The sequence below is a fragment of the Lolium rigidum genome, chromosome 2, assembly GCF_022539505.1.
Source record: "Lolium rigidum isolate FL_2022 chromosome 2, APGP_CSIRO_Lrig_0.1, whole genome shotgun sequence".
Lineage (NCBI taxonomy): Eukaryota > Viridiplantae > Streptophyta > Magnoliopsida > Poales > Poaceae > Lolium > Lolium rigidum.
This window is the reverse complement of record NC_061509.1, coordinates 45506382-45577814: the sequence shown is the minus strand read 5'-3', so window position 1 is coordinate 45577814 and position 71433 is coordinate 45506382. Positions and strand designations below refer to the sequence as shown.

Here is a 71433-nt window from a genome sequence, read left to right as displayed (position 1 = left end):
CCCTCCGCCATGGACTCGCCGGTCACAACCCGTGGACCGGGGTTGTTCACGCCTACCCATGCCCGTGCCGCGCGCCCCTACCCGGGCATTATGGGGCCACGTCCAGCCCTCCCACCAGGCGTTCTACGCGGCGCCCCAGCCTGCCCCGGCCTACGCCGCCCCTCCGGGTGCGACCCCGTGGGATCCCGCGCTCCCGACCGCCCTCCGCAGCGCCCTCTCGCTGGGGCGTATGGTGGCGCCGGCGACCGGTTTATGGACACCGGCGCTTCCGCGCATATGGCTGCGCATCCCGGTAACCTCTCCTTTTCCACACCCGCTTCCACTTCTTCTCGCATCATCGTTGGCAACGGTCATGCCCTTCCCATTACTCACACTCGGTTCCGTCTCTTTTCCTTCCACCTCCACTCCCCTCTCTCTCCATAATGTTCTTGTTTCTCCCGACTTGATCAAAAACCTTGTTTCGTTAAATCTTTCTCGTCGTGATAACCCCTGTGACCGTGGAATTTGACGCTTTTGGTTTCCTCTGTCAAGGATGGTCGTACCCGGATGCTCCTCCACCGATGTGACAGCCCCGGCGATCTCTACCCCGTTGGCGCGGCCTCCACCACCACCGGCCGCCCCTCGCCCTCTCCGCCGGTGTCGACCTTTGGCACGCCCGTCTTGGCCATCCTAGCTCCGCCACTCGCGTCAAATAATGCAAGGCTTCTCCTTTACTTGTAATAAAACGGATGCCCACTCTTGTGAAGCATGTCGTCTAGGCAAACATGTTCGCCTTCCATTTAGTTCGTCCTCCACAGTCGCGTCTTTTCCCTTTCAACTTATTCATAGTGATGTATGGACCTCGCCGGTTCCGAGTAACTCTGGTTATAATTATTATCTTGTGATTCTTGATGATTACTCGCATTTTGTATGGACTTTTCCACTTCGCCGTAAGTCAGATGTTGCCACCACCCTCACCGCCTTCTTCGCGTTCGTCTCCACTCAGCCTTGGTCGCCCCATTCACGCCTTACGGACCGACAACGGCAAGGAGTTCGACAACACCACCATTCGCTCACTTCTCGCCACCCACGGCACCATCTTCCGCCTCACGTGTCCATACACTTCTTCACGTAACGGCCGTGCCGAACGGATGCTTCGTACCCTCAACGACCGCGTCCGCACCCTTCCGTTCCATGCCTCCATGCCCCCGCGATTCTCGGCCGGATGCCCTTGCCACGGCGACTCTCCTCGTCAACATCCGCCCGTGTCGTGTGCGTTGGTCCTACACGCCGCATCATCTCCTTTACGGTGCGCCGCCCACCTATGATGACCTCCGCATCTTCGGCTGCCGGTGTTTTCCTAACACCGCCGCCACCGCCGCGCATAAGCTTGCGCCGCGCTCCCTCCCTTGTGTGTTTCTCGCTACTCCCGCCAACACCAAGGGCTACCGCTGTTACGACCCGGTCTCCCATCGTGTCTTCACTTCACGCGCACGTGTACTTTGACGAGTTGGTTTTTCCGTTTCAGCGAGGACTCATGGCGACACCTCCGACGACGCCCCCGGCCGCCCGCCGGCCCCCTCGCGGCCGCGCGCCGACGACCGACCGCGGTGGCCCCCCGGTGCCGGCCCCGCCCGGTCCCTCGGCGTCCCCGGCGCCCGCCGGCCTCCCCGCGGCCGCGCGCGACGCCGCCGACCGCGGTGGCCCCCCCGGTGCCGGCCCCGCCGGTCCCTCGGCGCCCGCGGCGCCCCCGTCGCCGCCCGCGGCGCCATCGCCAGCCGCCGCCCGCGGCGCCATCGCCCACGGCCGCCACCGGCGCCCTCCCCGCGGCGTCCCCGTCGCCCGCCCTCGCGACGTCCGAGACGTCCCCGGTGCCCCCGTCGCCCGCGTCGCCCGCGGCGCCGGCGCCTCACCTGCGGCGTCCCCTTCGCCCGCACCTCGCGACGTCCGAGGCGTCCCCGCCGCCCGCGGCGCCATCACCCGCGGCGGCCGCCTCTTCGTCGTCCGTCTCGCCACCCGTCGCTGCGGTTCCCGAGCCCATGCTCACCCGCGCCCGCGCAGGCGCACGGCGGCCGCCTACACGCTACCCCGCCGACCGGATGTCCGCTGGGCCAGCGGGCAACAGCATATTGCCGCACGACGGCGGCGTCCCTCCACCAGCCGACCCGCCAAGCGCCCGGTCGACCGGACCGTCGCCCGGCCAGTCCGGTCATCGGGCCGGCCAGTACCGGCTCTGCCACCAGCTCGGCGACCGCTCCTTCGCCGGTGCCCACCTCGGCTCGCGCTGCCTTGCGCGACCCGCATTGGCGTGCCGCCATGCAGGAGGAGTTCGACGCGCTTCGCGCCGCAATAGGACCCGGGAGCTCGTTCCCCGGCCCCCTCGCGCCAATGTCATCACCGGCAAATGGGTCTTCAAGCACAAGCTCGGCTCCGACGGTACTCTCGAGCGCTACAAGGCGCGCCTGGGTGGTGCGCGGTTTTCGGCAGCGCGCCGGCGTCGACTTCACGGATACGCTTGCCCCGGTTGTCAAACCGGGCACGATCCGCACGAGTGCTGCACCTCGCCGCGTCTCGTGCGTGGCCCGTGCATCAGATGGACGTCTCCAACGCCTTCCTTCATGGCCATCTGCAGGAACAGGGTTATCCGTCGGCAACCCATCGGCTTCGTCGACACCGAGCGCCCCGATGACGTGTGCTTGCTCTCTCGGTCTCCGTATGGACCGAAGCAGGCGCCCGCGCCCGGTACCGGCCGCATCGCCGGCTTCTCCGCATCACCTGGGCTTCCGCTCCACGCGCTCCGATGCGTCCCTGTTTGTCTACCGGACCGGCAACGACATGGCATACCTCGCTGGCCGTACGTCGACGACATCATCCTGACGGCCTCCACCGCTGGTCTTCTTCGGCAGCTCACCGACCGCCTTCGCGCTGAGTTCGCGTTGAAGGATCTTGGCCCGCTTCACTACTTCCTCGGCATCGAGGTTGTCCGACGTGCGGACGGATTCTTCCTCCATCAGCGGAAGTATGCCCACGAGCTTCTCGAGCGTGCTGGGATGCTTAACTCGCAACCCTGCGCCTACTCCCGTCGACACGAAGGCCAAGCTTTCCGCCGGTGATGGGTCGCCGGCGTCCGACGCGCGCGTTCTATCGCTCCATTGTCGGTGCTCTTCAGTACTTGACACCGACGCGACCGGAGCTCCGGTCACGTCGTGCAGCAGGTGTGCTTGCATATGCATGCTCCTCGGGATGCTCATTGGGCCGCGGTGAAGCGGATTCTCCGCTACGTCCGCGGTACCATGGGCTGCGGCTTGACGTTGCATGCTTCGCCCTCGACGTCGACCGACCTTGTCGCCTACTCGACGCGGACTGGGCGGGTTGCCCGGATACGCGCCGCTCCACCAGCGGCTCATCGTGTCTACCTCGGCTCGTCGCTTGTCTCTTGGTCTTCCAAGAGGCAGCCCACCGTGTCCCGCTCCGGTCTTCGAGGCCGAGTACCGCGCCGTGGCTAACGCTGTGGCTGAGTGCACATGGCTCCGTCGGCTTCGTCCGAGCTCTCTTGTCCCGTTGACAAGGCTACGGTGGTTTTCTGCGACAACGTGTCGGCTGTCTACCTCTCCGCCAACCCCGTTCATCATCGGCGTACCAAGCACATCGAGTTGGACATCCACTTTGTTCGTGAGCAAGTTGCCCTCGGTCACGTTCGAGTTCTTCACGTACCGACGTCTCAGCAATTTGCCGATATCATGACGAAGGGATTGCCATCCACGACTTTTCCCGAGTTTCGCTCCGGCCTCCGTGTGTCGGTGCCGACCCTTCGACTGCGGGGGTGTTGAGTAACATATTGTATAGATATAGGTCCCCGTGTTTTCTCAGGGTTGTACCTGTAATTGTACATGTGTCCGTCTATATATATATGAGCAGCCGGCCCTATTGGTGCTGTGCAATCTCCGATACTCTTCTCTACAGTTCTCCCTCGCCAGGTGCGAGGTGCAAAATCATTTCTCTTTCCAGAAAGCTAGAGAAGTATTCCAATTTATTTTAAGATTTCCTCCGTTCTAAAATATAAGACCATCATCATTTTGAGATAAAACTTTAATTAACAACAAAACATGAGTTATATGTCACTAAAGTTGTATTATTAGATTCATATTAAGAAAATGTGTCCAACAATATATTTTCAATGTCATATAACTTAGTAATTCATTACTTAAATTATTGGTCAAAGTTTTACCTTAAAAATACGAAGTGGCCTTACATATAAATATAAAAAAGAAGGGAGTGCCATTTTACCCTAACACACAAGCCCCGTCTGTTGGGACATGGTGTTTTGGCTCATAGGTCTAGATGCACCTATTATTAAAAAAATGTATTTTCAATTTATTTTAAAATGTTTAAAAATTTCAAAATAAAATCCAAAGTGCATCGTCACATTCTATGCTAGCTCACAAGATTTTGGCAGGAAAAAACATTTTGTGTGCACTATGTAAAAAGTACATAAAATATCTCGCTAAAAGCTATTTTGGAGCGCTGGAAATTGTTTTTTTTACACTGACCACAAAAAATAATATTCTCCGTCAAACTTCTGTGGAATGTCTAGGTGTACACACTGATATTTTTTCACAATTTTTAGACATTTTAAAATATGATTTTAAATAGTGCGTCTACACCTATGAGCCAAAGTAGATTTCCCCACCTGTTGGACATAATTTTGAGTCGATTTCATGATTTTTGACACAAAGTGATGAAATTTAAGGACGTAATATATGCCCGCATTGCACACTGCGAGCTTGTCATTTTATAAAATATGGCAAAAAATTCAAATGTGATAAACCCAAAGCTGAGAAATGGAATGTAGTATACCTGTATGTAAAACAAAATCCAAACACGTCGTCTGTCTATGGGCGATCTGTGCCGCAGGCCGCAGCCATCGCCGGCGACGAGCTCCCAGGTGGGGACTTCCAGGCAGGACCGGTTGGCCACTCGTAGTGCATCGTACGGCGTCGGCGGCGGTGGATCGATTGCGGGTCGCGGCTGGATCAACCGGAGAGCGTGTTCGCCGCCCGCCAGCCGTTCGACAAAATGCGCGAGCCGTGCATGACCGCGCGACGGCAGCGCCTCAACGAGGGGTTTCGTTCGATTGCACCGGATCACCGGCGGGAACAAACAGCGACGCGGATCAAGGACATGCGCGTGCGTCCTTGGTGCTCGTTCGCCGGTGCTGCCGTGCTGCTTCCAATCTAGCTGGCTGGTTCGAGGGCGCAGGCACGCCCCCGCTGTGGCCGGCCGGCCGCTATGGGGGTGATCGGCATGTCACAGGTGAGCGTCAGCATTCAGCAACCCAATAATTTTGTTATTCTACTATCTCGTTTCAGAAGAACAATTTGATATTCTGGTCTAAGGGCATCTCCAGCGGCGCGACGCATTTTGGACGTCTGAAATGTCCGTTTGCGTCGCGCGGCGGACGCTCGACATACCGTTTTTGTCCGCGCGTCCGTTTGCACCTAGGGGTGGTTCCAGCGGGCCGACGCATTTTCACGTTTGCATCAATTTATGAAGTTTCCAAACAACAAAATAAGGAAATCAACAAAGTCATAGTTATTACATTTAAATTTTTAAAAGTCGACATGAAAATAAGATAATATTTCTCTAGGCATGATCTTCATGGTCAGCCAATGTCCACTGATGCTCAATCAGATCCGTTTGTAGCTGTTTGGAGACGTTCTCGTCAGTGACTTCTACATTCCTATGTAGATAGTCCTGCCAAGATGAAGCTCTAGGAATTGACGCAACCAGCTCACCTTGGAAATCCCATTGGTTTTCATTGCGGGCATCAGGACGCTCGTTCTCAACGATCATGTTATGCATGATCACACAGCATGTCATCACCTCATGCATGGTCTTCAGCGACCATGTTCTTGCCGGGTGACGGACAATTGCCCACCGAGCTTGGAGCACACCAAATGCGCGCTCCACATCTTTCCTGCAAGCCTCTTGCATCTTGGCAAACCTCCTCGTCTTCTCGGAGTCTGGATTATGGACAGTCTTCACCAATGTGGCCCAGTCAGGGTAGATGCCATCAGCAAGATAATATGGCTTGCCATATGCATTTCCATTGATCTCATAGCTCACCCGGGGAGCTTTGCCTTGCATGAGCCGGTTGAAAACCGGTGATCGGTGCAACACATTGATGTTATTGTTGGAACCGGCCATGCCAAAGTATGAATGCCAAATCCATAAATCTTGAGATATGACAGCTTCAAGAATGACAGTTTTTCCCTCCTCATGCCCGCTGTAAGCACCCTGTCATCCAAATGGACAGTTTTCCACTGCCAGTGCATGCAATCTATGCTGCCAAGTATTCCTGGGAAGCCTATAGACTCGTTGATAGACAGGAGCCGCCTTGTATCCTCAACAGTTGGCTCCCTACAGTAATACTCTCCGAACACGGCAATCACGGCTCGGCAAAACCTGTACATGGCCTCAAGACAGGTGCTCTCACCCATTCGAAGATACTCATCGAATATATCCGCATCCATTCCATATGAGAGCATGCGAATAGCCGCGGAGCATTTTTGGTAGGAGGTGAAGCCTAACGCACCTGTTGCATCGCGCCTGCATTGGAAGTAGGGGTCGTAGTTTCTGACGCCCCGTAGAATGACCAAGAACAGGTCCCTTGACATCCTGTATCGGCGCCGGAACAGTTTTTCCGGGAAGATCGGATTGGTGAGGTGGAAGTAGTCCTTGTGGAGGCGGGCCTGCCCTTCCACTCTGTTGCGCGGCAGGTTTTTGGAGCGCCCCTTCACAGAGCCCGGTGCTGCGGCCCCGGGTTAGAGGTGAACTCGTGGATCATGGAGGCCGCAGTAGTTGCCAAAGTCTGCGTCGACTCATCGGACTCCTCGTCGGAAGAGGAGTCGACGACCTCCGCGCGGAACTTGTCCAAGATCTGCCGCATGTCCATCCAGGTTTGCGTCTCCGCTGACGGCCCGGTCACTTTACGTCGCCCCGCTGGAGCAGGCCCCAGACGCATTTCCGGTCACGGCGGACGAAAACGGTTGCTCAGCATCCGTTTGCGTCGCGCCGCTGGAGATGCCCTAACGCAAGTGCCCATCAGGCCATCACCATGTGTAATCCTTGGCTTTCACCACCACGCGATGCCTTGCTATCTCCGTCCACTAGTATATTCTACTACTAGCTAGCTAGCCGTCCGAGGTGCCTCGGTTAGCACTTGTACAGTGAAAATTCATTGATGGTTACTTAACTTCTTGACTACTGATAATATCCTCCTAGGTTCCTAGCTCCAACTTGGATGAATAGAGTTCAAATGTTTAGTTTTTTCTTTATAATGACAATCTTGGCAGTACGCATCGTGTCCTTTCATCCGCTGCCGTACGTATTATTAAGGATATCACACCGGCATGGCAACAAAGGATAGTTGTGGACTGCACCAGGTCCGAGCAGCCTCCAGGACTATGCTGCCTTCACTGATAAATGGCTGCCGGGAAGGCTCCAAAATGATCGGCGAGGGACGGACAAGCAAAGCCACATCAGTGGCAGTGATCTTCCTGCTAATTTATCAGCGTGTTTGCTGAAGTTTAGGTGGAGACGTTGATTTTTCTTATCAGTTACAGGTTTGCAGCTGTAAAGCTGCATATCAGACTTCGTATAGGAGCACTGAATAATTGGTCTAGGACATAAGACCCATAGGATAGGAGGACCCTTGTATGGGGGAAAGGGTAGCCTTGTGTTAAAAATTACCAGTGGCTAGACCTCCAGGTTTGACGGGTGGCCAGATCCGTGATCGTGCTTAATATATCTCTCGGTTCTTGAGAGAATTCTTGCAGGTTTTCTTATTCTTCGTAACTGAGGCATTGTGCTAGGCTGCAGTTACCCCTGTGGCCCACCTGTAATCGAGGCATTGCTTACCCGAGCTTGCCAAAATTGCAGTAACTGGTTTGTCTATCTCCAAAGAAGAAAAGAAAAAAAGCAATCCTGAAGAAATTTACCAAAAAACACCTTTTATTGGTGGTGACAGTTCAAGTATGAGTGAAGTTACTGTCTTTGAACAGGTTAAACTAAAGTCCACCTTTTATTACGGTGCTGCCTCTATACTAATCGCACCAGCTCAAGTGTTACCACGACCATACATGGCCAAGTATAAGAGCAGCATATTTAAGAGGCATATATCACCAGGGTGGAATCGGCAGGAGCCACCATGACATCTACTCGCCATCCTATACTGTATTTGAAGTTTGGGTTTCATATGGCACAGTCTTCTTTGCAGGTTCATGTGGCACAGTCTGCAACTGGTCGCCGATCTATAAAATACAGAAGAAGTATGTTGCTGTGTCGAAAAGAACAAGGCATTGTCCTTCCAGAGTTAGGCACCTTAGAAATAGAAAATGGAGGGGGGTAGTGAGAGGGCAGAGGTTGGACGAGAAGTTCACCATGGAGGTGTGGTGGAGAGTGGCAGTGACACAGGCGATCACAAATACAGCACTGCCGATGGCGAAAAAGATGGGAAATTTCAGGTTCAGGTATACTGCTACATTTAGGTGTATTCGGGTGGTTCTAAGGTTGAGTTGAGTTGTGTAGTTGTTTCTGTTCAGTGCTAACCCTTTTTCTGGGTGGTGGCAGCCAAAATGGAGGAAATTCTTGACTCATGTTGGGCCTGGAGCTCTTGTGGCCGTTGGCTTCCTGGATCCTAGCAACAGTAAGCTCCTGTTATTTCTGCAGTGTTGTATAAAGTGTAAATACATTTTGTTGACAAGTAGGAGAGAAATTGTTTGTCATGGTGGTAAAGCTTGTTTCTGATGCGTGATTTCAGTGGAAACTGACATGCAAGCTGGGGCTGACTTCAAGTATGAGGTACATTACATTTGTTGGTTTCTTGTATCGAATGGGCACTGCCACTATTATTACCAACTAATTGCTATCTATTTGTTGTTTAATACGGAAAGAGAAATATATACTTACAGAACAGAGGCATTGCAATTTATTTGGGTTCTGCAAAGAAACAAGAGTGCTTTTAAATTATGTGGCATGCTATGCAATAGCGAACAAAAGTTTACAAATTCATATGAGAGTATAATTTGAAAATAACTAGTTTAGTAGACTTAATGTGGAGTAGGAGTATATCATTTGTGTCCCGTGACTGTCTATCTGATGTCACATAAGTGGAAGTCCTTTATTACAAGTTAGTGACACTTACAGAACCAAATTTGACTTCTTCAAATAAAGAATCATCTGGTAGTTAACAAAAGCTCTGAAGCTTCGAATCAGTTTTTAGTTGGAACCGGTGGATCATTCCCTTGCTTGGCCATTGAAAGATTTCTCCAATTTGCGCACCTGTTACTGATCTATGTTTCCTCAAATGCAAAGCACCCACTTTATACATGAAGAACATGCTGGCTTGGGCATGCAATCTAAAAATAAGAAACAAAGATCGGCATGCAGAGGGAGTGACTTCCAAAATGCATTTTGAGAAACACTTTGATTTTAGAAATGAGCCCATAGTTTTATCCTTGCTCTGAGCTTATGTTTACACTGAATATTTATCCTGGCCTGTAAATACAAATTTTGAACTTAAGTGTATCCTTAGTGAACAAGAATCTAAATTTAAAAGCATGTTTTTAATGCTTATTACTTATGTAGAACACAGTATTTGAAACACTTTACCCCAGACCTCCAGACAAGGTAGACTTAGATTACTTGTGAAGGAATATGTACATATCAATATTGCGCTATTATGGGGAAGCACTATCAATAGTTGACTCCTTTAGGACAATAATATTAGTAATACGAGAAATAGAAACAAGTCTTGCCTATTACCAAACAATATTTTTCACTAATTTTAGTTATAAGTAAAATAGATGACAGATTTGATCAAGAGAAATAATTCTTCTAATACCAATATAGAAACGGAAAAAAAGTACACACTCAACCATCCATATATTTTTATCTCCTCTACTTTTTCTATGTATCTGGCATACTTTCTTCACCAATCTCAGTATTATTAATTATACTGAACAGCTTCTGTGGGTCGTCTTAGTTGGGATGATCTTTGCGCTCTTTATACAAACATTAGCCGCCAACCTGGGAGTGAAAACAGGTAATTTTCACTGAGCTATTTTCCTTGATTTATGTACATCAAATCCACACTTACTGCTGAATCTCTGTACAGGGAGGCACCTGGCTGAACTCTGCAGGGAAGAATACCCCCGCTTTGTCAATACTTGCTTATGGATTGTTGCTGAGCTGGCAGTGATTTCTGATGACATCCCTGAAGGTTGATCAGTAAACCAGTATTACTTTTATTATTTATTTATTTTCTTTGCGGCGTTTTGCATTTACTTAACATACTGTTTTTTAGTGCAGTGTTGGGTACTGCTTTTGCATTCAACATATTGTTCAAAATTCCTGTGTGGGTTGGAGTTATCCTCACAGTGTTCAGCACCTTCTTGCTTCTTGGGGTGCAGAGATTTGGGGTACACAAACAAAAGCGCCTCCTTGAAAATTTCTCAGCTATCTACACAGTTACGCTATCGTGTAGGCTGCTACTAGGTTATTGCTTATTTAACCTTACCATGTAACATCATGTGTAGGCCCGGAAACTGGAGTTCATCATAGCAGCGTGCATGTTCACCATGGCAGGATGCTTCTTTGGAGAGCTGAGCTACTTGAGGCCATCCGCAGGGGAGGTGGCCAAGGGCATGTTTGTTCCCTCTCTGCGAGGGAAAGGTGCTGCTGCCAATGCAATCGCGCTCTTTGGCGCTATCATCACGCCGTAAGGACCTTATTTAGTCATCAGGGTATGATCACCATGGTTATTGTGCATCTATCCATGGATGCAAAGTTCATGATGCTCCTGTCTGTGACATGCATGCAGGTACAACTTGTTCTTGCACTCTGCCCTGGTCCTCTCAAGGAAGACCCCACGGTCAGACCAAAGTATCAAAGTAGGTTGTAGAACCCAGAGGATATGAGAGAGTGCTGTAGAGGCGACTAGCTACAGTTTGTTGCTGAGTGGCTAAATGGCCTTGTTGTTATCTTGTTTTGGACAGGTGGCCTGCCGTTACTTCCTCATCGAGTGCAGTCTCGCCTTCATCGTGGCGTTCCTCATCAACGTTGCGGTGGTTGTTGTTGCTGGATCCATTTGCAGTGCGAACAGTCTCTCCCCAGCCGATGCCAACACGTGTGGCGATCTTACTCTGCAATCTGCACCTCTGCTGCTCAGGGTATGCCGTGCTTGAGCTGTTGAAATGGTCATTCCAGCTTCAATAGAGTCTCTTAGCTTACGTTGTGTAGTATGAAAGGAATTACCAGCAGCAGATCTAATTTTAAGAGTTCCAATATCATTTTAATTCTTTCAGAATGTTTTGGGGAGATCGAGCTCTGTTGTATATGGGGTTGCGCTGCTAGCTTCTGGGCAAAGCACCACAATTAGTTGCACATTCGCTGGGCAGGTCATCATGGAGGTAACCACTTTATGTATACAGACTATTCAAAAGACATTTTTTTTGAGAGACTATTCAAAAGACATTTGTGAGCATTATTTCCCAGCGAATATAGGCGACTTGGATCACAATTTACGATATATATATTTTTTAGGGGTTTCTGGACATGAAGATGAAGAACTGGATGAGGAACCTCATCACCCGTGCAATTGCCATTACTCCGAGCCTTATTGTCGCCATTGTCACCGGTCCGTCAGGGGCTGGCAAGCTAATCATCCTGTCCTCGGTACTCCTCCTCGACCTTTTCCTAGTACAAAATGGTCATTGCAATGGGAGGTCACTTAATTTGCACTTAATACCGAAAGAAGAAATCTTGCAAGCTAACTAACGAACTTTTACTTCCTGAACTTTTTTTTTCCTGACGCAGATGATTCTGTCTTTCGAGTTGCCGTTCGCTCTCATCCCTCTTCTCAAGTTCTGCAACAGCAGCAAGAAAGTAGGACCCCTCAAAGAATCCATCTATGTAAGCCCCAGCAAAAGCACACCCACACAATTACATTTACACACAATTTCCCCAAGATCCCAACTTCAGAGATCGTAATTACTAACAGTTACACATATATGATGATCGATGGGCGCAGACGGTGGTCATCGCCTGGGCCCTCAGCGCGGCGCTCATTGTGGTCAACACCTACTTCCTGGTGTGGACCTACGTGGACTGGCTGGGGCACAACCACCTGCCCAGATATGCCAACGCGCTCCTCTCTATCGTTGTCTTCGCGCTCATGGCCGCCTACCTCGTTGCCGTCGTGTACCTGACGTTCAGGAAGGACACGGTGGTCACGTACGTCCCGCTGGCGGAGAGGGTGCAGGGGCAGGCGGAGGCCGGCAAGGCACCGGCGGCCACATCAAGTGAGGACGACAGAGACCAGCCGGCGCCGTACAGGAAGGACCTAGCCGATGCCTCCATGTAGCTAGTAGATGATGGTCGATGAGTGTGAGATGCTTGCTGGTACCAGCTGCTTGTGTATCGCGTGGATTAGTTTGGTGGTAAGTACTGCTTGCAAGGACCTAGCCGATGCCTCCATGTAGCTAGTACTATGTATTAAGATATGCCAAGCTAAGATGTTGTAGGGTTGTTTGTATCTGTTGGGACTGCTTGCACATGCATTCGCCATAGTTCTTGAATAATAGGGCGACTTCGTTTTGTAGAACAAGCACTCCAAGATACTGAGTACTAGTCCAGGACTGCAGAACGTGCTCCTGCATATTCAGGTAGAACATCATGATACTGTAAATCTGAGTTCACTCAGAACAGCCTTCTTCAGAAAAGAAAAGAGAAAAAACAAAAGCAATGGAAGAGGGGAGCACGGGAACAGGACGAGTCACACAATCAGCATTTTCGTTGCTGGTTGACGAGTCACACAAATCTACGGTAAGAAATGGTAAACAACATCTAAACTTGCTTGAGAATTCAGAGGCAGATGCTTTACCATTCAACTAGAAGATAGGATTTGTCCGCATCTTATAGCATAATAATGTAGTACTGATAAACACATGCCAGATGCCACGCTGTTCTTTCCATCTTTGTGTCCAGTCATGCCCTGGTAAAAGCTTGCTGGACTATCAGCCTGGATGACAGCTAAGACCACTAATCCCTGCCTATCACTAGCACCAACAGCTTCAGTGGCATCTGGTGGACTAACCCCAAGCAGAAGGTGGGAATGGCCGGCACCGGGGAAGCAATCGGCAATATTGGCTGGAAGTTCGCGATAGCCACAAAGCGAATCCTGATATCTGCACAGCGCAACAATAGTTGCAGCATACATGAAATTTGTCGCCAAAGTGACTTCAGTCTACAAAGTTCTGGGTAGCCTCCCCTGCAAACAAGATCATATAGTTGTCAGGTCATAATCTTCAGGAAGAATGCAGAGATAGCTTGTCAAGGGTAACATCCAACATCCGACTCTATGGAATGCGGCATGCCCATATTGTTATGCATGTGACATTCTATTAATCCCAAATGGAAAAACATGATATACCCATAAAAATCAAGAAGATATAGTGAAATAGTGGTGCTAGGAGGGAGTGACAAAGTGATAAACTGATACTAACCGTGCATACACTTTACAAAGGTCTCAAGCTCCGAGAAGCAAACATTTCCCTGCAAAAGGAATGGAGTTTTCTGACGGTATGCAAAGAATGAGACATGGTGACGGTCAGGATCATTCCTAGGCTTGGCTGTGTCAAGGATCAGAGGGTACATCTCATTGTCAAGACATGGAAGAGCACTCTCTACACTTATAGATAGACCCTGATCCCATGCTGCATTCATAACCTGCATAGTTTCATGTGATCAAAATTAACCCATGGAAAATAATTAAACATTTAAACATAGCTGCAGAGAAATTCTTAGAACATCTCACCTGCCAGGTTAAACCTTCTGGATCAGCAAATGCTTCATCATTCTCCTGAACTGTATATTCTGGCCCATAACAGACTACTTTCAGAATTACGGAATGCTTCTTGAGCATTTTGAAAACTGGAGAGTATCCATCCCGATTTGTAGGGTTGTAGTATCCTGCCGTAAGCTCTGCAGCATGGCTTGCAGTTCTGTACCACCAATACATCGAAGGGATCTGAGGAAAGACAATTGTCATGTCATGGAACAACCAAACTGGCAAGAGAACTATGTGGGACAAGTACCATGGACTTATCAGGGCAGCACATGCTATATTGAAAGCTTGTACAATAAGATCAGGCAAAGTATCCACTTAATGTATGTGTACGTGGATATGGATATGATTACAGTATTTCTCAAGTTTGCTTAGGAATTTGAACTAATTTCAAATAGTCCATCTAATTATTAGCATTTTGAGCTTCTTTACCATTTCTCGCCTAAACTCGAGGGATGTCTCATGATTAGGCATTCAACTCCACTCCACATGAGTTGTCAAAGCTATAATACTATGCCAGGTTTTTAGCAATCTTCGGCTGCTTGGGACAGAAGCGCAATCCAGAATAAAATAAAATAAAATAAAATGTTTAACAGGAATACCCATTTTGTGCAAAGTTTTATATGATAATTACATGGTAACCTAGAGAGAGAGAAAGCACAAGGAATACATGTGAAGTTTTCTCAAAATTAGAGAGAAGAATATTGTGCTTCAAGGCCCAACCAACAACTATATGGAGAAATAGCATACCTTCACCATAATTACTGCTCCATCAAATGCAAGAGTAGCAAGTGAGAGCACCTGATCCACATGATCAACAAGGATTCCAGAATACCAATTAAGGAAAAAGCGCCCGTAGTAGCTGTCATAATCACCTCCATCACAAAAAAAACCAGTCTCGTGTGATCTTGAATTATAGTAGCCAGCATTATCAGGTCCACGGGCCCAAAACAAATGGCCCCGTGTCAAGGCTGCTTGCCGCAAGTTCTTTTGCATGTACCTGTCGTAACACTGTCAACAAAGCAATCAACAAAAGAGTGTATTATGTATGCAATCACAAAAATATACATGCCATTATACACCACAGATAATGTAGCACATTACATTTTGGATATGTACAATCCAAAAGGTAAGCTCAAGTCATAGCGCACTAGTCTAAAGTTCGAAAAGATAAAGCAGCATTATAATGTTCTCCAAGGGTGCCTACTGTGCATATATATTCGTCTACTGCAGCATAATAACAACAGAACAAGGTGCCAACATGATTGCCACCATCAATCTTATCACATATCACATGTACTTCTAGAGTACTCATGAACTTTGTTCTACACAATATGAAGTCCTCTTAATACTATAACGAAAAATTGCGCAATATTAATATTTTACACTTCTTCAGGCTCAATGAATAAAAGGAGAAAGGTTCAGAAGCAGAAAAATCGGTAACTGGAGTATGTTTCTCTTTAATGGCTCAAACTTGGAGTTAAGTAAATACCTTTTTTTTTATTTGAGAAAAATGCAAAAGCTTTGGAGTTTTAGGTAAATACCTGAAATTCACCAATACCAGGATATCTCCAGCCCATCTTTTCTGGACATGAAGGATATCTTAACTCTCCAGAAGCACCCAATCCAATCTCAATAGCAGAAATAAGACCCTCTTCAGACAAGCTTCTGAATTCCATATGAAAGCTCCTCATGAAATCAAAATAAACCTGCATATAATATTATTAAGTATCAGTACACAAGTTTCTCCTTCTATTAGAGTTGATATGAAACAAGATTACAGATGTCAATGTACAAGTTTAGCATATCCAATGAGAGAACAGCTAGTTGTTATCTACAAGATATAGTACTCCCTCCGATCAAAATTATTTATCGCATATTCAATGAACCTAGACAGATTTTAGGCAACATTTTGCCTAAACCTGCGACAGGTAATTGGATCGGAGGGAGTACTATAGTTACTGATGTGTACGAAGACTATGAATTAATATTAAAAAAATGTCACTAGGAATAGGCCGAAGTAATGCTTGTCTAAAGAGAAGAACAAATGTTTGTTTTCGTAATAAAAACATATGCTAAAGGAGAGTTTGAAGAAGAGAGAAGAAAAATTACCAAGGATGACCCAATACCTCAATGCCAGTTCTCCCTCGAAGGACACGCTCTTTGTCAATTCCCCAGGAAAGGCATTCTGTATTTCTCCTACCTACTCGATCAGTGAAAAATATATCCTGGTTCTCTTGTGCAATTTCCATGACCCACCTAGGGAGCGAGATTAGCACATCACCAGATCCACACTTCCCAGACCCATGAAATGATAATACAACCTTGCATTTGTTGAAAAACACTTGTTAGTCAATGTTAGTCCGAGTTCGATATAACAGAGGAGAATAGAGAAGCCTATCTAGTTGTGTCATGCTCATAACTGAAAACATATAAACTCAAATGGTTTAGTCATGTTACTTGCTTGGAAGGTCAAATGTCTGGTTATATCAAAAGTCTAGAAAGTTATAGTCCATTCAATCCAATGAATGGATGCCTTTTCTCTATATCAATACTTAAGTTTTGAGAGACCCAACTATACTTTTATTGTTATATAAGTCAATGACCAGTAGTTAATGTAACAAAAAGTTGGATGCAAGTATGCAACGTCATTTGTCAATCTTGTAACAAAACTTATGCGTACTATGAAAATATGGTACACAATTGCATACTCAGTGTACAAAGTTATTACAAATGAAAATATCAGATGTGTGAGTAATAGGCTAATAGCATCCTACAAATGTCACAAAGTTATGATAGTATGCTAACCTGAACTTTTAGCTTGAACTCTTTAATGATACCAAAAAGGTTCCTGTAGCCAGACCATTCGTACTTCTGAGGAGTCCAGGCTTCCACAATTCCCCACCAACAGTCAACAACAACTCCGTCAACATTCAAAGACTTCAGATGCCTTAGTTCAGCACGTACAGCCTCTGGATCAACCAATTGGCAATAACTATTGATAATGCCCATCTACAGCAACAGCAACAATGCTAAAGCATGGCGGGGTTTATAGATCATAGATTTGCAAATTTCAGGAATATATGGTTGGCAGATAAAGAAACAACAACTATCTGAACTTACAATTTAATTTAAAAACACAGTTCTAATTAAGAATGGGCTGCATACAGCACAGTGCTATAGTTATCAGTCAGCTTCATACAATTTGTGTGAAGTATGAAATTTGGTGCTACATCTGAAATTCAAGTTACGCATCCACTTGGCCATGACAAGAGTCACAAGTAGGGGCAAACCTGGTAAAAACATACAATCAGATCTTCACATTTGGCCATCCACTTTAGCCTATTACGTGACATCCAATGAATAAGCCAAAAATGACCTGACATCACATCAGAGCACATGACTGTCAACTGCCAAGTTGATCGATCTAGCACTAAACCAGTAGAAAGGGGCAAGAAAAAGGAGTCCGTTTTGCACACACTTTCCTCTTGTATCAGCAAATGATAAGGCGAACAGAGTGCTGTAGCAACTAAAAGAGTGAACCAGTCCCACGGTTCTGGCACTCCCTGCGCTATCCGTTGCACAGCAAAGTGGAACCCATCCAGATCCAGGGCAGCAACGGGGGATGGAAAGCGGTGATGGCAAACAGAGGGAGGCAGCAATAAAGACAGATGCATCTCAATCGTAGAGCCATGGGGATTGACCTTCGGCATATACTCAGTTAGTGATTTCTATCATGCTTAAGTAGAGCACCAGGACTTGTAAAAAAAAATCTAGAGCACTATAAGGTTATGGTCACATCTTTATATATTTGCATGAACTTGTGATGGCTGGTAGTGTTAAGTTCTGTTGATTGGCAATGCATGCCTGCCTTACTTGGGATACTATGGCATCTGTTGTGTGGCCATATTTAGATGGTTGCCATATATGTATAAGAATGCAATTGATGAGATCTGCAGTCCATATAGGCTGCATATTACAGGACTTCAAAAGGAAGCAACAAAGCCATCTCATCTACTCACTTAGCCCAGCTGAAATAACATGCCATACCTTTGGATTTGTTGTAAAAAGGTAAATGACCAAGGGTGACTGTAATTTCAAGCCCCAACACTAAGTGATACAAGCTTGCAAATTTAGGGTGCAAATTTGCAATTTCTCAAACATAAACGTCAGAACTCTACTCACAGCATGTAAATACCATGTGTATATTTGAAATGGTGTGAATGCGAAGAAATCGAGAGAAGGAAAGTAACACAGCAAAAATGTGATCAAGAGGTTGAACAGAAACTTACAGACAGAGAGGCATAGACTGGTATATATGGAGTTCTTGTGTAATCACCCGCCCATACTGCTGATGCTCTCATTAACTGTTACAATTGAACAATCAAAGAAAAAGATGATGTTTGCTTTGCTAAATTAAAAGCTCAAAGGAATAGCTGGGTTGCAAGATGAAGAAACAGTGATCTTGATTACGCAATTCATTATATCAATGTTCAGTGTACTCTAGCCTCTTATATAAGTGGTCCATATAAATACTTCACCTAGAAAACTACTGCAAGCGTCTTTAAAAAGTTAGCGAACTGGAGGAGTGGAGGAGCTACAGCATTGTAGGCCCTAGCATTGGCAAAATGGTAACTAGCCTCACGGTTTATAAACTAGGAAGAGCTGATAGACACCAAGATAGTATAGCGATGCTTAGACCCCAATTTTCTCTGGTTTACAATTACAAACATCCACCTCGAAAAAAAAACAATTACAAACATCGGCATATCACTATCATCCGTCAAGTGAATCAAAGGCACCACTATGCTCACCTGATCACCACCCATACAACTCAACGAATTGACAGAGCTCGAATTCCCATAGCTCTCATTCTTAATGCTTTGCTCTGCCACCACGACTGAGTCCAACGACGATGGTGACAGGCTAAGGCTGTCATCTGTCTGTAGGCCAGAAGCCTGAGAGTCTAGCGGCGTCCCGATGGCGTAGCTGTTCAGATGGCTAGTGAAAGATGGGGTTTCCACAGAAGTAGCCTGGAAAGCTCCCTGCTGCAAATCAGAAATGACTCATCAGCAACACGAATGTGTTAGGGATGCAACACAATGCTAGTAACTATTTCTTGAAAACTCTACGCATTTGGCACCACATAATTGTAAATTAAGCAAGGGACTGATCCAACACTAGAATTACCATACGGAGCATCTAAGTAAGTGAAGGCAATGAGATGCTGGAGAGGGCGCGCGCGCACGTACGAATTGGGCAGGGGGAGGGAGAAGCGGCGGCTGGGACAAGGAGGAGGAGCGGAAGGTGGTGCCGTCGGGTTGGACGGTCCATCCGGCGGCGCGGGCGAGGGCGGCGAGGACGTCGTTCATGTCGGCGCGGGCGGGGAGGGGGAAGTTGCCGTGCTGCCGCAGCCCGGCCAGCATGCGGCTGGTGATGGAGCGCCGGTGCCGTTCCCGCAGCTTCGTCCGCTCCTTCTCCCGCTCGCCGCTCCGCCGCGCCGGGGCGGGGGAGGAGGCGGAGGCGAGGCCGCGCGGGCGTCGGCTCGGCGGCGGGGGAGGCGACGCCGCGGGATCGGCGGCCTGGTGGGGGTGCCTCGTGGCCATGGCGCGCCGCCCGGCGCCGATCTGCGAGCGCGGGTGGGGAGGGGCGCCGCGGCAGCTTGCCGGTGAGGACTGGAGTGTAGAAGAAAAGTGCTAGAAATGCTGACGTGGCGCAGCTGACCAAGCGCAGCTGTGGGTGGGAAGCCTTTTTTTCTTTTTTGCTTTGACAATTCAACGAATTCGTTGAAATTAAAAGAGGCCGGCTTTTGGTTTTGGACAGCGAAAATATAGGCGTGTTTTGGTAGTCTTTTGGACAACGAATTTTGCTTTGACCATAGCTAGCCAGAGCCGGTAAACCCCTATTTTATAAAATGCTCATGCTAGCTAGCATACGCATACCTGTAGATGTCATCCTGAAGGAGAGTACAGAAAAGACATGGCTCCTCTTCATTAAATTGTATAATCAAACCTTTAAAACCATAAATAGAGCTATGCCTAATTTACTACAGAATGACCTCTTCGATGAGAGGATGGTGCAGTCCATACCCTAAGAAAATGCTATGGAACTGAATGAATTCAATTTTCTTTTAATTATAGAAATCCTTGTAGGTGAGGATAAGTCTAGGCGTGAGCTACAGTTTCAGAATACACTTCATTCAATTTATTGAGTATTTGAATACACACACACACACACATCCAGCATCTTATTTCAAATTTAATGGGATGCCATTGAATTTTATTTCTGTAGCACCCCAAATCGTAACAATTTATTTCTGTAACATATGAAGATAGAAAATAAAGTTCACAACTGGCCTTTTTCGGAGATAGTTACCATGTGGTAATAGTGTTGTGGGCATTTTAGTCATGGTAATTAATATAAGAAACTCATGTATTTTTACTGAAATGCTCAAACACAACTAGGGTATTTTCTATTCTTGGTCTCTTATTTTATTCATTATTGTTCTTCAATATGTATTATGTGGCAAGCACATGCTCCTTGCTAGTATATTACTCAGTATTAATTTAGCAAAATTTTATCGCACAAAGGCTAGTGCTAAAAAAAATTGGAGTGTGCTCACCCTCCAATTTTTTTCTGCGTCCACCACTGCTCTATGTTACTTCTCACTATAACTAGTCTTAATTATCAACTTCATTATCTTAATGACTTATTATTAAGCACGTGTCAATCAACCCAGCAATTTGATGACATGCTTCATTGAAAAATTTCATGTACTTTACAATATTCTACTAGGATATGCCTACTAATACATTAGAAATCTCAGTTAAGATGTTCTTCTAGATTGTACGCTTGGCGTGCCCCTCTGAAGCCAGTTAATGATGATAAAATGTGTGTGTTCACAGATAAACCATATATATACACTGTATAGTTCATGGAAATTCCGAACCAATATGTTAGACATGTGATTTGTTCTATTTTTCTCATATTTAAAATACTACATTTAACTAGATCTTTATATGGAGCAATGACTCGAACGCAAAAAAGTACTGCTTAAAATTAATACGCTACAAAATACATTTACATTTAAGAGTTATGTCCCAAAAATTAAATAATATTATTTTTATATAGTCAAGGTCGTTGGTAAAAAAAAATTATGAAGAAGTATACAAGTTCACTATAAATATATACTACTAGTAGGTCTTCGTACGACAAACATGCTCCACCTGAGTCTGTAGAGTTATTGACAGTTAAACATGTAAAGTACTCAAAAATTGTATGAGTTGCGGAGATTGTTTTAGTGAACAAACCATTATGATAAGTTTTATACTACACTTTACAACAAATGTATTTCATTGTTCATATACTTTCTAACCTTCAAATCTCGTTGAAAAATAGATCTTTCCCTGAAAGACTTCTACATCAAGTTCCTTCCTGGTGCTACTCCCAAGCTAAAAGTTTTGATGATTAAGGCTAACAATGTATTTTCAATTGTCATTATTAGAAATACTCTATACTATAGATAATTGGCACCCGTTCAAGTTATTTTGATAAGATGTTGTGTATAGTTACTTGGTGAGTGAGATGGTTGTGTGCATGTAACACTTGGCAGCTTATATAGCATGTATTGCTTGTAGCATGTTGATTAGGCATACATGCCCTCATGGTGCATTAAGTATAATAATTGATATTTTTCCAGGCGTATATACTGCACCAACTATATGAGAAACATGTGTCTTGACTCGATGAAGAATATATGTGGTGAGATCGATTGGATTATTCTCTGGTTAATATGTGCAGTTGATGGTGTTCGAGAAGGTGGGCGGCATGCCATCTATCGCGTCATCGACAATGGGTCTCGGCGGCGTGGTGCATTAGGTCTCGATAGCATATGCATATTGATGGGCGAGTGCAGGGCGGAGGCATTGCTTGGTGTTGTGGCGGCGTTGGAAATAGGCTTGGCATGAGTCTCAGATCTCTTCCCTGAAGATGGACCATCGGTTGATGGAGGTGACAGCTTCTGAAATGAGTGCATGAGATGCTTGTCGAGGGTCTGCTAGACCGGACGAGAGCTCATGTGTTTCGCCATAGGGTGACTTGGTGATGCCTCGGTATTTTTTTAGTGCACAAGTTTCTTCATCCATTGGTTTGTAGATGTTGAGTGGTGGATTTAGGTTTTATGATGTATCCTCTTGATAAATCTTTGTTGAATAAATTTAGAATAAAAGATTATAAATCTATTGGATGCAAAAGGTCGATCGGGGCCTCATCCTCCATTTCAAATTTTTCTTTTGCTGGTGCCATCTATGTCAAACCTCCAATTCATTGAGTCGTTGTGTACTTTCATTGTGAGTGCAGTCGATGCGGCACACCCCTAAGCACATCGAAGCCAAAAATACGTGAACTGGTTTGCAATGATTGAGAAAATCATATGGCTGTAAACGTAAAATTTACAAGACTCGTCCCGCTCTCCTCTATGGCATGCATGTCGCGTGTGAGGCTTGACGAGTTGGCATGTCATGTTGGGTGAACAACTTGATGATCGATCGTTTGTTTCAAGTTTGGGAATTACAATGCACATACATGGCAAGTTTTTTTTTTGCGCAGTGTAATTACGTTTATTTTCAATATACTGAAAGCACGTTACTCCCTCTGTTTACATTAGTTATCACAACTTTGATCAGATTTTATATTGGTAAGCATGTACTTCCTCCGTTTGAAAATGTAAGATGTTTTATCGTGTTTTTAAAGTAAACTAGATACAACCTAAAGTGTGAATCTACATATTAAAAATATATTAGATACAAATAAAAGTGGGTGAATCAAAGAAAAAATACTTGAACATCTTACATTTTCAAACGGAGGGAGTACATCTTAGTGTGCGCTCATTTATAAAATAAAATGCGGTAACTAATTTAGAACGGAGATCCTCCGTAGTATATTTCATTCGGATTTAGAGGGTTTTGTGGGAAATTATGTAGAGGCTAGATTGGTTGAATTTATAATGTTTGGATCTAATTTTGTTCAAACAAAATCTTACTTTGATTTGCTACTGTACTTGCTCAGACCAAACCGGGGCCCTATTTTGAGCTGAACCCGTCTCTCCAGCCGCAACCCTCTTCTCCTCTCGAATCCCCTTCGAACATGATAAGAACCTTCCAGAACCTTCTTCAACCACCCCGCCGGCCCCACCGCGCTTCTGTTTCCCTATGCCGATTCTGCAGCCTCGCTTCGGCGCCGCCGTCGCCCGCCGGCGCCGGCGCCGGCGACATCTTCCACTGGAACTCCGCCATCACCGCCCACCTCCGCGCCGGCAGGGTGGCCGCCGCGCGCCGCCTGTTCGACGAAATGCCGGAGCGGAACGTGTTCACGTGGAACTGCATGATCTCCGGCCTCGTGACGAACCGGATGCTCGCGGACGCGCGGAGGGCGTTCGACGCGATGCCCGCGAGGAACTCCGTCTCCTGGGCGGCGCTCCTGACGGGGTACGCGCGGCACGGGAGGGTCGCCGAGGCCAGGGACCTCTTCGACCGGATGCCGGACCGCAACGTGGTCTCCTGGAACGCGATGATGTCAGGGTACCTGCGCAACGGGATGGTCGAGCGAGCGCGCGAGCTGTTCGACGCGATGCCGTCCAGGAACGACGTCTCGTGGCTGACTATGGTCTCCGGTTATATCAGGAGGCGGCACGTCCGCGAGGCGAGGGAGCTCTTTGACCGCGCGCCTTCCCCGTCGACTTCTGTGTGCAACGCTTTGCTGTCGGGATACGTCACGCTTGATCGCATGGAGGACGCGGAGGAGCTGTTTGGTCGGATGCAGAGGCGGGACCCTGTCTCGTGGAATGTTATGATCACCGGCCATGCCCGGGCTGGGAGGATGCAGGTTGCGCGGAGCCTGTTTGATGAGATGCCGCAGAAGGACACCATATCTTGGACCGCCGTTATGCGCGGGTATCTGCAGAATGGAGACATCGACGCTTCGTGGAAGGTGTTCCAGGAAATGCCTGATCGGGATGCTGTTGCTTGGAACACGATGATCGGTGGTTTTGTGCAGAGCGAGAGGGTGGATGATGCCTTGAGATTGTTTGCTGAGATGCCAGATAAGGATCTGGTATCCTGGAATACAATCTTGCAGGGCTATGTTCAAAATGGGGACATGGATAGTGCAAACACTTGGTTTAGAAGAATGCCAGAGAAAGATGAAACCTCGTGGAACACATTGATTTCCGGGTACAAAGATGAAGGAGCACTAGCTTTGCTGTCAGAAATGATCAGAGGAGGACTCAGACCGGACCAAGCCACTTTGAGCGTTGTCATTTCTATCTGCGCCTCACTTGTTGCACTCGGATGTGGAAAAATGGTGCATCTCCGTGCAGTCAAAACTGGTTTTGAGCACGACGCTTTGGTGATGAGCTCACTTATATCTATGTACTCCAAGTGCGGTCTAATTGCTGAAGCTTCCCAAGTTTTCGATGCGATGGTGCAGCGAGATACAGTGACATGGAATGCCATGATTGCGACGTATGCTTATCATGGTATGGCTGCTGAAGCTCTGAAACTCTTTCACAGGATGACTGAAGATGGGTTTCGTCCAGACCATGCAACATTTCTAAGTGTATTGTCTGCTTGTGCACACAAAGGCTATTTATATGAAGGTTGTCGCTATTTTAAAAGTATGCAAGAAGATTGGAACTTGATTCCGAGATCTGATCACTATTCCTGTATGGTTGATCTCCTAGGAAGATCGGGTTTTACACAGCAGGCTTATGCCTTCACAAGAACGATCCCATCGGACCTTCAAGTAAATGCGTGGGAGACACTGTTTAGCGCATGCAATGCTCATGGGGATGTTCAGCTTGGAGAAGTCATTGCAAATAATGTCCTTCAGGCGCAACCTTCTGATGGAGGAATGTATACACTATTGTCAAACTTATATGCTGCAAAAGAGATGTGGAGCAGTGCTGCCACTGTTAGAGGATTCATGAAAAAACAGGGGTTAAAGAAGGAGACTGGGTGTAGTTGGGTTGAGCTGAAGGGAGAGGTTGCTTCCTTCTCATCAAATGACAAAACACATCCCCTGATTGATCAGATATGCCAAGAGGTTGATAATCTTTCTGTCATGATAGAAGAGGCTACATGATAAGGTTTATAAAATGGAACCCTGACAGTCTGTGAGATCATTTGATGACCCTTTTGGCTCCAAAGTCCAAACACTGATTTGTTTGTCAGGGGCCTGGGCCCAAATGACAAGTTCTTGAAAGGTTAGTCAGGTGTTTGTGTTCAATTCTTCAGTGACAACCCGTCTAAGATGATAATCAAGAAGTTGAAAAGAGACTGTTGTCTCATCCTCTGAAACCTCCTTGACCATGCTGAAAGAGGCGAGGTACTGGAATCATGAACTCTGCATTAGTGGTATCCTTTAAATTTCATTCGCACATTCATTTCTTAGCCAAGACTACATCAGCCCACTATTGAAATATATATATCAATATTTTAGAATAAATTAGATTGGAAAAGTCTAAGTCTTCTCTTATCATCTTAGCTAATAGAAGCATATGCACACAACATGTAGCTGTCATGACAGGTGAGATATTTTCCTATCACAGCAATTGGAGACCACACAGTAAGGCCCTACCAAACAGACTGGCACTCCAATAGCAATTCCGGTCCACTACCACACACTGATACTCTCTCTCCCCTGCCCCCTCCCCTCCCCCTCTGGCCCTCTGTCCTAACCTCCTAACCACCGGCCCCCAGGCTTCAATGGTCATGGCAACCAGTTATTCAATCTCCAACCCACCACTTACCTTCAAAACTTCTCCTCTTAATAAACAAGTACACCATCCTAAACAAGATATCTCATCTTTTATTCCTTTCTTTCCCTATAAACTTGAGCTTTCTGTTCATGCAGTTTCTTCGTTTTGTGAAGGTTCCAAATTGGAGACTTCCTACAATCAGAAGTGGCAATGGCTCTGGGGGTATGCTCACTATGCAAAGGAGGACTTTAAGAACTTGTTTCCATGTCTGTGCCGTCACTGGGGACCAGAGCACCAGCAATGCCTTCAGTGCAAAATTCCCAAGCGATTACACAGAACTTATAATGCAGGTAATTCCTGTGAAAACTTGTTCATTGACAACTGCTCCACAATGTGCTGGGGCCTTTGATGCTGTGCCAGTTTTACATTCTGATATTAGTCTCTTCGCTTAATATGAGCCAATCATCTCATTGTGTGCAGCTGCCTGTACTTGAGGTGAACTTGCACCTGAACTGATCAAATGCCAAGTCCTTTGTCTATCAGGCAGTTGTGGAATGTCTGAATACTAGTTATATCATTTGCATTTCAGATTCCCAGTTACATTTCTGAGATATTTTCTTGTAAAATATTCTGTTGGTCTCTTTTGCTCTAATGAAATTGACCTAGACAAGCAAGACGGTGGTCTATGCATTGGCATGCATGCTACACATTCAATTAGTCTTCCTTCACAATTAGGTGGGAAAACAGATGCCACATTAGGTGCAGATATTTTTACATCTGTCTCTCCATGCTGCAAAGTTATTGTTGCAGACAGCTCTTGTAAGAGTTAACACATGACGGGTTGGTTGGAGTTCCATGCCCAGCAACTCAGCATTACTATATCTGGAAACTGTAGTTTGGATGGAATCCCTGAACATCCCAAATTGGTAATACAATTTGTGTTAACCATGTCGGCAGCATCTCCCTGACATGCTTATGTGGCTGAGAAGCCCAGCATAGTGAATTCTACCTTTGCTGACTAACAATGTAATCATTTGTTTCTACTGTAACTTATGTATACCAGCGTTTTGTACCTGTGCTGTTGTTTACTATGAAAGAAATTGTGCGTGCGATGTAAGGACTAATGGGTATACATTTAGTGATTGCAGGCTAAAGAAGCTACAGAATCAGCTTTTAAGGATGGAAAACAGCTATTGGTTAGTGACTGGAGCGTCAATCTTATCACTTAGTTGTATTTCATTTTCTTCCTCTTGTGTCAAGAATTTTCTATGTCTTATGACAGGAGATAGAGTTTCCTACAGCAGGACTACAATCTGTTCCAGGTTCCACAAAGATGAGCTTTTGTATACTTGACTTACTATAAGTAAATTGTCAGGTGAAAAAGGTCCAATCTGTTTTTGTTCAGGTGACGGCGAAGGAGGAATTGAGATGACAGGAAGCATGCTTCTCATTAGAGAATTTTGTGATCGTTTTGTACCTGCCGAGAAAGCGACCCGGACCAGAATTGTACGTCTTTCTGGGCATTCCTTTATTTATATATATTCTAGTTATATGAATGGATTTTGACCTCTGAAATAGCAAGAAAATCTTATGCTATGGTAAGTACTCCTAGTGATTTAAGTATTTGAATTGTAACTAACTTCAAATAGGTGTACTTGTACTGTACTCAAGTTTCTATTAACCAGATTCTTTACTGTCTTAACATGGTCCAGTTCTTCCCTGAGGCAAATGAGGTTACTTTTGCAAGACAGTCAGCCTTTGAAGGATGCTCATTAAAATTGGATTATCTAACAAAACCATCATTATTTGAAGATTTTGGTTTTACAACAAAGGTCAAAATGGCAGACCGCGTGCAGCCCAACGATGAGACATTTCTTGTGGCTTATCCCTATTTCAATGTCAATGGTGTGTTTTTCTGGTGTTTGAAGTTTGAGCTATCCTTCCCTTATTGTACTGTTTTGCTGCTCTAGTAATCTGCCAATAATGGTCTGTAGAGATGCTTGTGGTGGAGGAGCTTTACAAGGAAGCAGTTCTTAATACAGAACGGAAATTGATTATCTTCAATGGAGAACTAGATCGGATAAGAAGTGGATGTATCCTTATAGTGCCCATGATCAATTGGTAACATGAACAGGGAGCTAGAAACCCTTATTTCGTGATTCCATGTTCGTAGATTTGACTTCCTTAACAAGCAAAGATTACCCGCCCTTTTTCTACCCAAAGCTAGCGGAACTTTCCAAGACATTTCTTCCGAAACTGGAGACAGTTTACTATATTCACAATTTTAAGGGATCCAAAGGAGGAGCACTTTTCAGGTTTGCATTATTGTCCTGTGCATATGTTATGACTTCCCTAATGCATAGGTCCATGTGTACACATGAACAATTTTGACATAGTTGTATTGAGATATAACAAATATTTCTGGACATAAGTTTGTTAACATCATTGCACTGTTGAAGTTTCGATTCTTGTAGTACTAAAACTCTTAATATTAAAATATAGTTTGTAGACCAATCCTACTTCTCAATCGTTTCAGCTGTCCTGTATGCACATGTTAAGACTCTAATTCTCCGCCTGTTGATATGGTAGTCTGATCAACACAATTCATGGGTTAATAACTTAATATGGAAGCTTACATGTGCCTACCAATAAGTTCTTATCTTTATGGCAGGTGTTACCCTGGCCCTTGGAAGGTGCTAAGAAAAGTAGGCGGCAGTTTCATTTGTTTGCATGAACAGGAGGAGATGCCTTCACTGAAAGAAGTGGCCCTCGACATACTTCCTTCTGCCTAGAAGTTTCAATGCTTAAAGCTTTCTTAAATCATCTCTAGAGTTCTTCCCTCGATGTATATGCTCACAAGGTTGCTGACGATCCTGTGGCGAAGGGCATTGAATTAAGGTAGAAATGAGTGTTGGATCGCTCAAATATATATCTTCAGGCAGGCCAGCCAGTCATATCTTGGAAGATTACCTATAACCGGTTGCGCCCACCTGTAATTAAGAAAAAAAGAGCTCACCATCATATAGAGTTTAAACTTCACCGCAAAAATAGAGCCTAAACTTGGTATTTTCTGGTTATTTTAGCATCACGTGAGTTAGCTCGGTGACTTCCTCCGTCCAGAAGAAGCAGAAGGTGTTGTAAATTCCCGGTGGTTTCCAAGCCTAAGCTCAAAGGTGGGGAAACCAAAACATGAGCTGAGTAATGTGATAGTGACAAGGTCGGTGCAAAGAAATGTGTTTTGCCATGCATGTGGGGTTGTGTTGCGATCCATAATAAGTGTCAATGGTTTAGTTCAAATTAAACTGATTTAAACTAAACCTCCAACAATTATTGTAGATCAGAGAGCGAAAATATGGTGGAGCACCTGGGGCCAGCGCACCTGGTTTCAAAGTTTTTGAAAATTGCGATTTAAATATTTTAGAAATTTTTTGAAATAATTCACGCGTGTATATGCCACCTTGATACTTGCCTGTGGAAATTTTCAAGAAAAAATACGACCGTATGTGACCTACACAAAAAAGAGAAAACTGAACTTTGTTATACTGTAAATAGTGTATGTGTACTTCTTATACTGTAAACAGTATGATTTGTTATTTTTGTGTAGGTTACATACTTTCATATTTTCGGTTCAAACTCGACATGTCCATACCTGAATACATTCTCTACACACATGATTTATACCGATTTTTTATAATTAATTTTAGTATTTTTTAGAAATTTATTGTTGAAAACGGGTTCTGGCGCACCCGAGAGCCAAAAATCTGCGTCCGATCAGAGAGTAGCATTTTAATTTGAACTAAACCTCCAACAATTAGTATAGATAAGAGAGTATCATATTCTCCTATTTCTAGCCGGGCCTGTGAATAGTTCAAGTCTTCAAGCCGTTATATTTACAGACGTGAATTTTTTGCACATGGGGTGCTATGCACCCCATGAACCCCTAATTTCCTGGTGATTTCAAATATTAAAAAAAAATGAATCCTCCTGAAAACAAAAGATGATCAGTACTCATATAAAAATGTTTAGGCTCAAAATAATTTCCATCGTATCATGGGTAAAAAAGATAAGTTTATGATGAAATAATTTCCATGGTATCATAGGTAAAAAAGACAAGTTTTGTAGGATAACGTTGCATAGAAAACAAAAATTTTCCTACCGCGAACACGCAATCCAAGCCAAGATGCAATCTAGAAGACGGTAGCAACGAGGGGGTATCGAGTCTCACCCTTGAAGAGATTCCAAAGCCTACAAGATGAGGCTCTTGTTGCTGCGGTAGACGATCACTTGCCGCTTGCAAAAGCGCGTAGAAGATCTTGATCACGATCGGTTCCGGCGCCACGAACGGGCAGCACCTCCGTACTCGGTCACACGTTCGGTTGTTGATGAAGACGACGTCCACCTCCCCGTTCCAGCGGGCAGCGGAAGTAGTAGCTCCTCTTGAATCCGACAGAGACGACGGCGTGGTGTCGGTGGCGGTGTAGAAGTCCGGCGGAGCTTCGCTAAGCAAACCGGACAATATGAAGTGGAGGAGCAAAGCTAGGGTTTGGGAGGGGTGGCCGGCCACTCAAGGGGGCGGCCAAGCTATGGTCTTGGGGTGGCCGGCCCCCTCCCTTGGCCCCTCATTATATAGGTGGATCCCAAGTGTTGGTGTCCAAGTCTTCGAATAAGACCCGAAACCAAAACCTTCCATAGGAGGGGGCAAACCTAGCCCAACTAGGACTCCCACCCAAAGGTGGGATTCCCACCTCCCATGTGGGGGTGGCCGGCCCCTATGGTGGAGTCCACTTGGGACTCCACCCCCACTAGGGCTGGCCGGCCATGGAGGTGGAGTCCCTTGTGGACTCCACCTTCCTTGGTGGTTTCTTCCGGACTTTTCTAGAACCTTCTAGAACCTTCCATAGAACCTTCCGCGACATTTTATTTCACATAAAATGACATCCTATATATGAATCTTATTCTCCGGACCATTCCGGAACTCCTCGTGATGTCCGGGATCTCATCCGGGACTCCGAACAAATATTCGAACTTCATTCCATAATTCAAGAACTACCATTTCAACATCCAACTTTAAGTGTGTCACCCTACGGTTCGAGAACTATGCGGACATGGTTGAGTACTCACTCCGACCAATAACCAATAGCGGGATCCGGAGATCCATAATGGCTCCCACATATTCAACGATGACTTTAGTGATCGAATGAACCATACACATATATTACCAATTCCCTTTGTCTCGCGATATTTTACTTGTCCGAGGTTTGATCTTCGGTATCACTCTATACCTTGTTCAACCTCGTCTCCCGACAAGTACTCTTTACTCGTACCGTGGTATGTGGTCTCTTATGAACTCATTCATATGCTTGCAAGACATTAGACGACATTCCACCGAGAGGGCCCAGAGTATATCTATCCGTCATCGGGATGGACAAATCCCATCGTTGATCCATATGCCTCAACTCATACTTTCCGGATACTTAATCCCACCTTTATAGCCACCCATTTACGCAGTGGTGTTTGGTGTAATCAAAGTACCTTTCCGGTATAAGTGATTTACATGATCTCATGGTCATAAGGACTAGGTAACTATGTATCGAAAGCTTATAGCAAATAACTTAATGACGAGATCTTATGCTACGCTTAATTGGGTGTGTCCATTACATCATTCACACAATGACATAACCTTGTTATTAATAACATCCAATGTTCATGATTATGAAACTAATCATCCATTAATCAACAAGCTAGTTTAAGAGGCGTACTAGGGACTTCTTGTTTGTCTACATATCACACATGTACTAATGTTTCGAGTTAATACAATTCTAGCATGATATATAAACATTTATCATAAACATAAAGATATAAATAATAACCACTTTATTATTGCCTCTAGGGCATATCTCCTTCGATCTCCCACTTGCACTAGAGTCAATAATCTAGATTACATTGTAATATACCTAACACCCATGGCATTCCGGGTGTTGGTCATGCTTTGCCCTAGGGAGAGCTTTAGTCAACGGATCCGCTACATTCGGATCGGTGTGTACTTTGCAAATCTTTACTTCTCCATCTTCGATGTACTCGCGAATCGAGTGGTAACGCAGCTTGATATGCTTCAGCCTCTTGTGTGACCTTGGCTCTTGTGCATTGGCGATGGCACCCATGTTATCACAAGTAAATGATTAATGGGTCCAATGCACTCGGAACCACACCGAGCTCTACAATGAACCTCTTCATCCATACCGCTTCGATGAAGCCTCCGAAGCCGCTATGTACTCCGATTCCGTTGAAGACTTCGCCACCGTGCACTCGCTTCGAGCTTGCCCAGCTCTATCGCAAAGCACCATTCAATATAAACACGTACCCGCATTGTGACTTAAAGTCATCGGGATCGGTGTTCCAACTTGCATCGGTGTAACCGTTTACAACGAGCTCTTGGTCACCTCCATAACAAAGAAACATATCCTTAGTTCTTTTCAAGTACTTCGAGATATTCTTGACCGCTGTCCAGATGTTCCATTCCTGGATCACTTTGATATCTGCTAGTCAAACTAACAGCATGTGCTATATCCAGTCTAGTACATAGCATGGCATACATGATAGATCCTATTGCCGAGGCATAGGGGATGTTACACATCCTTTCTCTTTCTTCTGCCGTAGCCGGTCCTTGAGTTTTACTCAATACCTTGCCTGGTAACATAGGTAAGAACCCTTTCTTACTTTCGTCCATTCTAAACTTCTTTAGAATCTTGTCCAGATATGTACTCTGTGATAGCCCTATTAGACGTCTTGATCTATCTCTATAAATCTTGATGCCTAATATATACGATGCTTCACCAAGGTCTTTCATTGAAAAACTATTATTCAAATAACCCTTAACACTCGCTTAATAGTTCTATATCATTCCCGATCAATAATATGTCATCTACATATAATATCGGGAATGCTACGTAGCTCCCACTCACTTTCTTGTAAATACAGGCCTCTCCATGACACTGTATAAACCCGAAGTCTTTGATCACCTTATCAAAGCGTCGGTTCCAACTTCTCGATGCTTGCTTCAGTCCATAGATTGAACGCTGAAGTTTGCATACTTTGTCAGCATTTTTAGGATCGACAAAACCTTTGGGTTGTACCATATACAACTCTTCCTCAATGTCTCCATTAAGGAACGCCGTTTTGACATCCATCTCGCCAAATCTCATAATCGAAAAATGCAGCTATTGCTAACAAAATCCTCACAGATTTCAGCTTCGCTACAGTGTGAGAAAGTCTCATCGTAGTCAACTCCTTGAATTTGTCGGAAACCCTTTGCGACAAGTCGAGCTTTATAGACGAGTAATATTACCATCAGCATCCGTTTTTCTCTTGAAGATCCATTTATTTTCGACGACCTTTCGGCTATCGGGTAAGTCTACCAAAGTCCATACTTTGTTATCATACATGGATCCCATTTCGGATTTCATGGCTTCTTGCCATTTGTTGGAATCCGGGCTCATCATCGCTTCTTCATACGTCGCAGGGTCCTCATCATTGTTATCCACAATCATGACATTTAGACAAGGATCATACCAATCAGGAGTGGCACGTTCCCTTGTCGATCCGCGAGGTTCGCAGTTTCCTCGTTCGAAGTTTCATGATCATTATCATTAGCTTCCTCTCGTTGCCGGTGTAGGCGGTACATGTACAACTTCCGCATCGCGCTACTCGATCAACGAGTATAGATTCATCAATCTCATCGAGTTCTACTTTTCTTCCAAGTCACTTCTTTAGTGAGAAATTCTTTCTCAAGAAAAGTTCCGTTCTTAGCAACAAAGATTTTGCCTTCGGATCCGTGATAGAAAGTGTATCCTATAGTTTCCTTAGGATAACCTATGAAGACGCATTTCTCCGCTTTGGGTTCTAGCTTGTCCGGTTGTAACTTCTTTACATAGGCTTCGCAACCCCAAACTTTCGAGAACGATGACTTAGGTTTCTTATTAAACCATAATTCATACGGTGTCGTTTCTACGGATTTTGATGGTGCTCTATTTAAAGTGAATGCGGCTGTCTCTAATGCATAACTCCAAAATGATAACGGCAAATCGCAAGAGACATCATACTACGAACCATATCTAAGAGAGTTCGATTACGACGTTCGGACACACCGTTTCGTTGAGGTGTTCCCGGCGGTGTCAATTGTGAAAGTATTCCGCATTTCTTTAAATGCATGCCAAACTCATAACTCGGATATTCACCTCCACGATCGTATCGTAGAAATTTGATCTTCTTGTTACGTTGATTTTCTACTTCACTTTGAAATTCCTTAAACTTCTCGAAAGTTTCGGATTTATGTTTCATGAAATAGATATACCCATATCTACTCGGATCATCTCGTGAAGGTTAGAACATAACGATAACCACCGCGCGATGCTACGCTCATTGGTCCACATACATCGGTATGTATGATTTCCAATAAGTCAGTAGCTCGCTCCATCATACCGCAGAATGGAGTCTTTGTCATTTTTCCCATTAGACATGCTTCGCATCTATCAAGTGACTCAAAGTCAAGTGATTCAAGTAATCCATCCAGTATGGAGTTTCTTCATGCGTTTCACTCCAATATGACCAAGACGACAGTGCCACATATAAGTAGAATTATCATTTAGTTTAATTCGCTTAGCATCAATGTTATGTATATGTGTATCACTACTATCAAGATCTAACAGAAATAAGCCATTCTTTTGTGGTGCTCGACCATAAAAGATATTATTCATAAAAATAGAACAACCATTATTCTCGGACTTGAATGAATAACCGTCTTGCATTAAACAAGATCCGGATATAATGTTCATGCTCAACGCAGTACATAATAACAATTATTTAGGCTTAAAACTAATCCCGAAGGTAGATGTAGAGGAAGTGTCCCGACTGCGATCACATTGACCTTGGATCCGTTTCCAACGCGCATCGTCACTTCATCTTTCAGCAGCTTGTCGTTTATTCTTTAGTTCCTCGTTTCGAGTTACAAATATGAGCAACCGAACCAGTATCAAATACCCAGTGTACTAGAACGAGAACTAGTGAGATAAACATCTATAACATGTATATCGGATATACCTTCTTTCTTCTTCTTGACAAGGCCGCTCTTTAGATCAGCCGGATACTTGGAGCAATTACGCTTCCAAAGTTGTCCCTTCTCCTTGCAGTAATAGCACTCAGCATCGTGCTTAGGGCCGTTCTTAGGTTTCATAGGAGGCGTGGCAGCTTTCTTGCCACCCTTCTTGAATTTTCCCTTAGACTTGCCCTGTTTCTTGAAACTCGGTGGTCTTGTTGACCATCAACACTTGGTGCTCTTTCTTGATCTCAATCTCAGCAGCTTTTAGCATGCCAAAGAGTTCAGGTAACTCCTTGTTCATGTTCGGCATATTGTAGTTCATCACAAAGTTCTTGTAACTTGGTGGCAGTGATTGAAGGACACGATTAATCCCCGATCCGTTAGGAATCACTATTCCCAAGTCACCGAGTTTCTTCGCATGCCCGGTCATGGCGAGCATGTGCTCACTAACGGAGCTGCCTTCTTCCATCATACAGACTCGAAGAAATGTTTCGATGCTTCATAGCATTCCATCGCCGCATGAGTCTCGAATATAGCTTTCAGACTCATTCATCAACTCATGAGGATCATGGTGCTCAAAACGTTTTTGAAGATCGGATTCCGGATCGCACAGGATGGCACACCGAACTTGAGAGTACCGAGTTTTCCGAGTTGCGTAAACAGCTTTTACTTCATCGGATTCATCTTCTGCAGGAGGGTCACCTAGCGGTGCATCAAGCACAAATTGCAGATTTCCGCCGAGAGGAAGATCCTCACATGACGGAACCAGTCGGTGAAGTTGCTACCGTTGCTCTTAAGTTTCTCTTTCTCTAGGAACCGATTAAAATTGATTGGGGACGCCATCTCTACAACATATATTTGCAATAGTTTAGACTAAGTTTATGACAAATTGAGTTCAAATTTTAATTCAACATAATTAAAAACCTAAGTGAACTCCCACTCAAAACAATATCCCTCGCATTGTCTTAGTGATCACACGAACCAAATCCACCGCACCTAAACCCGATCATCACGAGAAAAGGTGTGATTTCAATGGCGAACACTCATAGTGTTCATCATATCAACCATATGATTCATGCTCTACCTTTCGGTATCACGTGTTCCGAGACCATGTCTGTACATGCTAGGCTCGTCAAGGCCACCTTAGTATCCGCATGTGCAAAACGGTCTTGCACCCGTTGTATGTACTTATCGAATCTATCACACCCGATCATCACGAGATGCTTCGAAACGATAAGACTTAATAACGGTGCTACTAAGGATGAACACTTTATTATCTTGAGATTTTAGTGAGGGATCATCTTATAATGCTACCGTCGCGATCTAAGCAAAATAAGATGCATAAAAAGGATTAACATCACATGCAGTTCATATGTGATATGATATGGCCCTTTTGTTCTTGTGCCTTTGATCTTCATCTCCAAAGCACGGATATGATCTCCATCATCTTCGGGCATGATCTCCATCATCGTCGGCGTAGCACCAAGGTCAATGGCACCGTCTTCATGTTTGTCCTCCATGTAGCAACTATTACAACTACTTTGAAATACTACTCAACATGAAATTTAAAGACAACCATAAGGCTCCTGCCGGTTGCCACAATACAATAATGATCATCTCATACATATTCATTATCATATCATGGCCATATCACATCACCAAACCCTGCAAAAACAAGTTAGACGTCTCTAATTTGGTTTGCATATTTTACGTGGTTTAGGGTTTTCGAGAGAGATCTAATCTACCTACGAACATGAACCACAACGTTGATACTAATGTTTTCAATAGAAGAGTAAATTGAATCTTTACTATAGTAGGAGAGACGAGACACCCGCAAAGCCTCTTATGCAATACAAATTGCATGTCGAACGAGGAACAAGTCTCATGAACGCGGTCATGTAAAGTTAGTCCGAGCCGCTTCATCCCACTATGCCATAAAGATGCAAAGTACTCAAACTAAAGATAACAAGAGCATCAACGCCCACAAACCATTGTGTTCTACTCGTGCAACCATCTATGCATAGACACGGCTCGATACCACCGTAGGATAACGTTGCATAGAAAACAAAAATTTTCCTACCGCGAACACGCAATCCAAGCCAAGATGCAATCTAGAAGACGGTAGCAACGAGGGGGTATCGAGTCTCACCCTTGAAGAGATTCCAAAGCCTACAAGATGAGGCTCTTGTTGCTGCGGTAGACGATCACTTGCCGCTTGCAAAAGCGCGTAGAAGATCTTGATCACGATCGGTTCCGGCGCCACGAACGGCAGCACCTCCGTACTCGGCCACACGTTCGGTTGTTGATGAAGACGACGTCCACCTCCCCGTTCCAGCGGGCAGCGGAAGTAGTAGCTCCTCTTGAATCCGACGAGCACGACGGCGTGGTGTCGGTGGCGGTGTAGAAGTCCGGCGGAGCTTCGCTAAGCAAACCGGACAATATGAAGTGGAGGAGCAAAGCTAGGGTTTGGGAGGGGTGGCCGGCCACTCAAGGGGGCGGCCAAGCTATGGTCTTGGGGTGGCCGGCCCCCTCCCTTGGCCCCTCATTATATAGGTGGATCCCAAGTGTTGGTGTCCAAGTCTTCGAATAAGACCCGAAACCAAAACCTTCCATAGGAGGGGCAAACCTAGCCCAACTAGGACTCCCACCCAAAGGTGGGATTCCCACCTCCCATGTGGGGGTGGCCGGCCCCCTATGGTGGAGTCCACTTGGGACTCCACCCCCACTAGGGCTGGCCGGCCATGGAGGTGGAGTCCCTTGTGGACTCCACCTTCCTTGGTGGTTTCTTCCGGACTTTTCTAGAACCTTCTAGAACCTTCCATAGAACCTTCCGCGACATTTTATTTCACATAAAATGACATCCTATATATGAATCTTATTCTCCGGACCATTCCGAACTCCTCGTGATGTCCGGGATCTCATCCGGACTCCGAACAAATATTCGAACTTCATTCCATAATTCAAGAACTACCATTTCAACATCCAACTTTAAGTGTGTCACCCTACGGTTCGAGAACTATGCGGACATGGTTGAGTACTCACTCCGACCAATAACCAATAGCGGGATCTCGGAGATCCATAATGGCTCCCACATATTCAACGATGACTTTAGTGATCGAATGAACCATACACATATATTACCAATTCCCTTTGTCTCGCGATATTTTACTTGTCCGAGGTTTGATCTTCGGTATCACTCTATACCTTGTTCAACCTCGTCTCCTGACAAGTACTCTTTACTCGTACCGTGGTATGTGGTCTCTTCTGAACTCATTCATATGCTTGCAAGACATTAGACGACATTCCACCGAGAGGGCCCGGAGTATATCTATCCGTCATCGGGATGGACAAATCCCACTGTTGATCCATATGCCTCAACTCATACTTTCCGGATACTTAATCCCACCTTTATAGCCACCCATTTACGCAGTGGTGTTTGGTGTAATCAAAGTACCTTTCCGGTATAAGTGATTTACATGATCTCATGGTCATAAGGACTAGGTAACTATGTATCGAAAGCTTATAGCAAATAACTTAATGACGAGATCTTATGCTACGCTTAATTGGGTGTGTCCATTACATCATTCACACAATGACATAACCTTGTTATTAATAACATCCAATGTTCATGATTATGAAACTAATCATCCATTAATCAACAAGCTAGTTTAAGAGGCGTACTAGGGACTTCTTGTTTGTCTACATATCACACATGTACTAATGTTTCGGTTAATACAATTCTAGCATGATATATAAACATTTATCATAAACATAAAGATATAAATAATAACCACTTTATTATTGCCTCTAGGGCATATCTCCTTCAAGTTTATGATGAATATAGCGTGAATAGTACGTCATCAGGTGGAGAAGAACGAACGGACATTTCCAATCTTTGGTATTCAATTCGGATCTCTATTCAATGTGTTTTCAATACCCTAACCTCCAAGGGATGAACGCGAACCAAAAAACCAGCCAACTTACCAGGAGTATGAATAGAAGATATGATGACCACTATTTGTATTATCTCACAAAGTCGAATTGGATCTAGAAGGAATCACAACCTCACTCTTATTAGGCAATTTTATGGTAGTTTATATAAATTGGAGTTAATTAATGAGATTCACTCAATCTATAATTCGAATGTGGTGTGGAGACAGAGGGGTGTCTTACCCGCTGAAATAAATGCCATGGTGTCACGTATAAACGATGGTTATTTCTGAATTTCATCCAATTTTGGTATACCAAGCCTATAAATATGGTTGAGATATTAATATGCATGAACATTTCACTCTTGAAAGACATGATGAGCAAGGCTATTGTTGTGTGAAGCGCCCACACATAGGGTTTGTTCGATTTTGTCTTTTGTACCAATGATACAATGATAGCAATTTTCTTGCAAAATATTTTTATACAAGTATAATACTTGATTATTTTTGGTTCCCAAAAGGGTTTAGTTACTTTAAACTTTTTTGAATTACCACGATTTTCTTTTTGATGTACTGGGTCCTTGGCACCCATGAGCATGGATGTATTTTTTCATATTTTACACTTTATTTTGTTCGTAGGCACGGTGAAATTTAGATGCTTGCAGTATCTACTCACATTCAATTCCCTCTTTTTTTTCCCGGGATCGCATACATTTCTCTAAGTAGGATTTAATATATTCCACATAACAAAAAGCATGTAAGTAATGTGACAAAGACAATGTTGGTGCAAACAAATGTGTTTTGTCGTGCTTGTAAACTGATTTGAACTAAAGCTCCGATAATAGTCATAGATCAGAGAAGGAGTAGCATATTGGACGAGGTGTTTTTTTTATACCCGAGAGTATATGTTCCTGGTTTTTGAAATGAGTTCTAAATAGTTTAAAATGTCAAAAAATCAAACGAAAAATTGACACATACATGTCGAAATTCTATGTGTTTATAAAGTTGTTTCGCTAAAAACCAATATGTTTTGTGTCGTGTGCAAAAAAGACACAATTTGGTGCTTAAAAAAAGCTTTTCACGATACATTTCTTTATCTTTCTTTACATAGGACAAAAAAAAATCATTTTTCACAAAACTAGGCGTGAGCACATATATTGTGGACATATACGCGCCAAATTTGTATTCAGATTTTTTAAAATATTTTAAAATGTTTTTCTACATGGCAGAATCCTATACTCAAGTTCAAAAGTGCATTTCCGTAGCATATTCTCCTATTTATAGACCTGGGTGTGAATAGTTCAAGTTTTCAAGCTGTTATATTATTGCGCTTTTTACACTTTCTTTTGTTCATAGACACGGTGAAACTCCGATGCTTGCATTATCTACTTACATTTAATTACATCTTTTATTTCTAGATTGCATACATTTAACTCTAAGTAGGATTTAATATTTACCCATCAATATTTCTAGACCGCATATACCCAGTCGTCACTAACCAGCCTGTTAATTCTCTTCTTCTTAATGATTAAGACGAGACAAAAAAAATAATTGCCTCCATTTTTTGAAAAAATTAGTTCACATGTCAAAGTCTTTTGCCACAGATACCAGGTCTCCTCAGAGAAGCTGAAACGTGGGCCTCAAACGCCTACTACATAGAATGATAGAATTGCCGAATATCCACCCAAATAAAACTATTTGCTGTACAAAACAAAAAGAACGAAAAAAAGAACAGAAATATCCCCGCCTCCACCACTGTTCTTCTCCCCCACCTCCCTCTCCTCCTCCTCCTCCTCCTCCTCCTCCCCGTCTCCGATTTCTCCCCCCGAATTCGCCCCCATTTGCTCGTCTGCCATTCCTCGCAGTCCGCCGCGGTCTCACACGTCGACGGACTCGCTGCCGGCGGCGGGACGGCGTCCCCTCTGCTGGCACTGAACTGGCAGACGCGGAGTGGAGATCCACCCCGGCCTGGAATGGTTCCTTCGTCCGTCGGTAAGGACACCCTAGCTCGATTGCGCTAAAGCCTCCGTTTTTCGCTGCTTCTCGGGGATCTCGAATCTTTTCGTTGCTGTGGCTGTGTCTACGAGCAATCAAATCCAAATCTTTGGTACCTTTCCGCTCAACCAAGCTGCCGGTTCCCTTGCTGCGTAGTGCCGTGCGTTTCATCTAACCCACCGAACATCCTTGCATCGGGTTCGATTAGGTTCTTCTTCCTCTTCGGGCGCGCAAGATCCAACCAACCCGAGGCGCCTTCCGCCGTTTTATTTCGGTGGTAAATCGGTGCATCTGCTGAACTTCGTGCAAGTTTTGGTGTAGGCGAGGTTCCTACTGTAGTGGGGATGCAAGTCTTCAGGGGGAATGCTGTTGAGAAATCCAGTTTGGCTGTTGTGTAGATGGTTCCGAATTCTGCTGTTTGGGCAAGCAAGATGCTCCTTTTCTCCCTCGCGGCCAATCGTTGTGGTGCGCGAGGAACAGAATGTCGGTTGTTTTGGGCAAGCTTAATTTTTGTGAATGGTAGTACACTTATTATGATGTTAATAAACTTAAGCATGCGAATCTTTAAGGATAAATAAGATAACCGACGAACCAAAGTGTACCCAAATAACCAAGGAGTAATTTTGGTTCTTTGCTATCTTCAGTCGTAGGTGCTTTTGGTTAGGTCACAATGTCACATACTCACATGTAGATCTGATGAAGTACTCCTTAGTAACATCCTGAAGTTGTCTTTTAATTTTTGAAGCTTTTTGTTCGTTCAAATGTGTATTGGATGATATAACGGCTCCTTAATGCCATGTCAGAGTTCTAGAAACAATCTAAGTTTATAAATGAGAACATGAAGGGAGTTTAATTACCAGTAACTTCAGTTGTGTCCTATATCTTCCAGCAAGGTTTTTATGTAGCCCATCTAAACTGAAAACTGAATTCAGTATCAGCCTATGCCCTATGCAACAGATTTACCCATATTTGTATATCTCGCTGATTATCATAAAACTGAATCATGCAGCTGATCACAAGGAAAGATGGAGTGGTGGGGGTGCTGATATTGTCTAGTGCATCCCAATGTGAAAGAATCTTTTACAATGGCCCCAGGAAGCAGCATTGTGACTGTAGTTCCCGAGTCAGACTGTGTAGACCATGGGCTCTCTGAGGCACTCAGTAGTATCAGGCTTGATGGAGAGTCTACAAGTAAGCCCTCTTGGGCTGCGTCACTTGTCAATGTTGGTCTATCGTCATTGACTGGCTTGAATGATTTGCTCGAGTGTCCAGTGTGTACAAACTCAATGCGGCCACCCATACTTCAGGTATGATTACTAATGTGTCTTCATTCTTTTCTAGTCCTTCAGCAGAGAAGAATCTTTGGGGTATGTGCATCAGGCTAGCCCTGGTGTGAGCACTTTATTGGTCGTATCGCCTCGGTGTGGCGTTTTGAATAGAAATCTCTTGATCAAAAAGCAGAGCATAATCCTTGGCAAATGAGGCCCTGTTAGTTTTAATTTGGCTCGGTCGTCTTAAGTATTGGGTTAGATTTGTGTAGAAGTTGTGCCAGACAAGCAGTCCCACGATGTACATAGGACATGTGTAAAAAATAGGACATGCACTGGTGTACATACTCAAATTTTTCTGTTGGTAAAGTATACTTGGTCTTTTGCTAATTAAAGTACCCTTGATTTTTTATTCATTTGTTCCATGTAGATTAGCATGCCCCTTTTCATGATGGAATCCCTTACATGTTATAACTAATAACAAGTTTACATTGGTCATGCTCATGTTTTTCGTTTTGTGTTCACCATACTGTCCATTGTTACAATGTTGGTTTGTTCACCTTGAAAGTCTGGAGATTGCCACGTCTTAAAGACACAATAGGAATGCATGGGAACAATTTTTTGGTTTGATCAGTATCTTTGTGCTGTGCATGTATAATTAGTTGCTCATGCTTCTGTCAACCTTTGTCATTTGCATGGTCCCAAGTGTCACCAAGCACAGAAGTTTTCTGCCATTGCATAAAAGTTATTCTTAGTTTGCTTCATATCTAGGCACTTATAGTTCTCTGTTTAATGTGGAATCCTTTTCACCAATTTTTTTTCATTTCATAGCTGCAATTGCTGAAACACGAGTTTCATTTTAAATCTTGAAACTTTGCTAGTGGTTCCATCCTTATTTTATTTCCTTGAAGCCGAAAGAATTGCACGCTTGTTGTGTTACTTGAGGTAATAGATCATTGTAGTTAGAACAAGTTTTATCAATTATGATTTGTATAGTAAGAAAGATGATAGCATACTGATTGATTAATTCTGGACTTCCTGCAGTGCCCAAATGGTCACACAATTTGCTCCAGCTGTAAGCATAGGGTAGACAATCATTGCCCTACTTGCCACCAGGAACTGGGAAATATCAGATGCTTAGCTCTTGAGAAGGTGGCTGAATCAATTCAGCTCCCATGCAAATACCAAAGCCTGGGCTGTCCTGAGATTCATCCTTACCAAAACAAACTTAAGCACGAGGAGCTCTGCAGGTTCAGGCCATACAGTTGTCCATATGCAGGTTCAGAATGCCTGGCCGCAGGTGATGTTCCGATGCTCGTGTCTCATCTCATAAATGACCATAAGGTGGACTTGCATGAAGGCTGCACCTTTAACCACCGTTACGTGAAGTCAAACCCTTACGAAGTGGAAAATGCTACATGGATGCTCACTGTAAGCACTATATCTGTGCATGTTAAATATAGACATACAGTATATCTGGTTGTGCAAAAGAAGTTAATTCCTCCTTTCCTTTGTGACAACATATAATTTTTGTCAAAAGTCAACTCCTTCTAAGTTTGACCAAGTTTATAGACAAAAACTGGGCTATAACACAAATCAATATGACAATATCAATAGGTTCACCATAAAATATGTTCTCATGGTGTATTTGTTCAATATCGCAGATATGGACATTTTTTCTTGCATATACTTTGTCAAACTTAATAAGCTTTGACTTGTGACCAAATTTAGGCATCTTACATTTTGGAGAGGAGGTAGTATGTGTTTATCCAATCTGGAATACTCCCTCCGTCCTATGGAACTTGTCTTAACTTTGTCAAATTTTGGATGCATCTAACACTATTTAGCATCTAGATACATCCAATTTTTGATAAAGTCAAGACAAGTTTCATGAGACCGAGGGAGTACATCAGTTATCTTTGTCTAAAGAATCGAACATTCAACAAATCAGCATATGCATATTTTATAGGATATAATTTTCCTATCAAGAAGCATTTCTGGTATATATCATTGGGCGTTCTGAGTGATCATATCCTTGTCAATTGCTTGGAACTCATCCAATCTTAGCTGTTTGTATCAGGCAGCTAGCGCCTTCGACTGTCGGTAGTCTAAGATCCGCTCTACCTTCTTGTTGCCTTTGCAGGTTTTCAAGTGTTTTGGTCAACACTTCTGCCTCCACTTCGAGGCGTTCCTGCTGGGGATGTCGCCGGTGTATATGGCCTTCCTGCGTTTCATGGGCGAGGAGAGCGAGGCGCGGAACTTCTGCTACAGCCTGGAGGTTGGCGGAAACGGGCGGAAGCTGACGTGGCAGGGCACGCCCCGGAGCATCCGCGATGGCCACAAGAAGGTGCGGGACAGCTTCGATGGCCTCATCATCCACCGCAACATGGCTCTCTTCTTCTCTAGTGGCACCAGGCAGGAGCTCAAGCTGCGGGTGACCGGCCGCATCTGGAAAGAGCAATGAGGAGATGAATGACAAGCAGCCGCTGCTCCTCTGCCAGGCGTAAAGCCCCCCTCCTCAGGAGCGGGCTGCGGCAGCGGGAACCGAGCCGCCGGCGCTGCGATCTGGCCTGTGCAGATGCTTCTTCCATTCTTGCTGACCACCCCCATGATTCCATTATTTTGTTCTTGTGTTGCTGGGAGAATGTCTACTACTACTTGATGTACAAATCCTTCGAGAAATTGTTTGTCCAGACCATGGAAGGAAGGCTTCCCTAGAACATATATGTCGTGAATTCTCTCCTTTTGTCATTGTGTATATTCTATAGGCAGCGTACTATCAGCCAGGGCCTGGGCCGTGGCCTGCGGGCTGCGGCAAGCGGGAGCCACATGCTGGAATTCCCAGCGTAGTCGTCTTACAATCCCCAACATTTTTTTTCCGTAGAAGGCGGGAGCTTTATTACTCAATAATAGGGTTACAATCACACACTACAAAGTCTGATAAAAAACGTGGGGAACAGTCAGACCAAAGCCGGCTGAACTGTCCCACTCTCGCATGAGTAGCTAAACAATCTGCAACTCTATTCTGTTGTTGACGATCTACTTTCATGAGAACAAGCTCCCTTGAACCATTGATCACTTGTTTCAGCTCCATCACCTTCCTCCTTCAGAGTCTTTAGTACAGCTGAACTATCAGATTGTAGCAGTAGTGGTGCGTCAGGGTACCGAAGAGCCAACACCAACCATTCCTTAATTGCTAACAGCTCAGCTTCATCAGTAAGATTTGCATATACTCCCTCCGGTTTTTTTATAGGGCGTATCTCTCGTCGCTCTGGGCCCAAGGTGCTCCACGATTGGCAGGAAACAAACAGGCGCTGGAGCTGCGATATTGAAGGAGATGCGCCTAATTATTTCCAAAAACAACGCTTTGTAACCTCCCCGTCCAGTAAAAGAAGGAAACCAGCGCATGCATTGGTGGAGACGGTTAGGAGCGAAAATTTAGCGAGTTTCTTTCGACCCCGCGCAGTTTCCTTCTCCCCCGCGCGATGAGCGAAAATGGCGATCAAAATTTCGCCTCCAAAGCCCCCGCCGATGATGCCCGCTCCCAAATCCAAATTCCGGCTGAAATTAGACGCGCCAATTCTGCTCTTTTTATACCTATGGAGATCGGCACTCGAACAGACGGCACCCAACCTCTCTCCTCCTTCTCGTTCCAATGGCGCATCCACATCAAGGCGAAGAAGATCGCCGGCCTCCTCCTCTTGGCCTTCGTGGCCTTTCACGGGTGGCCTTCCAACCCAGATCGCCGGTGCCAGGAGGACTTCCACCTCTTGGTCTTGCAGGACGCGGACCGCTGCCCTCCTTCTCCATTGGTACGGCTTCCTTCGAGCGGGTGGCAGCGACTCCATCAACCTTCCCACGGCGACGCGTCGGCCTACCCCGGCCATCTCGCCCTCCGGCACCTAATGAGGCCGGTTCGTCTAACTGGGCCACCTCCATCGGCGGCGGGAGTGGCAGTGCCAGCAGCGCACAATCTTCTTTCGTGGGTTTCAGTCTGGCTAATGGTGGCGGCGGTATCTCGTTTGGCGGCAGCGACTCCATGGGCTTCAACCTCAACAGCGGCGCTGGTGGCATTGGTGGCAGCACAACAGGTGTACCCTAAACCCTAGTTTTCCTTTTGTTCTACAAGTTGTGTAATGGGATTGGGACTGTTTTCGTGTAGTTACTAGTTGTGTACTGGTTTTGTAGATGATCAAGATATTATGGTAATGGACTAGCTTGTAGATGATCTAGAAATCATGTTTAAACCCTAGTTACGTTGTACATCATGATTACTTAGATAATGGTAATGGACTAGCTTGTAGATGATCAAGATATTATGGTAATGGACTAACTTGTAGATGATCTAGAAATCTACTTTAAACCCTAGTTGTACGCCTGGTTTTTGTAGTTTTAGATGATCTATATAATTTAGTTTTAGATGCTCTATATAATTTGCTTGTTTCAGAAATATTCAATATTTTCTCTTCTCTAATTATTTGTCCAACGCATGGGTGCATGATCAAAGTTGCTGGACACGGCCTTGGTGGACACAATGGGCAGCAAGACATGATCTACGAAGAGAACACAACAGGTAGACATGACCACCTCTTAGATGATCTACAAATCAAGTAAAATCTCATGTTTACTATATTTCCTTTTCTGTTCGTACAAGGTATTGGTGGAAATGAGAGTACCATTGGCTACCGAGGGGTTGGATACAACCCAAATTTTGCCCATGCCAAGGAATACCCTCCTAGTCAAGAGCATGTTCAAAACCAAAAAGAACCAATCGATTTGAACAAGGCGACAAGAACGCAGTACCGTATAGATGACAAGCGTCACATATATGCTGAGATCCTTGCCCGTAATGGTACTGGTAATAGGTTGAAGCATGGAGTTTCTAAAGCTGTTGCACTAGCTTGTGAATGTCCTAGGAGAATAGTGCAAAGGGTATGGCAGGAGGCTAAAAACGGTGGCGGCATTGCAGGGGTAAAAAACAATCGGAAGCTCAAATCAGGAAGGAAAAATATAAATTTGAACATAGATGCATTGGAGGCCATCCCACCCGGAGAGAGAACAACACTAGAACAAGTTGTTGGACATTTGAATATGTCAACTACCACTGTTTGGCGGAGGTGAGAGTTATACTATCGAATTGTTGTCAATTTTGTACATACTATATGGACATGTCAACTTGGTTGTCAATGATATAATTTTGCATATTTTGTTGTAGATTGAAGATGAAGGAAATTCGACGAATAACAAGTGAATTGAAGCCCGCCTTCACTGATGCAAACCAAAGGGCTCGTGTGGAGTATGCTCTTATGCATCTTGAGCGATGTAGCATAACATCCCTAGGTGGTATTAATCCCACATTTAGGGCTGATATGGATGTGGTTCACATATATGAGAAATGGTTTTATCGCACGCGGAAGAGCCAGAACATGTATTTGAGTCATAGAGAGGAGGCACCACACCGAGAATGTAAACATAAAAACCACATTCAAAAAATTATGTTCTTGTCCGCAATGGCTAGACCAAGGTATGATGCTGAAGGCAATTGTGTGTTTGATGGCAAGATTGGGGTGTGGGCTTACACAGAGTGGGTGCAAGCTAAAAAGAGAAGTCAAAATAGGTTAGTACTTTGTGCTAAATTTGTTTGTGCACATTATTTATTCCATTGTTTGAGTACATCATTGTTTTTATATCCACAGGTTGAGGGGGACATGGGAGCTGAAGCCCGCAGATAAAGTGGACAGAGAAAAAAGTCGGGAGTACTTAGTGAAATATGTACTGCCGGCTATAAAGGAGAAGTGGCCTGAGAGTGATAGATGGTAAGGGGGACATGGGAACTGAAGCCGGATGAATGCACACCTCGCAAGTTGAGGTCGAGTTGGAGTAGGTTCTGTGTACCACATCTTGCGCGAGGTTAGTGGTGCGGATGTACCTTGCCCTAGCTGAAATCCTTGCCTCTGTAGCTCCGACATTGGTTGCACGATCCACTTTCTGAAAAAGATCTTGGATGTTTGTATGAACCCTCTCAAATTCATCCTCGAGTTCTTGCACCTGGCCTTGTGTGACCTCCACATCGTCATCGACAATCTCCACCTCGCCGTGTACGCCATCCACCTCGCCATGGACGCCATCTTGCTCTTGCACCACATCTTGCTCTTGCACCACCTCCACGGCAGGATCCTCGAGCACGCCTTGCACCTCCTCCATGGCAGGAGCCTCCACGGTTTGTGTGTCACATGGACTCCATTGTGTGGGGTTTTATACCCTGCTATCTACACTTGTGAATGCAAACAGAAACTGAAAAGGGAGCCGAAGGAGACAGAGGGAGAGGAGGCCTTGTATGCACTCATGTTCACACTTGCATGCACTCATGTTCACACCTTGCATGTGGAAGCCCATGCGGAGCAAATAAGAAACGGATTTTCCCACTTGCACCAGCCTAATGCGCCCCAATTAATAGGCTAATTAAGGACCTGCGCCTTATTTCCGTTTGATTGTGAAAAAAACTGGTTTTGAAGAGGCACCCTTTAAATAAAAATGCAGGGAGTACCTTGCAAGCTGTCATCAAAACGGCTCCTGTGCGATCACGGACGATACAACCAATACCAGCAGAGCCATTAAACTGGAGAAATGATCCATCCACTGTTATTGCTACCCAACCAACAACTGGTTTGGGCCACGGTTGCCATTTCACCACCATGTTTTAGGCCTGAATAGGTTCCTGAAGGCCAACAACGCTCTTCCCCTTCTCAAGAACTCTTCCAGCTAGTTGTTTTAAACACATAAGGGAGTCCATATAGATGCATAAATACCGTCTGGTCATCTCCATTGGCGGATTCGGTTTGTCATGAACTGCATCATTACGTAACTGCCAGTTTCGCCAAACCAACATCATAATTCCCGCGCGTGTATGTTCATTTGATCTAGCCAGCATGTCTAACAACCATTCATCGCCAGCGTGCAACAACTCTTCATTCTCCGGCAACTCCCAAACTTCTCGCATTGCCTCCCATACCATTGCTGAGCTAGGACAGGAGATCACCACATGGAACGCATCTTCGGCATCCATTCCGCATCGTATGCATGTATCAAGTGTCGCCAAATTTTTCCATTGTTTTAATTTCATAGTAGGCAACAATCCATCAACTGCCAACATCCAAGCACATATTTTAATCTTCTGTGGGATCTTTGTCTGCCACACAACTTTCCAAATTGGTCTAGCTCCATCTGGTCTGTTACTAGATGCTACACCTCCAGCCTCGCGTAGATTTTTAAAGACTGCCAAGTGATGGGCACTTTTAACAAAACATCCCATTATTCTCTGGGTTGCCATGCTATAAAATCACCTTATTCTCTCCTTGTTGTCTTGATTTTCAAGATCAACTCGATGTCCCCTGTATCATATACCTTCGAAGGAGCTCCTCATTCCATGTGCCATCAGCAAGTAAGAAACTTGCTACACGAGTAAACCGACAGGTGCCCTGATCAGATAAGGGTCTACCTGAGCCAACCCTTGGTATCCAGGGATCACACAAGCACCTAACTGTACGTATACCTTTTTTTAGAAGCTCCAGGTGACAAGGTATTAACTCGACTAGATCAGTTTCGACATGTTTACCTTGATCCAATGCGTTGCTTGCTACCGACGAAGTCGACGATCTTGAACGTGCCATCGAGATCAGCTCCTTGTCTCCTCTAATCCCCATGGCCGGCGCCAATTGACAAGGTATTAACTTGTCAATGCCTACGTATTGTAGACTAGGGTTTCGTTGGAAGTAGAGGGCAAGTAGATCTCGAAGGTTTCAGCCGAAAAGTACTCGACGATTATAAAACTAGGGTTATGTTGACAATGGAATCGATCCTCTCTTTGTCCCTCGACCCCCTTATATAGGAGGCGGAGCCGAGGGATTCGTAATACACAAGTTACAGAGTCCGGGAGGGTTTCCAACCCATCCCGTAAAATTACAAGTCTCTATATTTTCTAATACAATTCTAACTTTCCTTAATACTAGCTGGGTTTCCGAACTTCATATTCTTCGACTTGTGGGCCTTCAACAAACCCCGGGTACCATCTTCGGCAGGCACATTAGGGATGCCTATGTCACCAGGCCATACTCAATACCACGCCAAACAGCAGACGCGTTCCCAGGGAGGCAGCGAACACAAAATCAGCAATATTCCAAAATCAGCAATGTTCCCTCTTCTATAGTACCTGGCTTTCATTAATCTTGCACATAAGCTGTCAGGTCGATCAATAAGCCTCCACGCTTGTCGCGTTAGAAGCGCTTGGTTGAATAGGCGTATGTCACGGAAACCAATACCACCGTGGCTCTTAGGGCAGATCATTTTATCCCAAGCAGCCAGCGTGTCTTCCTCTTTTCGTTCTCCACACCTCACCAATAAGAGAAAATTACAAAAAACCACCACATATTAGGCAGATTTTTCAAAAACCCACCACTATACGAAAAAGTTTCAAAAAACTACCACTCTACGGTTAACACGTTGCAAGAAGTACTGATTCCACTCTAATGTTGGTTTAATCGCCAAACTAACATGTGGATCCTGCTGCTCAGGTTGACGTGCTATGCACATTTGCGGAAAAGACCTTTGTACATTATAAATTATAATTTTATGGCCCATATTTTTTCTTACTTTTTCTATCCCTTTTTTTTCTTAATTTTTTCCACCACATCATTCCACACCGCCGGCATTCTCTCAAAAAAGAAACAGAAGACAAACACCAGGCTGCGTGACCTGTCCCTGCTTCAGCACGGTGAGGCTGGAGAAGCACCAGGCGGCGATGCTACGCGTGAGCACCATGGTCAGCTCCTGGCCGGCGCCCTGGCTCGCGCTCGCCCCACCCGTCCCATTCCCGGCCCCTGGCCGGACCTCGCCCGCGCGCACTCTTGCCGGCGCTCGCCTCGCGCGGCCCCTTGTGAGCCTCTGGCCGCGCCGCCCTGGCCGGACCTCGCCGGCACCGTCCTGGAAGGAGTTCGTCTGCGGGGGAGGCAGGATCTGCGAGCGCATGCGCCTCCAACGATTTGCAACACGAGCGCCGCCATAGATCTGCGGGCACGGGCGCCGGCGACGCGTGCGGAACCAGCCAGGCGGCACGCGGAGAACTCGCCGGCGGCGCGCAGGGAACTCACAGGCGGCACACGCGGACGAGGACGGCGAGGTAGCGGCAGCGCTGTCCGTGCTCCGGGAGGCCACGCGGGGGAGCGCGGAGCGGCGGCGTGCGCTCTGCACGGCGCGGTTGCTCGCGGCCGGCGGTCCACGGCGCCGGCAAGAACGGCCGGCGTGAGATGCATGTGCTGAGAGAGAGGGCCCAGGAAGAAGACGTTGACCATGGAAATTTACAAATAAAACCCTAAATATTAGAGCCTCTCAAACATTAGTTTGAAGGAAAGAGGATATTATGACAAGTGGGTCCCACTAAAATTTACAAAAAAAACCCAGAACTAGAAGCATCTTCTCCCTTGATCATTATTGACCTCCACGTCAGCCTAATAGCGGGACCCACATGTTAGTTTGGCGATTAAAAAAACATTAGAGTGGAATCAGTCCTTCTTGCAACATGTTAACCGTAGGCGTATAGTGGTGGTTTTTTGAATCTTTTTCGTATAGTGGTTGTTTTTTGAAACGTCTGCATGATATGTGGTGGCTTTTTGTAATTTTCTCCCCCGATAGCTTCTAACCATCTTAGTTAAATTATCACAAACCAAGAGAGGAATATAGGGGGAAGCGCCGCTCGGTTTTCGGCGGTGCCTCAAGATTGGTAAAACGCATCACGTCTCTATAGGAACAGGAGTCGACCCACCCGTACCTTATCCCCTCTTCCGTCTTCTTCACAAGCTCCTGGCCACACACGTACTCCCTCCATTCTAATTTAATTGACTTTGATTAGAACCACAGCTAGTATAATTGCTTCACATCCACGCGTCAATTAAATCCGTACAGAGGTAGGATTTCTCGAACTGCCATTTGGAGCAGCATACAAGGCCGCCGAGCACCACCGCGGGGAGGCCGCCGCCGGGGGAGGTCGTCGCCGCCAAAAATCGCCGCAGGGAGGAGGCCACCATCGAGCACCACCGCGGAGAGGTCGCCGCCGCCAAGCAACGCCGCGGGGAGGCCGCCGCCAAGTATCACCGTGGGGAGGTCGCAGCCATCGAGCACCACTGCGGAGAGGTCGCCGCCGCCAAGCAACACCGCGGGGAGGCCGCCGCTGAGGAGATTGCCGCCACCGAGCACCACCGCTGGCAGGCCGCCGCCGAGCACTGCCATGGGGAGGCGCCGTGGCTGGGAGGTGGAGGAACGCCGCGGCATGAGACTCAAGAGGAGGAGGCCGCCGCTCCGGGGAGGTTGAGGCAAGCTGGCGCCGCGCGGGGAGCTTCGCTCCGAGAGCGCATGGAGCCACTCCCGCAAGGAGGAGACGCCCACTCCCTTCTCTGGTCACGGGAGGGCCATCTCTTTTCTGCTCTCGTCAATGGCAGAAAAGGCCCTTTGTGCGCCTTGCTGATGCTGTGCGGCTGGTGCGTCCTCGTGGAGCCTGTGATGTAGAGGAGGAGGTGGGAAGAAGGCACTAATCACCCTAGAAAATAACTAATCTAGCAATTAGTCACGATATAATCGGGTAGTTGTTTGTAATTAACCTGGTAGTCATTGTAAATAATCTAGTAAACATTTGTATATAATCCAGTAATCGTTTGTTCATCTGGTAGTAGTTTGTAAATAATTTGATAGTCATTTTTAAATAATCTAGCATTTGATACAGAAATTTGGTTGCTACCATTCGATGTTGGAGAACCTCGTGGTTCTCCCTGTTCTTTCGAAAAATCTGCTAGTCGATTTTAAATAATCTGATAGTCCATTTGTAAATAACTTGGCAGTTGATACATGAAATTGCTACCGTTGTTTTAAAAAAATTGGTAGTCGTTCGTAAATAATCTTGTAGTTGTTTCTATATAATTTGGTAGTTAATACTGGAAATCTGGTAGTTTAAGGACCTGACAATATTTTTGAAAATTCTGGTAGCTATCGCATGAAAAGAATATGGTAGCTGAAAAAATATGGTAGTTAACTTTAGACTGCTCGGATGTTGCAACGAAGAACTTAACTAGTTGTATTGTGACACTCTGGTTAGCATTGCGCTAAAAAATTAAAATGCAAATCTTGTGTAAAAAGCCAAGGAACAGCAAACAGTGGCAATACACTAGTAGCCTGGTACTACTAGTCAGCGACGTGCAAGGTGACAACAGAGTATGCATGTGCTAGCTACTACTAGGTGCAACGCAATTTCCATTTTTTTCGACTTTCTATCACTTCGCTTTTAGTGGTCATGGCCTCATGGGTGAGCCGGCGCGTGCTCGCACAGCCTGGTGCACTGCCGCTGCATGGAAATACGATTATGCGGCGCCTGGTAGTCCTACGTTCATAACATAAGTAGGCAGTACTTGAGCCACTGCCTTAATCAAGATCTCCGCCTTAAGCAAAATGCACACAGCATCGCTACAGGATGTTCACACTGCTACAGTCGTAGGTCATTTGTGTGTTACTTTAGACAGACGACCATAAACTAGTTCCCAATAGGCGACTGACCTTGTCTCTCATGTGTGACTGAAATTTTTATTTCCGACACATCCTAACCCTAGCTAACTGTTTCTTATGCGTAGATGGTACATTATTGCGGCACAGACATGTGAAGAACATAAAATTTGTGAGACCTCATCGGATGGACAATGTACATATATGGGTACAGATGCTCTTCATTGCTTTTTATAAGGCTCCCTCACGTGGTTATTATTACAACACCTTAGATGTCAACCTACCGAAGCTCGACTATACTATATACCGGAGGAAACAAAAATCCTAGAACTTGTCTTAGTAACTACATTTTAGAAATTTGATAGATTATTAAAAAAGCAACTTGAGTATTGGTCATTCCGTGATTCACTTTATTCAATATTTGGAAGCACAGATTCAAGTATGGTTGATTTACGACATGACATTTGTAGGCAGTTTGTTACTAAAATGAAATTAAGGGTATATATAAAAGAAAACCTAAGTAGGTCTGCTTGGAAACTTAGTTTCTCAAAAAGTACTTCAATACCACAATATTTCAGTGCTCGACCAAGCAATACTACTGTTTTCCTCATTTCTCGGTCTTTGCAAAAATGAGGTTAGGCTGGATTTTTCAATAATCCCAAAAAATGTTTCAAGGATGCCATGGTTTTCAAATCTACAATATTTGTTAATGCCAAACACCTCAAACTATATTAAACCGTCGTATTTTTATAACCATATTACTCTGACAAAACATTGAATTTGTTGACTCAAGTGACCAGATTGTCATATTGTCTTTGTGATCTCGTAAAAAATGAAAAAAAGAGTAAGATGATTTTTCCAATATTTAATCAAATTACATTTTTTTACAAAAGGGCCTTTTATTATTCAAAAAAAATACATGAAAGGCTCTTTATTACATAACTATTTTTTCATAACATTTTCTTACATAACTTTTATTTACACAAATGTATCATGCCGTTTTTTTTTTGTTTCTCTCATGTTAGAAGTTACGAAAATTTTAAGGGGTTTTAATGTTGATTAATGGGGTGAAATTTGGAGTGAATAGTTTAAATAGGCTAGCTTGAGTTTTTTTTCTTAAAAATACTATGCCAATTGAGCACCAAGGTGAGGTGAAAAAAGCTATCCCATAGAGTTTATAAACATAATATTCCATATGTACACTCTGGAGTATTTTTTTTAACCATAAGTCACACTTCGAAACAACAAAAAATATGGCATACCTTCATCAAGACATGCTATCTGGATGGGCAATGCTGAACCTGAGAGGTACCACAACCTATGAAGGATTGATTTTCTCTTCCATTGTTGCCTTGTTGGATCATGCGTGGCCATGCACTGTTGGTCTAGTCCAAGTTATCCAGACGAAGATTTGGTGCACATGAGCACAAGTGCTTCTAGTTTTTGAAATATTTGAAAACTATATTTTTATGTTTCAAAAAATTATAAAATTTATTTCATGAATACATGCATATGTCATGAATACTCGTCCGAATTTTCAATATAACTTATGTTGTATTTTTAGCTAAAAAAATATTTATAGCTGTGTATAGGGACAAATTTTGTCAGAAATTTGTCTTTTTTATATAGTTCATAATGCAACATATTTCTTTCCGAAATTTTTACAGTACATTCAAAAAAATTCTATGTATGTGCAGATTTAAGCTCAAATTTTTTGAAATCTCCGAAATATGTTTTTTAAAAACCGAGAGCACTGGTGCTCATGTGCCAAAGTCACTTTTCGAAGTTACCCACAGAGGATCCTGCGAAATAGACAGCTAATAGAGACTGCAACTCACGAATGGTACGGGTTGTACATGTGCCGATCGTAGTCCACCATGGCACGACCTACCACTTTCTAGAAAAATCGTTTAGCACCTAGAGTTAGGTTCTGCATATGCTGAGCCGCAGGTACGCAGGAGCGAATCCATCGCATGATGGCCGTTAGATTCTTCGTCGTGGTTGCTGATGGACCGTAGATGTTGGTCCATTCCGCGAAATCAACGGTGGCAGTTGGTCTAAATTTGTTTTGGCGGGAGAACTAAGAAGGATGTGGTAAATCCAAATTTGAACTGCTACACTATAGTAGTAGAGATATACCGGAGGAAACCAAAATCCTAGAACTTGTCTTAGTAACTACATTTTAGAGTTTCAAATTATGGATGCTTATGAACCAATGATATGCTCGATGTGGATTATGTTCGAACTATATGACACTGTTTGTGTCCATCATACAATAAAATCTGAATCATGATTCGTCAAATCAACTCACAACTCAAAGGCTATTCCCTTGGCCGACATTAATAAAATATTAAATATCGATAGGAAAACTTAATCTCAGCATATTGATTGTGTGACACAGAGGAGAGATTCCACATGAGAGGTGAAAAGTCAATCAGTCTCTTACATAAGGTAGGCGAGCGGAGTTCATTAAATTTTTTGAGCAGATGGTCCTGCTAGATCTAACTAAACTGTTCAAAGCATCATGTGCTTTCTAGCGAAGTTAGAACGAAGTTCTTTGTTTCATCCTCGCACTCCCAGACTGCATCTTTGGGCAACAAACTCACAATGACTTCTGTGAGACATAGCATAGAAAGTTCAATATCCGACACCTCCCAACCCTAGGTTAAGCTGACTCTCATGGATTCCGTGCACGAGCGTGCATAGTTTCATACGCGATTCTATCACCCGTCTATCCCGTGCAGGCGTCCGGCTTGCCGGCCGTCCATAAATTTCTATGGCAATCTTTGCGGCAAATTAACATCAAGTTGTGTTTTTCCTAGGTCCAACGCTGCAGAGATTGCAAGAAGATTGTGGAACAGCTATATATAGGCAAACATCAAACAACTTTGTGTGACCTCTTTCGGCCGTGGGCTACACGGATATGGAGGCTCCTTGCTTCTCTATATAGGGGTCAAGTGGTTGATGCCACACTCTACATACGTAATAACTGGGAGCTGGTGGCTTGGTGCAGGACGTGGCCGTTCACACCTCTCATCGTTAGTCTTTCTAACATAGAGCACACCACCTGATAACACTAGTCCGAAGCAGTACAATTAACATCGGTAAAAATGCTCATTATTGGCTATGATTTTGGGGTTTGTTCCCACATTTATGTCACTGGTGGGGGACATCAAAATAAACTGGTTCATAAACCGTTCAACATGATCACATGGATAACGATGGAAAATACAAATGCACGTGTGTTCATTAGGATATACTAGGAAGGTTGGCGCGGCGCACGCCACACCCGTGGTGTTTATATTCGATTGAATGCTGGTGTTAAATGGACGACTTTATTTTTTCCGCATGTCGTTGTTGGGTGTGCGTGTGACTACACTTGCCTATTTTATCGAGGATTTAGTAGTTGTTCCTTTTTTTGCTTGATGCTGAAGTCGACTGAACTGAAAAAAAGAGCGGAGAATAGGGGATGAGTGTCTGCTTCGTGTTAGTGAGTTGACCTGTAGAGATTACAAAACCCTAGCTTTCAAGAGAATGACAGTTGAACCCGCACTCTTTTCTGGGCCGCTAGCGCGAGCGGCTCCGGAGAGCACAAACGCTAAACCAAAAGTTCCAAATCGATCTCCCCCGTCGGGCCGCTGTCGCCGGCGGTGGCGTATATGCCCAGCCGTTGAAGACGACAGGGGGGGGGGGGGGGGTTGGGCGCTCCCCGACGGGTTCCCTTCACGCGGGGGAAGACGTCTTCTGGGTGGCGCTGTGGTGGTGTGCGGGGGCGGCGGGCCATCCTCTGCGCTTCGTCGATTCGGTGGGCTGCGGCGTCGAGTGATTGGCACCCTTTGTTGGGGTTGGGATTCAGTAGAATCGCTCTTACCTACTCCTTTCGTGGGATTTCCAACAAATGTGACTGTCGGGTAAACCTTTGTTGCCTCTCGCCCTTTCCTGTTTTAACGGGTACATCATTCGTAAGGACAATGACAGAAATAGTTAGAAGTGAAACTTTCTGCTTGTGAATTGGACACGTCGCTTTCGCACTCAGTGTCTCACCCTTATGTCTCTCGACCGCACATTCGTCTTTCTCCCCAACGCCGGCGACCGGCAGCTCGCGCCAACGCCTCCCCGCCACTGTCCTCGCGGCTGTCCCCTACCCGCCAGTGGCCTCGACCACTTCCAAGTCCAACTTCCCGCCGCTGCCGCCAATTAGCTCGCGCGCGGCACGCCCCTGCTGGTCCCCGCCGCCCATTCTCAATTCCGGTGGCCGGAGCCCGTGGAGGCACCGGAGACCAGGCGGTAGGAGGGGGATCCCGGAAGGTCAGGTGACCCGGAGCTAGGCGCCAATGGAGCAGAAGGTGCAGACCTCGTCTTCATCGGATCCGCGGCCACGACCACATCGCCTGCGCTGACTCCACGGTGCCGGCCACCTGCTCCCGTTGGTCTAGACGGTTAATCTGAGCGACCTTCAAGGACACCCCGCTCCGGCAGGTTGGAGCGAACCATGCTCTCAGAGTGGATGACCGATGCTCCTCCCAACCTCTTTCGCGAATGGTAAGTCCTGGCCCACCTTGTTCTTGATTTATGCTTGATTCCTCTCTTAAATTTGTTTATTTTACAACAGTTGTTACTGAAAGCAATAGATTAACTTAATTCTTCCATTCCAGTTGTAGTTCACGATTGCTAGATACAAAGAACAGAGGTATTCCTGACTTCATTACCATATTCGTGAGTAAGCATTACAGGGACATTTGTTTCCTAGTTTGATACGAATAGATTGGAGGCCGTATGCACGTATTCATGTTCTTTTCGGAGCAGGTATCCGCTAACAGGACTATTTTGACCTGATTGCCTAGTTCTTCAAGTTACTTGACATAAATAGGATGCAATAGGCATACGATCTACTTAGTTTATTACACGAGGTACTTCCGACTTCCAGTGATGAAAGTCTAGAGAAAATTGTGAAGTAGGGCGTAATATATATGTGTAAGAAGGTACTTCCTAGTTCCTAGTCCTTAGAGCATGCCCCCAGTGAAGAAGTCGCTAGGTACACTGATTTCTTTGCCGTTGGCAAACAAGTCGACGGCTGGAGCAAGCTCTTCTTTGCTGTTCGAGGGAATACGGGTTCAAATATTGAAGGGGATTCGTCCTGTTTCTTCATAGCTAGGAGCTGAGATGAGGACAACCATAGTACCATCTTTCAGACCATGTAGGAAAGAAAAGAATAACCAAAAATTTGTATTAGAACAAATCGCATTTCAACACGCCAATAGGGTCGAAAGACAAATGCAGCTGATCATCTATCAGCTGGCCCTGTAAGTATATAACAACATATGTGCATCTAGTAAAGCATATAAAAACAGGAAAAAGAACAACAATTCATATACACCATGTAGTACCACTTCAACAGCTGCAACATGCGACAGATCAGTCTAGGCCTCTGATGAATCATAACATCCTTGAACGCAGTAAAACAACACGTAACTGCAAAGCCCACAAATAGAAAGTATGAATCGTAACGACAGGAGCATTCTAGCCACTGATCATCAGAAGTATCACCAGCTTCCACACTATAGGAAAACCCTGCCCCAGAATGGAGCAGCTCGCGAAATGAATCAACGGTAGGCCCTATGAAAATGATAGGCAGAATTTAGCAAAATCAGTAGAAACTGACAAATTAGAACGGCAAACTGCATCTCAAGATAACGATGTCCATAAAACACCTAGTGGTTGCTAAATTGCTCAAATTATATAGCTACTAGTTGAATGCCCGTGCGTTGCTACGGTATGATAGATTTAGACATGATACATTGGTCAAAATATTTTTAATTAATTCCTCCATCCAAGAATAACTGATTTGGATTTGTGCAAGTTTAGACAAATCTAAGTCATTTTTGGGACGGAGGAAGCTTTTTTGGGACGGGGAAGCATAATACTCCATCTCAACATAAGGTTCGCTCTTAAAATTCACTGGTCAACCGGTCAACCATTTGCTAATTTTACTATAATTTGTGCTTATAATGTCCACAAAATTTATACAAATATATATATGAAATGAAAGAGTTTTGCAAGACGAATCCACAAATTCAACTTAAACATTCTAACATATATTTTGGTACATATTTGCGTTCGTAGTCCTGCGTGCAGAAAAAACATGCCTTATATTTTGGGACACAGTGAGTACTTGCATTATGGCTCTGTTGCGACCATTATCGCCCTACGTCTGGATGACTATCATCTCACCCTTTTCAAATTTCTTCTCTCCCGCACATTTAAAATAATGCACATAAAAAGATGGATACAGTTGCTTGCGTAGGTTTTGCCAATTACGACCTCAATGTCTATTCCTTTTATTTTACTACATAGTCAAATTTGGGTCGTGCTTGTGAATATATATATGATGTTCTCTTCTCATACAGATTCACATATCCTTGTAAGGATAATTGGTTGGGTAAAAAAAATGCAAGACACAATAAAATCCTTGTTCCATGAATCAAATATGTCGAAAAATAAAAGCGACGGGACCATTAGTAGATTAGTGTGTGAAATACATAACAAAAACATGGAAATGCGAGCAAATAATCGGTGCAAATGGGTTGCACAAGGGTATCACATCCATCACCACACGCAGAAAGCTTATTATGAAACATGTGTTGACACATACATAAATCAATTCATCAATCCACGCCATCCAGGGAAGATTTCATCATTCACTACATGGAAGCGCAATTCATCAATCCATGCGAGAAATAAAAGAATTAATTTTCTCATCCTGAAATAAGCATTTCTTGTATTGTTCGAAAAACTGGTGTTCTCTATCACGTCTTCTTTTCTATTATAAAACGATTCATGCATCATCCAATATATCAATAATAGTATACCAGTACTGAATCTACTATACTACCAACTTGCGGACTAAAAAATAAAACCACAGCCAAAGATTTTGTTATTCACCTCTGTTCTCATATTGAAAGGATGTTGGATCTGTTTTTGCTATTCGGTTATTCCAGATGCTCAGTTACTCAAATGACTGTCAAACATAGAGCAAATAAAAAAATTAATTTAGAGAGGATTAGATAAATTATAATAGACTTTAGAGCAGAAAAATAGGTATTAGGTTCTACCAGTTTGTCCCAGCTAAATCTAAAAAAGTAAAGAACTTTGATCAATACAATTCCTTCTTTTCATTTGCCGTTTACTGAATTTGGACAGCATGGCCTCCCGGTCGACAGAATCTTGCCTCCATTCGAAGTTCATTTTCCTCAATGATGCCCATTTCCGTGATGAAATTGCCAAAATATCATCAAACTATATCTGAACAGAACGGAAATTCAGAATTGAAAGCCAACCAGTAATTGAAGTTCAGCCAAAACCATACACTTTGTTAACTCTTTCAATTTAGTGAATTGCCTGCTGCAGGCATGTCATGCGTTTTGGAAGTGCAACACATATTTTCAGGTTGTAATAATCATGTGCTAAAATTGCAGTAATGCACGGAGTGATGATAATTAGCACTTCATATATTTTATCCTGAACAAAAAAAACTTGATTGTCCGCGCAACAAGTTGTGTTAGTCTCCCGTCATTGCAAGAGTTGCTGCTTCAGGACTGAAAATACTGTTGTGCTCCCTGAAGAATTGCATGCTCTGTCCTCCCTCCAACTCCTACGGATATTAAATTGTCCCGAGATGCAGTCGTTGCCACATAATTCCCCGAAAATTTATAGAAAATTTAATTACATTGCATAGATTTATCTCTCTTTGGAATAGGTAGCTAGCTAGCAGCAAACCATATGAGCAATCACAATTATTAAAGTACTGCCATTCCTAACCAATCGCACATGTATACTATGAGACCAAATTAACGGTGGGAATAGTGATCATAAATTCAAACAAATTTCTGCAGAGATCAGTAATATCAACCATGCTAAATTTCGCAAATGGAAGTAGTCCCTTAAAAATATGAAATTATAGCATTTGCGTGCAGCCTGTAAGATGGAGCCAATCAGTAAAGAGGACAAATTCACTACATGGCATCATTATGAAACTGCATGTCTGTCTTTCTGTCTAAATGATATCACTTACGGAATCCTAGCAGTCAAATAATATTCCCGATATCATTATCTAAGCCCTCTGTAGTAATTTCCAATATAATTTTGCAAATAATATTTATAGAAAATGAGCTTATATGTACAACCAGATGCAATCAGTTGTTATGTATTCACCAATTCAACTAAGTACCTTTCAGCGAGAGAATCTAATTCTAGAAGGAAGAAGTCTACAATAGCAGAACAATTCAGAACAAAATATTCAACTGTTTATTCCATTTATCTGGACAACTTAAAAAGGCTGAAATCAACTACAAGCAAGAGGATCAGAAGTTTCTTTATGTCCTGGCTCTGAATTGGGATATAGGCGAGGACTGTGCAAGCTGAGCTCATCTAGGTGAAAAAAAAATGAGCATGATTATGAAGTAAATGCTGATGAGATAAGTTCATCGGCAGACATATCAAAAGTAGTACAAGTACACAATTTTACCTCACCAGATATCAAGACATCTTGCCCGACCACTTCTTGCTGATCCATTATCAGTCCCTTCATGTCAACCTAATTCAGCTACTTAAAGTTAGTATTATATACACATTTGCTTAGTCAGGAATTCAGGATGTGCAGGAACAAGCCATTGATGGTGCATGTGTTCTCGATGGTGTGCTTTTGAAGGAGACGGCTACCTTGCCCATACTCATGTTGGTAAAGACATTGATCATCATTTGTATAATGGTCAGAGGGAGGATCCTTGTGTGTTGCATCGCCAATTAAAAGAGAAGTTCATTCATCAATGATGGCGTCGCCGCTGCGGCCGCTATCGTATTTCTCATTGAAGCGCCATTCTAAGGAGAGGGGGAATCGGCGCACAATTGCTAGCCTCTAGAAGCATGCATGAGAAGGAGACAGTGCCATGGGATTGATCTGCATTTGGAGACTATATTTCAAATGATGTCGCGAATATATGCTTATGGCACCGCTGCACACTCACGCCGCCACCCACATCCCACATGACTCTGAGTGTATTGTTGTCTCCATGATATGCAAATGCAACTGTTCGACTGCCAATAGAAGAATTCAGTCGAATATAAACAAATTTGGGAACCGTAATGGAAAGGGGATAACTCACAAAAAGTACATATGAATACAAAGACTGCACTATAATATAAATGATTGCATAATGAATTTCTGCCATAATGGCGGAGCGTTTTAGCATGATCAACTTGGCATAGGCATTTTTTCAAATACCTTGTACGCAGAGGGATTGTCGATGGCTGGGACATACACCTCTTCAATATTTAGCAGGGCCTACGCAGTCTTGTAAGCAGTCAAAATCATGATTATTCAGGAAAATCTTGAACAGAAGCAAACATAAATCAAGCTTACCTCATCACAAGTGGTGGAGGAGATCTGGAGATGGCTGGTATGGAGCTGCACATGACGACGAGAGAGGAGATAAAAGTGAGATCGATGAGCGCTCGTAAATTGGACGTAAAAGAGGATCCAACCGTTGACAAGAATTACCTGCGACGTAAAAGTGAGATCGATGAGCGATCGGCAAGGTGCTCGAGCTGCCGCACCAGTCGAAGGTAGAGGAGTGGGTAGACCTCGGCACCCCGCCGCCGCCGGGCCAGCGGCTTCTCTAGGAGGCGGTTCAACGAATTTATCCCCGTGATGAGCAGCTGGTCAAGGTGCTCGTCGTTGGTGGCGCCGCTACCATCGCAGCAAACCAGCGCCCAGAGAGGCGTAGTGCCGCCGGACCAGCGCGACGATCCAGAGGATGGGCAGCGCACTCGGGTAGGTCTGGGATGGCGAGCAGCAGGAGCATGATGAACTTCCCCGATTGAGCGCGGTGGATTCCCGATGGCGGTCGTTGTGGGGCTCTAGCTCGGATTCCATGCGCTGGGGGCGAGATGAAAGGTGTGGCGGTGACCAGACCTGATCTAGGGATCCATGGGAGGAACCGAGAAAGTCACGATGGCTTGTCCTTTTCTTCTCGGTGGGTATTATAATCTCAATCGCTAAATTTCACCTATCGGTGGCAGGGAAACATAATTAGGAGAAGATCATTGGAAGGAAATGAAGGAAGGTACCTTGCAATAGGAAAGTGTCTTCCTGGAGCACATCTTGCAATTCGCGACTTGCCTAGTTATTTTGTACGTGATTGAGGAGAACCAAGTCTTAAATAGAAAATATCTTCTCATGCCATAGAGAGTAATTGATGTTACCATAATTATTCAGCGTTGACCGTCTGACTTGATTGGATGTAGAAGTCTGAGATATCGTGACTGATTTTTATACCATAATTAATTTGTGCGTGGAGATATTTTGGGTGCGACTTGATCGGACGAAGCTGAGATAAGGAGAATAGATTAGAGGGTCCGGATTGTTTTAATGACGACCATCAAATGCGTTGAGTGTCAAACGACCAACTCCCATTTAATAGTAAAGATGTTGTAAGTTCAAAGCAGGGAAGCTTTTATCACATATTTATCAAGGCAGTTGTACATGAGAAGTAGCCTTCACAGATCAAAGGAATTCTTATGTGGAAGATGCAAAAGAAAATTAATTAATGATGGTAAGAAAATATTTTTAGAAAGAACAATTACGTTTTAGTCCTAACTCTCGAGTGACTGACAGAATAATACTCGTTATGTACTAAGCTCACTCTTAACTGTAAGAAATGGCTACGCCAATTGTATATATCGGCATATCGCAATCACATACTATGCACCTGAAGGAAAAAAAAAGAGGTAACACAACTTGTAATAGAAGCAACTCTTTTGTAATAAACCGCATCAGGAATATTGTCAATCTATAGATCATCTGTGTTAGTTTTACATGGTTTTTCTCAAAAGGATTGGTGTATATAAAAGCATGCACATATTGTATTGGACCAGTACTAAGGACAAAGATCTTGAGGGCATACTAAAGAAATTTAGTAAGACCCCAGCAGTTGGGTTTAATACTTATCTTTTGTTTTATTTTTTTCCTTGATCCAGCAAACCTCTCTAATTCATTCAGGCTCTCCATCTTTCCACATGCAAAATCTGCATTTGCTATGACATTTTATCTGCATAAACAATAACCCAAGTACAACAGTTCCACCACGGACACATGAAGGAAATAAATATATGTAACAAAATGACCAGTAGCAACCCAGGAATGGCTTCCCATGCATCTATGAACTGCACACCCTTATGAATTTGCACAGCTGATTTGACTGGCAATCACATGATGCTTAAAGGAAGATGTTTGTTAGAGGCATTATCAAGTCCTTACAGGCCAACCTAGACTGGCCAATTCCAAATATAAGAACTTTGCCCAGTTCCATGGAATCTGGTAATCCTTCGGCACCCAAATCAGTTTTCAAGCCCAACAAATGAACCAAAGAAGATTCATTATTGCTCCAGTAAAATGCGTATTTCTGGCCATTTGTGTGAAAAATTGATGTTCTCGAGATTAATTCCAGTATATATAATTAACCAAAAAACACACACAATAGAAACCACATCATTTTCTTCCCTACTTCACGGTTTGTGGATCTTCTTCACAATCTTTCGCTTTGGCCCGGCACTCACTTCCAAAACTATAGAATTGAACGGCATTTAGAAAACACTATTTTTTCTTGCCAAGCTCAATATGGGATGCAACCTGTCATCCTATCCTCAAGAGGAACAAATCAGAAACAGAGCGGGATGTTATAATAAATGATCACTTCAGTGCAGAATTCCTAACCTATTTTAATTAATGCGAGACCTAACCTTGAATACTCGCAGCCAACCACTTATAAAGAACTTCCCCATCAATACATTTCTCTGTCCCATCAACTCCCTGCAAAAGCTACGAAATGTTGTTGTATGAATTCCAGGTAGTTCCTCCACGTAAAAGATGCACATTGCTTATGTTCAGGCTGGAAACAATATGTGGGAAACTTAGAACATGAACAAACACCGAGCAGTAAGGAATATATATCTAGTGCATTGACAATTACACATTCAGCACTCAGCAGGAAATTTGAGATACTTAGTATACAGACGTTAGGTAAAAACCTTGTCAGGTAATGTGATTCTTATTCAATCAGCATAAACATTAAAGATTGCCAGGAAATGCACATGCTGAGGAAATCTGTGGGAGGAGCTATTCACCTGGGAATTGTCGTGTAGGCAGAGTGAAGCGTTTTGTCATGATGATGCCATCCAGACATGATAAATAAACACCTAGGATTTCTGCAAATATTGTTTTACCATAATTTACTGTCAACCTACAGCCATAGCACTAAAGGATTTCTGCATCAGAATAAAGACATCACATAATCATGTTGCCTTTTGATTTACATGTCCTCAGCCTGTGGGGTTGATTTGTAGCCACCGTGAAGTTTCGTTTAACTTATTCGTACGAATCATCAAGGGTGTAAATTTGCAACAGAACTAAACAGAGAAGAGAGGTGGTGAGGCCAACAAAGGCCAACAAAAGCCTGCTCCATCAGCATTCATCTAGTGCGTCAACAATGATATGTGAAAATGTTTGAGTTGCCAGGTGTAAACAGAAACTATTTTTTTGGGAAAGGAGGACATCCCCAACCTGAACACCAAGAATCTGATCTTCCGCGCGGTCCTGCAGAACAGACCTGAACGAATCAAGGTATGCGATGAGATGAAAAATAAAATTAAATAGATGAGGGGAAAACAAAATTAAATAGATGAGGGGAAGAGGCATGTACCAATTTAATCAGTTACGCGCCAGCCAACCCATGCATTAACGGCTTACATGCACACTTCATCACCTGCAGGGGCAGGGCCTTCTGAAAAAACATGCTTAGAAGAAACAGCAGAGGTAGGAGGCAGCAGAGGGAGACGTCCATATGGCAAAGACCGACCATGCCCAACAGGAACAGCAAGAGCACCATCTTGCAGGCAGCGACGGTGGCATGGAGGCAGAGAAGCAGAAGAGAAAGGCGATCGTGCACGCCGACCGACATACTCGGGGCACACCTTCGACAGGTTGTATGATAGTCGGAGAACCAGCATCAAGCATCAAGCAAAGAGGAAGGCCCAGAAGGTGGATGATCAAAAGCACCAAAGGCAGCAGCACCAACAGCGACGGTGGCATGGAGGCAGAGAAGCAGAAGAGAAAGGCGATCGTGCACGCCGACCGACATACTCGGGGCACACCTTCGACAGGTTGTATGATAGTCGGAGAACCAGCATCAAGCATCAAGCAAAGAGGAAGGCCCAGAAGGTGGACGATCAAAAGCACCAAAGGCAGCAGCACCAACCGAATCAACAACTGGAACGGCAACAACATCAAGGCATAGGCAGGCGGCAAGCCGGCGTCCCATACAACGAAGGCATCAACAAAGATGAAAGGTGAAGACGAACAGGAGGCAAGTTATCCAGACCACGGCGGCGCGGCAACAACAGACGAAGAGGCGGCGGCCTAGGAGGCAGCCGGCCTCGCCCACGGCCAGGAAGACCATCCCTACTCATACGGAGACCTGCAACAAAGAAGAAGAAGAAAACCATGAGATCAGGATCTAGCAAGAAAAGCTAATCAAGCACGAAGAAGAATGGAAAGAAGGAAGGAAGGTGCGAGAATTTAGACGCAGAAATCACGACCGAGAAAAAGGAAAGGACACGTAAAAAGATACGTGGCGAGGAAATAGCATCAACAACTCCCAAAGAGCATGCACAGCCGGTGGAAACTAATAAAACCGGAGATCTCAGGTAAATAGGAGATCCATAAATAGTGGAACTACCGGCTGGTTGCCGGTAAACAGGAATTGTAGAAAGAAAAAAAAAAACAGAATAAACGGAAGAAAATCCCGCACGGGCAGGAACCACAAGGCTGTGAACAGTGAAAAATCCTAACGTGGCAGCGACTGGTTAGAGGGAACACAGGGAGTAACAGCAGCAAAAACGTTCTCCTTGCGGCAAAGAGGGTTAGCTTTTATATAGGTTATAATAATTCTAGGGAGTAATTAATGCTTAGTCGATTGAGAATTAACTTGACTCTCAGCCAGATAACATCATATAATCACAACTGCAAACACATGCTACCACTAGTAGAAAACTGACCATCCGTCCAGGTCTTTTGTCCCGGCCCTGTCTGGAGCCGGGACAAATAGGCCGGCCACGTCGCCCCGAAATTACCGAGAAGCTACGGGGCCTTTTGTCGCGGTTCTTTAAGGACTTTTGTCCCGGTTAGAGGCTCCAACGGGGACAAAAGGGTCTGAGGCCTTTTACGGCCTGCTGGCAGCCCTTTTGTCCCGACTGGAAACACGAGCCGGGACATAAAGTCCAATCGTTCGTTCCCGCGCGGAACCGATTCGTCTCGCCATTAATGCACACGGAAAACAGAGAACGATCGAAGTTGCATCGCCGCCAGAAGTTGCATCGCCGCTGGCGCCATTTGGCTGGCCTTTTCACCTCCCTCCCCTATATACATGCCTTGTTCTTCCTCATCTCCATAGCCACCAAAACTGCACCATTAGCCACATCTCTCTCCCAAAAAAGAGCCCGGCCGGCGCCGGCCTCTCTCTCCCACGCCCCGGCCGGCCCTCTCTCGAGTCTCTCATGGATCCAGAAATGGCGAAGCTTGCGCGCACCCTCGACTTCCCTCGATCTGAAGTCTACTACGATGTCATCGAAAAGATGAATTTCAAGGTCACGTACACCCTCCGTGCGAAGAGGGTGGAGAGGTGGATCCACGCCATCAAGAGGGATTTCCTCAACGCCGCGGAAATCAAGGTTAGATTTTCCATGCCTTTTGTTATCAAAGATGTAGCAAAGAAGCATTTTGTTAGAAGGTGCTTAAAATTTAGAGATATCATAAAGCATCCAAAATCCCAATGGCAACTTTTTTCTGTGTTTGAAGGCCGTGGGCTTGGACTGCGAGTTCACCGACCCTCGCGAGGGTAGAGCTAATCAACGCGCCGCCGTCCTTCAACTCTCCATCACGCAAGGGACTTTGGTCTTCCATATTGTTCATGCCGATGAAGTGCCACAACTTCTCATCGATTATTTCATATTCAAATATCTCACATTTTTCTAATAATTACTATATTATTTGTCCACTTGCGGTTTAAAGATTTAAATATATTAATTATTTGGCCATATTATATGAATAATGCATATATTATTTGATAATAATATTAATAAATGAATAAAAACGAAATTATTTTATATTCAAATTCTTCACACTTTTCTAATAGTTATGCATATATTATTTGTCCACTTAAGGTTTAAAGATTTAAAGATATTAATTATTTGGCCATATTATATGAATAATGCATATATTATTTGATAATAATATTAATAAATGAAAAAAACAAAATTATTTCATATTCAAATCCTCTCATTTTTCTAATAGTTATGCATGATCAGGACATCTATGCAGATTGGTACACTAGAACGACCTACGATATGTATAATTTAGTCTAAGCTAGGTTGTACCCGCAAATTATGTTAGTATTATTATTAGGTAATAATGTAGCCAGATTATATTGTGGGCCATTGGGGTTTTATGTGAGTTAGTTGGGCCTGTCCAACTTGGCCCAATAGTTGTGGCGCCCATCTAGGGGTGCGCCCAGCCCTCCCTCATATAAGGGGGCTGGAGCATTAGGGTTTAAGGAGATTTTTGATCATTATGTAGAACCACGAGTTCAAGTTATCACCGTCCCTCTGGGATCAGCGTGTGTGACGGCGTCTCGAACGTTCGTCAAGTTATCCATCAATATAGACAAGAGAGTCCTTATATTGTCAAGAGTAATCATGTGTGCGCGAAGGTCCTTGAATCTATGAAGGGTTGTTGAGCTTTTGGCATGTTGATTCAGCGTGAGGTTCGTCGTTCATCGTTGAGTTGCTCGCATGATTGGCGTTCCCCATCTTCAGGCTACGTGTATCACTCACGTTGTTGGGAGATTCTATCAGATCCACTGGATCAGGAGGTGCACCGTGAAAGATCGGGCCAAATCTCCGTATCAATGCATATATTATATATTTGTCCACTTGCGGTTTAAAGATTTAAAGATATTAATTATTTGGCCATATTATATGAATAATGCATATATTATTTGATAATAATATTAATAAATGGATAAAAACAAAATTATTTCATATTCAAATTCCTCACACTTTTCTAATAGTTATGCATATATTATTTGTCCACTTGCGGTTTAAAGATTTAAAGATATTAATTATTTGGCCATATTATATGAATAATGCATATATTATTTGATAATAATATTAATAAATGATTTAAAAAATTATTTCATATTCAAATTCCTCACATTTTTATTATAGTTTATGCATATATTATTTTTCCACTTGCTGTTTAAAGATGTAAAGATATTCAAATTCCTCACATTGGAATGCTATATTTTTATCTTATGGTAGTATTTACAACAACGTACAACCACATTCGCGGGGGCACAACAGGAAAGAACCGAGGAGTTAAGCGTGCTGAAGGTGGAGTAGTGTGAGGATGGGTGACCAACCGGTAAGTGACCAAGTCTAGAATTTGAGTATAGATTAAGTGTAATTAGTGTTACCAATGGTCCAAGTGAGAGAGTAACGAGTCAAAGAAAAAAGAAAAATTAAAAATTAAAAAAGAAAAATGAAAATGAAAATGAAAAAAGAAAAATAAAACCTTTTGTCCCGGTTGTGCTTACGAGCCGGGAAAAAAGGTCCTCCAGCCCAAACCCCTGCATCGCAGCCATGTGATGGACTATATGTCCCGGCTGTTAAGCGGGCCGGGACAAAAGGTTGAGCCTTTTGTCCCGCCTCCATTGTCCCGGTTGGCCAGCCGGGACAAAAGTCTCTCACGGGTCGGGACAATGCATGTTCTCCACTAGAGTACAACTCTTGATTAGCACAAATTATGGGTAGGTCCAGGTGATTTTTCTTAGTTGCAATCTATGTTGCAAGTAGTAATCTCAGTTGCAAACCCGTTTACAACCGCGGAAATCAGTGCATGTTGCAACTCATAGCTAGTGCGAATCACAGTGTGATCCAATGGTGTGGGAGTCGGCTGTGAATAGCAAAAACCAATATTTCTAACGAATAAATAAGAAACAAGTGTTGTTCGTGTTGCCATGAAAAGTGTTGTTCCTGTGATGCCAAGGTCAACAAGACCGGAAGATGAACTTGATTCAAGTATCCAGGGGTACACGTTAGAGGACTTGATGGTCCATTCTTTGTCTCAGGACCTAGTACTAAGATACCCACTTTAGACAAGAGAGAGTTTATAGGAGAACCGGTACGAGAAAGAGAGACAGCAAGGCGATCGGGAGGCGGCTCTAAAACCCATCTAGGGATTCACCCTTTCGCCGGTGACGCTGTCGGTTCGCTCCGCCTCCGGTGGCCTTGGGGCCTTGGAGGTGTGGCAGATCGCGGCCTCTCGCCGGCGGGAAGGTTTCAGTTCTTCGGTTAGTTTGTTTTTGGTGTCTTCTTGGGGATGGTGAGGCGGCGGCTACTTGTCAGAATAATGTACTCCCCGTCCTATCCTCGCTCCGGTGGTACATCTAGCGTCGGCGGAGGGTGCGTGGAGTTGTGTGTCCGGGGATCTCCCATGATACGGTCGTCTTTCATGTTCGATTGTGTGGTTTCAGGTCAGTCTCTTCCGATCTACAGTTGTCATTATTGGCGATGGTTGTTGCTCTGGTGTGCTGGTCCTTTGGGGCTTTAGCACGACGACTTCATGTTTGTCTACTACAACAAGCTACTACGACAAGCTTTGCCCGGCTTCGGTGATGTAGGGGCGAGGACGGCGGCGCGCCTTCGGCTCGTGCTAGTGCCTGTAGTCGTCGCTAGTTGCTCCAATGACCTATTTATATTTTTTATTACTTTTGGGCATATTTGTACTGTTGCTGATGATTATTTTGCAAAAAAAGACAAGAGAGAGTGCTAGCAATTGACGCTGGGGAACCCCAAGA

At 44.4% G+C, this 71433-nt stretch overlaps 4 protein-coding genes and 1 long non-coding RNA gene across 5 annotated transcripts; 4 read left to right on the top strand and 1 right to left on the bottom strand.

Annotated features, from left to right (window-relative positions):
* The first annotated feature begins 8375 nt into the window (after nt 1-8375).
* LOC124686348 (metal transporter NRAT1) lies at nt 8376-12403 on the top strand. Its single transcript, XM_047220313.1, has 13 exons — nt 8376-8510; nt 8611-8686; nt 8801-8841; nt 10006-10084; nt 10157-10261; nt 10351-10460; nt 10578-10759; nt 10862-10931; nt 11037-11210; nt 11346-11450; nt 11584-11715; nt 11857-11952; nt 12071-12403. The coding sequence occupies exons 1-13, from the start codon at nt 8376-8378 to the stop codon at nt 12401-12403; spliced, it is 1638 nt and encodes a 545-aa protein (XP_047076269.1).
* A 393-nt stretch (nt 12404-12796) lies between these two features.
* On the bottom strand, nt 12797-19491 carry LOC124689645 (beta-amylase 8-like). Its single transcript, XM_047223141.1, has 10 exons — nt 19138-19491; nt 18700-18933; nt 18178-18252; nt 16694-16897; nt 16015-16209; nt 15430-15594; nt 14636-14896; nt 13856-14068; nt 13545-13767; nt 12797-13309 (listed from the first exon to the last, which is right to left on the bottom strand). The coding sequence occupies exons 1-10, from the start codon at nt 19489-19491 to the stop codon at nt 13281-13283; spliced, it is 1953 nt and encodes a 650-aa protein (XP_047079097.1). The 3' UTR covers nt 12797-13280.
* Nucleotides 19492-25586: 6095 nt separating this feature from the next.
* LOC124691690 (protein LPA3-like) lies at nt 25587-28888 on the top strand. The gene is made up of 9 exons (XM_047224966.1): nt 25587-25719; nt 25814-25990; nt 26789-26836; nt 26923-26962; nt 27046-27146; nt 27353-27545; nt 27635-27733; nt 27838-27955; nt 28312-28888. Exons 1-9 carry the CDS (start codon nt 25648-25650, stop codon nt 28430-28432), a joined length of 969 nt encoding a protein of 322 aa, XP_047080922.1. The 5' UTR covers nt 25587-25647; the 3' UTR covers nt 28433-28888.
* Nucleotides 28889-40522: 11634 nt separating this feature from the next.
* On the top strand, nt 40523-44665 carry LOC124691689 (E3 ubiquitin-protein ligase SINAT2-like). Its single transcript, XM_047224965.1, has 4 exons — nt 40523-40655; nt 41668-41965; nt 42971-43357; nt 44070-44665. Exons 2-4 carry the CDS (start codon nt 41744-41746, stop codon nt 44388-44390), a joined length of 930 nt encoding a protein of 309 aa, XP_047080921.1. The 5' UTR covers nt 40523-40655; nt 41668-41743; the 3' UTR covers nt 44391-44665.
* Nucleotides 44666-63956: 19291 nt separating this feature from the next.
* Nucleotides 63957-67080, top strand: LOC124691687. Its single transcript, XR_006999080.1, has 3 exons — nt 63957-66143; nt 66292-66560; nt 66741-67080. It is a non-coding gene; the product is annotated as an uncharacterized LOC124691687 (long non-coding RNA).
* Nucleotides 67081-71433: the final 4353 nt, after the last annotated feature.

Excerpts from the sequence above, each read along its gene's own strand:
- LOC124686348 (XM_047220313.1), top strand. The coding sequence starts at position 8,376 with ATGGAGGGGGGTAGTGAGAGGGCAGAGGTTGGACGAGAAGTTCACCAT. Across the intron at positions 8,842-10,005 it reads GGGCTGACTTCAAGTATGAG|CTTCTGTGGGTCGTCTTAGT; the intron begins GTACATTACATT and ends TATACTGAACAG. Across the intron at positions 11,211-11,345 it reads CTGCACCTCTGCTGCTCAGG|AATGTTTTGGGGAGATCGAG; the intron begins GTATGCCGTGCT and ends TAATTCTTTCAG.
- LOC124689645 (XM_047223141.1), bottom strand. The coding sequence starts at position 19,491 with ATGGCCACGAGGCACCCCCACCAGGCCGCCGATCCCGCGGCGTCGCCT. Across the intron at positions 16,898-18,177 it reads CAGTCTATGCCTCTCTGTCT|ATGGGCATTATCAATAGTTA; the intron begins GTAAGTTTCTGT and ends CTGTTGCTGTAG. Across the intron at positions 14,897-15,429 it reads CTGGTATTGGTGAATTTCAG|TGTTACGACAGGTACATGCA; the intron begins GTATTTACCTAA and ends CTTTGTTGACAG.
- LOC124691690 (XM_047224966.1), top strand. The coding sequence starts at position 25,648 with ATGGTCATGGCAACCAGTTATTCAATCTCCAACCCACCACTTACCTTC. Across the intron at positions 25,720-25,813 it reads CTTCTCCTCTTAATAAACAA|GTTCCAAATTGGAGACTTCC; the intron begins GTACACCATCCT and ends CGTTTTGTGAAG. Across the intron at positions 27,546-27,634 it reads TCCCTATTTCAATGTCAATG|AGATGCTTGTGGTGGAGGAG; the intron begins GTGTGTTTTTCT and ends AATGGTCTGTAG.
- LOC124691689 (XM_047224965.1), top strand. The coding sequence starts at position 41,744 with ATGGCCCCAGGAAGCAGCATTGTGACTGTAGTTCCCGAGTCAGACTGT. Across the intron at positions 41,966-42,970 it reads TGCGGCCACCCATACTTCAG|TGCCCAAATGGTCACACAAT; the intron begins GTATGATTACTA and ends GACTTCCTGCAG. Across the intron at positions 43,358-44,069 it reads ATGCTACATGGATGCTCACT|GTTTTCAAGTGTTTTGGTCA; the intron begins GTAAGCACTATA and ends TTGCCTTTGCAG.